This window comes from Apium graveolens, chromosome 9 (assembly GCF_009905375.1).
Source record: "Apium graveolens cultivar Ventura chromosome 9, ASM990537v1, whole genome shotgun sequence".
NCBI classification, from domain to species: domain Eukaryota; kingdom Viridiplantae; phylum Streptophyta; class Magnoliopsida; order Apiales; family Apiaceae; genus Apium; species Apium graveolens.
The window spans coordinates 64946423-65018511 of NC_133655.1; the positions used below are offsets into that span (position 1 = coordinate 64946423).

A 72089-nucleotide genomic window follows, 5' to 3' on the forward strand; every position below is an offset into this window, starting at 1 on the left:
CAAGATGGAGCGAAACGCACTTGCTCAGAAAAAGGAAAAAAAAGAAAAAAAAAAAATAAAATAAAATAAAGAGTTAATACATAATTGATCACGAGTGGGCTATTTGGTATTCGAGTTATTAAGTTCTTAGGGGAATTTGTGCCTAATGACTTAAGGCTTTTATAGTCTGGGATCCGCTAACCTAACGCTCGCTACATGGATGCCATTGTATAAGTCTTTTGTGGAACTCACTCATTGCATGGTCAAATAAGCATTTTTGTTATAAATAAAAGCATGATTCCGTAATAAGCTCTAGGAGTCTTGAAGTGTTATAAGTCACTTTGTGCCTAGAATTTTTATTCTTCGTATAATCGTGCGATTGCCTTGAGGATAGTTGAGTCATGATAATTGATCTAGTTCCGAAGCATATCTGTTAAGCATCTGCACACACCACGTTTCTGGTTGTATATTAGTTTGTATGATTTAATTGATCTTTATTCGCCTAATTGCATTTGTTGAGATGTCGTAAGTTGGTTGGTTTGGTCGTAGTAAGGGGATCGCTGCATTTTATATAGATTGCATTCATGCATGTTTTTATTTTGTTTTTGAGTCTGTGACGTTTGAGAACAAGCATCGATTTAAGTTTGGGGGTGTGATAAGTGGCATTTTATACCACTTAGAACGTCTTATAATAGCTTAAATTGGTGTCTTGAAATCAAGTATTTTGTGTATTTGATGCGTTTTTCTAGTGTTTGTGCATTTCAGGGTATTAGTTGCATTTCGGGAGAGAATTCATCAATAATAAGCCTTGGCATGTGTTTAGTATTGCTAGTGGGAAGATAGGAGCAGATTGCAGCGAAGAAACGGAGCAAAACAGATCATTTTTCCGGAAAGGGTCTGAGCGCCCGCTCAGCTCTGCTGAGCGGCCGCGCAGGAAGCTGAGCGCCCGCTTAGCTATGTTGAGCGGCTGCATAGGGTCGTAAATTCAGAATAATTATTTTAGACTTCTATTTCTATTTGGCTTCCAACTTCTGAGCTATCTGGTTTTTATGGGACTCCTATATAAGTAGATTTCAGAGACGTTTCACGAAGGTTGGATCGTAGTATTAATCGAAGAGCGAAGGAGATAAGGAAGAAGACCTTTTTAGCACACCGCAACGAAGAGGAAGCATATTTTCTTGTGATTCTTTATTTCGTTGTAACGTTGGATGCTAGTTTTCTTTGCTTTGAAGCTAATTACTCTTGTGACGTACTCTGGTTTAATATAATTAGTTTAGTTATTATTCTCTTGTGTTTATTTATCATGTTTTCAAATGAACCCATGATGACGATAAGTGCTATCATGGGCTAATCGTGATCATGGGGTCGTAACGGATTTACTATGGAATTCTTTAGTTAGTTTTTTAATACCTTAGTGTGTGATGATTGTATGATATCTAGTATTGGTTGTACTTATTCGTCTTATGTGCGTCGCAAACATATAAGATAGGGTGTTAATCTCTTGTGAAGCGACGGTGGATCTTGAGATTTAGAACTTGCCATGCTAGCATAGGTTCATGTATGATGTTGCATGATTAGTGGGTAACTCTAACCATTTTATTCGCCCTATGTAATCAAAAGGAACAACTTGTTCTTAAATCATTATGTTATCAATTTCTGTAGAAATATAGGGACTCAACATAATTGATGCCTATTTAACTTCTATCTTAATTATGGATGTTTGGTAGAATGGTATTAGTACAATGAAAGTTGGCTTTTATCAGTTTCGTGTTATTCGATTAATATCATCACTGTTGCATGTTAAGGGTAATACCAATGACTATTGAAGGAAGTAGTAATGAAGTTGTGATCTCATGAGTGTTTTAATATTGTTAATTCTAAGTGTTAATTAAGTGCTTAATTCTAGTAGTTAATTGTAGTTTTAATTAGTTAATCAAATCTAAGTGTTATTGTCTTAACATTGAGAAGTAATCATACTTTGGTGAGTGAGTTTAATTGAACATAATTAGTCTGAGTCTCTGTGGGAACGAACTAGAAAGTATTCTATATTACTTACGAACGCGTATACTTGCGTGTATTATTAGCGCGTGATTTCTCCCTAACAATTATTAGTAATACCTAACCAATTACCTTTTTCAATGAAAATCTTAATTACCTTTCTTATCTAAAACATGTTCTTCTCCAAAAATATCCCGAGAAATAATAACTAACCAATTATCTTTTTTTTTCAACTAAAACACATTATCTTTTTCAATTTATTCCAACTAAAACATCTCTTTGTCCAAAAGTCTATTTAATAAAAATATAATTATTAATAATCAACCACATTTTTTATCTAAAACGCTTTTCTTTTATATTCCCTCTAAACCAACCCCATCATTTCAAAAATAATATGCACAATATTATTTAATAAAATAAAATAATAAGATTATAATTATTGATAATCAACCAATTATCTTTTTCAACTAAAACTCACAATGAATTAAAAAAGTCAACTCAAATTAAATTAAAAAATCATACAATATAGTTGGTCGTGCAGAAACGGCTGGATTCTTAATTAACCTTACTTAGTTATTCGTGTTATTTTTACTTAATTGCTCTTACTTAATTACTAATATAACCCGAGCAATGCATGCTTATGTTTATTATCATATATTCTAAGTTATAATTTTAATAGGTTACTGGAAAGATTTGAACCTTATACCTCTTAAATAATACTAATTTTTAATACTAAATCTAACGGTTCTCGTCGATTTGACCTGACGGCTCTATATTTAGTGATCAGGGACCAACAACCAAACTTTCAATGTTTCGTTTTTAATATAATATTATAGATTTTAATTTCCTACAAATTTTAAACCTATTTTAATCCTAAATAGTATATAAACCATATTTTAATCCTAAATAGTATATAAACCATATAACTTTTTCAGCTAAACCACGTTATTTTTTTCATTTTCTACTAAAACACCTCATTTTCCAAAAATATCAGGGGAAATCATATTTAATTAAATAAAATAATATAATTACTAATAACTCTTATTTTAATCTTGATGAGTATATAAACCAATTATCTTTTTAAATTAAAACACATTAATGTTCTTAATTTTTTCCATAAAAACATCTCATTTTTTAAAAATATCGCTTGAAACTTTACTTAAGAAAATGAAATAAAATATTATAATTAATATTAACTTACCAATTAACTTATTCCAAATAAAATAGATTATCTTTTCAATCTTAAATGACAAATGTATAAAATGTCATACCTCGTTAAGGTGTCATACCCCCCGTTTTTTACTCGTACTAACTTTACAACTCGTACGATACGCAGGTCTTCATTAATATTTTTATATTATTTCAAAATTATAATATATTTTTTAATTAATATTAAATCTATAATATATTATAATAACTAGAATGGGGTATATTTTTAAGGATGACTAATTAATCCGATCTGACGAATATCCGATCTGAAACCCGAAATTTTGGATATACCGAACCCAAAGATTTGGATTTGGATTTCAACCATACTGATCCGAAATCTGATATACAATCCAAACTCGATACCCGATTAAAACCCGACATATGTATTATATATTATATATAATATTTTAGATGTAATACATATAATTTACATACTTTTATTGAGTAATAATATATTATTATAGATTGTTGTTGGCGGGATTCGAACCTGAAATTTGGATAATATATAAATAATAGTATAAATATTTGTTGGTGGTGAGGTTCGAATATGGGAGGTCGAGTAGTGTAAAATAATAGTATAAATATTTGTTGTTGGCGGGATTCGAACCTAAAAAATTGAGTAGTGTATATTATTTTAGTATTTGGATCTAATGGTCCTGATCACTTGATTAGAAAAATCTGACGGTTATAAATGAGGATAACCAAATCAACCAAAAAAATAGCATACCAAAATATACCCCATTCCGGTTATTATAGCATACTAGTTAATAACCCGTGCGAAGTATGAGCTGAGATCAAAATATCAATATTAAAATGATTATAGAAATTAATTTTAAATTATAATTCAAAATAAATAATAAATAAAATTATACAATTATTGCAAATTTTCTTTTGAAATTATATGTAGTTTCATTAACTCAAATCTTATTAGAACAACAAACTTAACATTATTATGTCTCTATTATCCGAAAAGACATAACTAAAATTTTACATTGAAATTTTAGTCATGCAATCAGTAACACGATTGACGGATAATTTAACAAAATATTAAATCAACATTACAAAGTAATTGCATATATATATTTCTTATTGTTAGCTAGATTTGTATTTTTATATAGTTTGTGATCACATATTTTTTTCTAATATTCTTCATGTATGCATAAATTTGCATTTGCTGTTAAAATAGAATTTTATTGGTATGAATCTATACATTACAATCTATATACAATTCCTTTTATGTAAAAACAATATAAATATGTGATATATAAGAATAAAAAAACGGGTAAAATATTTCATATAGAATTAGAAGTCATATCAGAATAAAAAAAATAATGTTATATTTAGAGCTGTAGTAAGATTTAAAAAGGGGTGAATCCAAAAGTTGGTGAAACCAAAACTAAAGTACCCATAAAAGATGGTTTCCCTTATTAGTAACGATGGAATTTTAGGTCATATAGAATTAAAGAGGGATAAGAATAATACACTCGGAGTTATAACATGAATCATAAAAAGTGAAACCAAACGGTGATGGAACCAAAAAAATAAGTGAAACCAAAGTACCACTTAAAAAGAGGTTTCACTTATTAATAAAGGTTATTAATGTATAAAGGATTCTATTTTATTATTTTAATAAAAAATAAAAAAGAATTATACGTAAAATAGAAATATCGTAATTATAATATGAGTTATGCCCGCTTTCGATTATGGGCCCTAAACAGGTCCCCATGGGTGCATTGAATCGCTGGACTCTCTTGTGTGGGCTAGAATCATGGATTAATATGAATTGGGCCAGCATATGCGAGCTGGGCTATGACATGCGAGGTGGGCTTAGGTGTCCACATACGAGGTGGGCTCAGGTGACTTCATGCGAGTTGGGCTCAGGTGACAGCATTCGAGCTAGGCTCGGTTGCCCACACGCGAGCTAAGCTCGGTTGCCCACACGTAGGCTGAGCTCAGGTGACCACACGCGGGCTGGGCCCATGAGCCCACATCTGATGAAAACAGAGGTAATATTGTATTACTCGAAAAGAAAGATGGTGCGGGCTGAGGTGACCAGGCCGGCCCGTATCGAAGGACTTTGTGTGTAACATGGAAAGTGACTCATAAATGACTGGGTTGCTCGTAGATTTCGGGGTCGACACGGGTTATTCCTACAATTACGGGAAGAAATGCGGAGATGCCGCAAGATTGTAGGAAGCGTATGGAGCCGGTCGAGATTTACGTGACTAATTGGCTGAAGGCCTGACTTTTTCATGGGCTTGGGTTGCACGGGTTGGAGAACCCTAACCCTAGCCTACGTGACTTGTTCCCCAAGAACTAAGTGAGGCTTCATCGCTATAAATAGGGTACGTAGGCACTTGTATGAGACATGAGTCGACACTTGATAGAGAATAACAAACCCTATTCTTTCTTAGTCAACATACAAGCTCAGCCACCACCATACATAACCTTCCTTCACCCTCAAACACCATCCTTGATCCTTGTTCCGCCTATCAACCTCCACAACACTGTTATACGAAATTCTCCTTATAACAATTGGCGCTTGAAGGATGGGTAGTTTCATCATAGGGAGAAGATATGACCAAAGAAGGCAAACAAGCGGCGACACCAGGAAGCGGGGGCAAGAAGAAGGACCAGAACGAGGTCAAGCACACGCCCCTAGAGAATCAGGCGCCACCTCCACCAATCACAACCGAGGGTGGTCAGGCGGTCATGACGTATCTCGAAGGGCTAGCCGATCAGATGAATTAGATCAACGCCCGGATGTCAAGGGTAGAGAGAAGCTGATCCATGATTTTGATAACGCGCAACTGAGACCAAGCAGAAGAAAGAGGCATCGCATGAAGAGGAAGATATACCCCAAGGTCATGATGAGCGGGGCAGCCAGATCTCTAAAAGATCGGGGCAGAAGCCAGCTTCATCTAAGACAAGGTCGACTAGCGTGCTAGACCGTGTGGGTAAAAAGCTAAGTGAGCACGACCTCACGCTTAAGTTAGGGAATTGCAAGAAAAAGAGAGAAGAAAAAGAGCCCGTGGATCAGAGAGGCTCAAAAAGAGATCGCGCGGTGACCCCTCCCAAAAAATGTCAGTGCACCTCGCCCCGGAGGGAGGAGCGAAGTAGACGTAGAGACAATCATGAAAAGGAGTCACAAGTGCGAGCTGGTGAAGGAGGATGCCATGAGCGACCTCAAGGCTCACACCATTCGAGTAACGCGGGTGGTGACAGAGAAGGAGAAGTTGTTAGAGTAAGAGACCTGAGAAGGATCTTAGATGAGATGGAGCGAGAGAAGAGGGGACCCCCAAGCTCGGATGCCCCTTCTCCGTTCATGGCTGCCATCCGATCATCCCCCCTGCCTCGGGTATTCAGGCACAACCCCGACCTTCTATTCAACGGAGAAGCTGACCCGGTGGAATATCTTATACAATTTAACACTGAGATGGAAGTCTATCAGGTGCCGGAGATGACCCGCTGCAGACTCTTCGCGGCATCACTCAGAGGTAGTGCCCAATAATGGTTCTCCAAGTTGGGGACTACTAGCATAAGGACATGGCGACAACTGGAGGACCTGTTCATCAGACAATTTCAGTCCACCCTCCACTACTCACCTCCTGTGGCCACGTTAGCCAACATCAAGCAAAGGATGGGGGAGCCCTGGCAGAATACTTTCATCGGTTCAACGCCGAAGTTCCCAAGGTGAGGGGAGCCAGTGAGGAGACCATCAAGAATTTCTTGATTGCAGGGTTGAAAGAAGGGTCGAAATTCTAGAAGAGCCTCCAGGCGAGTGAGCCGAGAACCTTGGCCGAGTTCTATGAGCAAGTTGAACCCTTTAAGAGGGTAGAGAAGTCGATGAGAGAGCTGAAAATCAGCAAGAACTATCGAGATAAGAGGGACCGGTCTTTCATTCCTGATGAGAGAAGAAAGACGTATCGACGTAGCTCAAGCCCCAAAAAGTCTACCCGAGGTAAATAGATAAACAAAGATTCAGGGAGACCTTATACAAGCAAATGGCAGACGCACACCCCTCTGGTAGCCTCTATCGACCACATATATGCTACCTATGCTGGGAAGGGGGTATTCCGGAAGGCAGCTCCTCTCACAAACTATAACAAGAGGGACACTTCGAAGTATTGTGCATACCATGAGGCCAAGGGGCATGATACAGCTGATTGCAGACAATTGAAGGATGAAATCGAGATGTTGATAAGGCAAGTGAAGCTTACAGAGTGGGTTGTCAAGGAGGTTCGAAGGCACATAACTGGTTATCATACCGTCCCTCCTCCACCCCCAGAGGATAAAGAGGGGGTATCTCGGGCCGGAAGCATTCATATTATTCTAGGCGGGTCTCACCTTGGCGGAGACAGCAGGAAGGCGATGGACAGGTATGCCCGAGAGGCAAAGGACAAGCCCCTCACCAACGTCAACCATCTGAGCTAAAGGCCCCCGGAGCTCTTTGAAATGGAGGCTGATGACATCGTGTTTAGGGAGAACGGTGCCAAATGGGTGCATTACCCTCATATAGATGCCCTAGTTATAAAAATAAAAATTGGGACGATGAATGTTCACCGAGCAATGGTGGATACCGGGAGCTCGACTGACGTATTGACTTATGATTCCTACAAGAAGCTGGGATTGTTGGATAGATAATTAACTTCGACAGTTTGACACCTATATGGGTTCACGAGGAACTCGATCGGAGTGAAAGGGACAATTCGGCTCCCGGTGACCATAGGAGAAGAGCCCTATGTGGCCATCCAGATCTCTATGTTCACGGTTGTAGATCAGCCTTGTGCCTACAATGTTATAGTGGGTAGACCTCTTATGAGGGTAATGAGGATGGTGACCTCAATCCATCACATGACGGTCAAATTCCCAACCCCCATGGGGGTAGGTTTCTTGAAGAGCTGTCAATATGAATCGAGGGTCTGCTATAACCAGGCACTCAGGGCGGCCGAGTTAGAAAATGCATCAAAGGAGATGGCCCAACCAGGTGAAGACGATGTCCTCGTGGAAGAGGTGGAGGGCAGGAAGAGAGTACGTCGTGAGGGACACGAGATTTGTAACCTGATTTCAATCGAGGAGTTGCCCGAGAACTATTTCGAACACATGGAGATTCAGGTGGAACTACACCCAGGGGACTTGCTAATGGAAGCCTCTCAGTGCATCATGTTGATACAGAAAGGGATTGTAGAAGAGGCAAGTGATGAAGAAGAGAGCCCAGAACAAATCACTGCAAGACTCAGGAAAAGAAAGTGGGTTTGCGAGGAATGAACCACAACTATGGATCTGCCCAACGGAATCACTCGCACGGTCACTATGACCTCTGAATGCTTGGTAAATTTGGCCCGAGCTCATCAGCCTGAGCTCGAGGACATAAAAGATTTGGCGATCACATAAGTGGGGGAATCTAGTGAGGCTCGAGCAGACTTAGACCCAAGAATTCCCCCGATGGTTGAGAGGGCTGGGGCCGCAGAGGATACAATTCCAATCCTGGTAGACCCGAATGATCCTTCCAAGGTACTCAGAATAGGCTCTAATTTAAGCCCTGACATGAGGGAGGATCTGGACTAATTCTTGAGGAGAAATTTGGACGTCTTTGCATGGTCACACTCTGATATGATAGGGATTGACCCGAATGTCATGTTCCACCGGCTCAACTTGGACCAAAAAAAGAAGGGGGTCAGACAGAAGAGGCGGCCGATTAGTGGAGAGAGGGCAGAAGCCCTCAAAGAAGAAGTGGATAGACTAATGGAGGCAGGGCTTGTTAGGGCAGCCTTCTACCCCATATGGCTGGCCAATCCCGTGCTTGTCAAGAAGCCGAATGACAAATGGAGGACATGTGTGGAATTTACCGACCTGAACAAAGCTTGCCCGAAGGATAGTTTTCCTCTACCCTGAATCGACCAGCTGGTTGATTCCACAGCTGGGCACGCACTACTTAGCTTTATGGATGCTTATTCAGGATACAACCAAATCCCAATGTATGGGCAAGATCAGGATATACCTCCTTTTTTACTGATCGGGGCCTCTATTGTTATATGGGGATGCCTTTCGGGCTCCTTAATGCGGGGGCAACCTATCAAAGGCTGGTGAACAAGATGTTCAAATATCAGTTGGGGAAGACCATGAAGGCCTATGTAGATGACATGCTTGTGAAGTCAAAGGAAGTAAAGGATCATGTCCATCACCTATCGGATATGTTCCAGATCCTAAGGGAGTATAGGATGAAACTCAACCCATAGAAATGTGTATTCGGGGTCGAGTCAAGGAAATTTTTGGGGTTCATTATCAACCATAGGGGAATTGAGGCCAACCCCGCCAAGATATGAGCATTACTCGAGAAGAGATCCCGACGACGGGTAAAGGATGTCTAGAGCTTAACCGGGCGACTGGCTGCCCTAAACCGCTTCATCTCAAAGTCCTTCGACAAATGCCAGGAGTTCTTCAACGCGATTAAAGGAGTGGGGAGGAATTTTGAGTGGACATAAAAGTGTGAAAAAGCCTTTAAGAACATAAAGAAGCACTTCAACATCCCTCCAATGTTATCCAACCCAAAGGAAGGAGAGACTTTGGTCCTATACTTGGCCATCTCTGACTTTGCAGTAAGTGCGGTATTGGTTCGAGGGGAGGATGGTATCCAGCTCCCGGTATATTATGTGAGCAAAAGGCTGGCTGACGCAGAGACCCGGTACACGAGCCTCGATAAATTAGTATATGCTCTGATCCTGGCCTCCCGAAAGTTCAGGCCCTATTTTCAGGCGCACAGGGTAGAAGTACGAAGCTCCTACCCCCTCAGGAAAGTAATACACAAACCGGAGTCTTTTGCTCGAATGCTGAAGTGGACGGTTGAACTTGGTCGGTTCGAGATAGATTATAAGCCAAGGGCCGCAATCAAAGGCCAAGCACTAGCCTATTTTGTGCTTGAATTCCCTCCACATCAAGAAGTAGAGTCGGGAGCCCTTGTTGTCATACCTAGCCCAGAAGAGGTCGGGGTGGAAAGCCAAAATAGTGCCCCATGGTGGACCCTATTTGTGAATGGAGCCTCTAATGGGGATGGTGCAGGAGCTGGAATTGAGTTAATCAGCCCGGAGGCGCATAAGATCAGACGCGCGACCAATCTAGCCTTTCATTCAACCAACAATGATGCTAAATATGAGGCCCTGATCAACGGTCTCAAGCTAGCTTTGCAAAATGAAATTGGAAAATTTGAATGTATTTAGTGACTCCTTGATTGTGGTATATCAGATAAACGGGGGGTATCAAGCTAAGGGGCCGAGAACGGAGCTTTACCTAAAGTGTGCGTAGAGGATAATCACGAGGTTCAACGAAGTGAGGCTGGAACTAATCCCACACGGGCAGAATGAAGGCGCAGATGAGATAGCTAAGCTTGGCTCACGCCACGAGGCCACTCTGGTAGGGGTCATGCCCCTTGATATACAAAGGCAGCCTAGTGTGTCCGAGCATGAGGTGTGCAGCCTCAGTGATAACCTTGGCCCCACGTGGATGACACCTATCTTAGTCTACATAAAAGAAGGTTCACTTTGGATAAAAAGAATGAGACAAGGAGGATAAGATACAAAGCAGCCCGCTATATGATATGCGATGGGGTCCTATACAGAAGAGGGTTCAGTGTGCCTCTTCTCAAGTACATAGATGGGGATGAATGCAATTATATCCTAACAGAAGTACACGAGGACATTTGTGGCAATCACGCGCGGGTAGCTCTCTAGCTCAGAAAATCCTCCGTCAAGGTTACTATTGGCCAACAATGAAAAAAGATGCCTTTGAATTCTCCCGAGCCTATGATAAGTGCCAGCGATATGCCAATTATTATAACAGCCCGTGGCTCCCCTCACATGCCTCATGAGCCCTTGGCCCTTCGCTCTGTGGGGAATCGATCTAATTGGAGAACTCCTGAGGGCCAAGGGAGGTGTCAAGTATGCGGTTGTGGCGGTGGATCACTTCACTAAGTGGGCAGAGGCCGAGCCTCTAGCCACTATCACAACAAAAAAGCTCAGGGAATTTGTGCACAGGACTATTGTGTGCCGCTATGGCATCCCTTACAAGTTGATATCTGACAACGGGAAACAGTTCGATAGCAAGGAAATGTGAGAATTTTGTGAGAAGCTGGGGATTCAGAAGAGCTTTAGTGCAGTTTTCCACCCCCAAAGTAACGGGCAGACAGAGGCTGTTAATAAAATCATTAAGAACATCTTGAAGGCAAAGCTTGAAGAGAAGAAAGGGACATAGCCAGAGGAGCTCACCCAGAACCTGTGGTCTTACAACACGACTCCCTGAACTACAACTGGAGAGACCCCTTTCTCTTTAGTGTATGGGTGTGAAGCTATGGTGCCCGTTGAGGTAGGGTCAGGTTCTTTTCGAAGGGACAACTATGACTCAAAGGCAAATGAGGTCAATCATCGGCTCTATTTGGAAATGATCGAAGAAACTCGGGAAGATGCTCAGATCTGGATAGCAGCATATCAGCATAGGACAGCTAGGCACTACAACAGTAAGGTTCGAGCCCGGACTTTCAAGGTGGGAGATTTGGTTCTATGCCGGGTCATGCCGAACACCAAGGTGGTGAGCCACGGAGTGTTTGGGGCAAATTGGGAAGGCCCGTACAAGATAAAATCAGTGATTTGGGAGGGAACCTACCACCTCAATGATATGCAAGACAAGTTGATTTCGAGAGCCTGGAACGCGGAACACCTCCGTAAGTATTATTAGTAATATTATTCTTCTCAGACTTAGTACAATCTTAAAATATTCCTAAGTCTCGGGGGGTAGTGCCATATAGGTGCCTCCTTGAGACCACAAGCATGTACTCCTTTCACTTTCCATTATCTATGAATAAACGATTGATATCTATTTGTGCCCTTGATATTTTAACTCCTGTTAATAGATTAAAGTACCCAGTAGGGGAGCCCATCCTTGGGAGCCCATGCGAGGACAAAACAGCTGTTTTATTAACATGTTAAAAACACAAGTTAAGCCGGGCCCCGACCCGCTTGTTAAAATAATGAGCACAAAGCGGATTAAAGATAAAGATAGGGAGAGGTGACGGCAATCTAACTTAAGAGTTAAAGATAGCCGCAATGCGAGCCCGTATCAAGGCGAGCCGGGCAGACCAGCCCGCTGTCATGATATCAAGGCGAGCCGGGCAGATCAGCCCGATGTCATGCGTACATGGCCCGGGGTCGCATTATGCTAGAAGAAGATACCGGAACAAGATGCGAGCCCCTAGGCCCGGCCCGCTAATGCGAGTACACCTACAACATTTGTGAGTTAGTAATGATGTGAGCCTGCTCTACTTAAATTATCACTGATTTTTACTTAATTGCACATGAATGCGAGCTGATAAGCTCGGCTCGCTATGAAGGTGTAATATCCGCCATACGCGTCCAGGGCTATGATAGCTTTTGGTCAGTAGGGGCATGGTAAGTTTACACAAAATAAAGAAAACCAGCTAGCATAATAAAGACAAATGCGGGCACAAAAGACTTGGAATTTTATACAAACAAGAGATAAATATGTTATGCCTCAAGGAAGAATATTTCAAATACAAAGGTGAGGCGAGAAGGGTGCCCACTTACCCAGTCAAAAGTCTAGTTCTAAAATAAAATTACACTAAGGCTTATCAACCTCTGCCTCCCTACGAACCGTATCATCAATGACCCGTGAAGGGTTTTTAGCACATAAATGCAACGAAAACGTAAATTTAAATCTTAAAAAAAATCGAAACCCTCCGCAGGATCCATGCGAAAAATAATATTTAATTCGTAGTTCAGTATGTTTACCTTAAGAAGCTTTGCGTTAATGGAAAGATGGAGGTCTTTAATAGCGATCCAAGAACGATGAACGGAAATCCCTAGCAGTTGCTCCTCAAGTGTGAAGCACTCCACCGGTATCCACCAAGAGTACAATGTGATGGAGGAGGAAGAGGTTGAGAGAATTAGTTGCCTCCCTCTTGTTCTACTTTAGAATTAGGGTTAATTATTTGGGTTTTGACAAATAGGGTTTATAATAGTATATTTATAGGCAAAAATTTCAGCTGTAAATTTTCCCATAAAATATTATTATTATTAACCCTTTAATTGATAATTCTTATTAACCAATTAACTAATAATTAAAACACCTTTTAATCATTAATCCCTTTTCTAAACACTTTAGAAAAATAATTCTCTCACTTGATTTAATTTCCAAAATTAAATTCTTAATTAATAATATTAAGAACTTTTCTTAATTAATTTTATAATTAATTAAATCTCATTTAATCAATTATTAAATTTTCTAATTAATTATTTATTTCATAAATAAATAATTACCAGCCATTATTAATTAATTCCTCCATCATTAAATCTTTTTCTTTTATGGTGTGACCCTGTAGGTTCAATATTAAGTCGGTAGTAGAAATAAATAATAATAAAACTATTTTATCATTATTTATATAAATTCTCTAATTCATTAAATATGATTAATTAATAAATTAATTATATTTATTCTACATCGTGAGGGATACTTCTCAGCATATCGCGACTATCCGGATAATACGAATTCACTGCTTAGAATACCAAGAACCTATTTAGTGAGTAGTTACCGTACAATCAATTCCTTCTACCCTGCAATGTCACGATTAAAATACAAGGCATAGAACTTGTGTCAAGCCTATCTTATTTAATCATTTGCTTTCCCATTCACTATGCTTAGTTCTATTTAATGTAAATTAGAAACTCCTTTCTAATTTCATTCACTCTGGCCAGAGATTCCTGAACTAGCATAAGTGGATCAACATTGAACATTCTCTTCCTTCACTGGAAGGGGTAGATCCTTTATTGATTATACACTATCTTCGTGTACAAATTCATATACCCAGTAGAGCCCTTATAATTGTCCCTGGAGACTAAGAACTAAACCAAAGCATAGTTTAGTGTACACAAGATGACTATGATGACCTCAAGTCTAATGATACTTGTACAACTATCACTATGTGAACAACTACTGACACGTGAGTGAACTCCATCAGTTGTTCAGCTGTATGAGTCATGTTCAGTGAACTTATTCTATAATAAGCACCTACATACTAGCTATACTGTCACCACACAAATGTCTATGAGAACAGACATCCTTCATAATGAAGCAAGCATAGTATGTACCGGTCTTTGCGGATTACTAATTACCAGTTAGTAATCCTACGACCAAGAAATATTTAAGTTTAGAGTTATCATCTTTTAGGTCTCATTATTATGATCTCATCATAATCCATAAAAAGCTTTACTCTAAATTATGGTATATCTTATTTAAACACTTAAATAGATAAAGCCCGCGATAAAACCAAAACAAGTCTTTTATTAATATCAATGAAATCAAAACAGATTACATAAAAGTTATTCCTAAATCCTCATACATGATTGGACTTAGGACACATCTCTTTCAACCCGGGCCTGCTCGGCTGCGAGTCGGGCCTCCTCAGCAATTTGGGCATCCCTTTCCATCTCCAGCTTCTCAGTGTGCCTAGCTGTGCTCGCACCCAGAGCCTCCCAATCGAAGTTAGGAACCTTATGGATGAAGATTTTCATAAAGTTCCTGGCCCCCAGGTTCCTGGCATCACCGAGGGTGGCCTCACGGCCCTCGGTCAGAGCAGAAACTGACCCCTCCAGCTCAAGCACCCTCTCCTCGAGGCTATTCTTCTCCTTCTTCCACGCATCCGCGGCCAGGTCATAAGCCTCCTTCTGCTCCCTTAAAGCCTTCTCATGAGCAGCATTCAACTCAAGCATCTTTTGATTGTAATTATTCACCAGCGTGACTTTCTCCTGCCCGTGCTCAGCGACCTTGCTCTGAAGGGACTTGACCTTAGAGTCGAGCTTTATATTGGTCTGGCTGAGGGCTCGCATTTCTCGAGCTTTAGACAGCTGACGGTAATACACCTCAGCTGCGGCCCGGGTCAGGGCATCCTGGTTGGCCTCAAGAGAAGAAGAGGACCAATTCTTCACATCTTGGTCGCTGATGTGAGCTTGAGCGAGCCGGCCAAAGGTGGTCGTGACCATATTGGAAGAAGAAGAAGTGGGGAGAGGGGCATCAGATGAAGCAGCCTTCTTTGGGTCAGGCTCACCAGTTTTTCCCTCCTTATGGCCTCTATGCCTTTTCAGCCAAGGAGGAGGCCCTGAGTCCTTGAGATGCTCAGAAAGAGTAGTCATGCGGGCTGGAGGGTTGCCCTGAGAGCGAGCCCTTGTGGTCGCAGCAGCGGGCTGAACTGGGCCCGAGACCGCAACTTGCTCAGCTTCTTCCATAAAGGGGATAGGGGAGATGACCATTTCTGAAAAAAAAACAATAAATTGATATATTCGTCACAGCGAGATGCAATGGAAAAAAGAAAATACGAGTAGATGAAAATGCAGAAAATTAAAGTGCAATATCAAGTGAGATGCATGCAGGAAATGTAAACATGCGAGCACTCGAGCTCGCACATGCGAGCAGACAGGCTCGCACATGTCGGACCAATATTCTTACCCTTTCTGGCCCTCTTTTTAGATTTCTTCTTTTGAGGAGTCAGCCTCACTCCCTCCTTCAGAAACCCACACACGACCAAGTTCGAGGTCGTTATGAGTGTTCAAATATCCTTGTCCGCGTTGGGAAGATCTAGAAGGCTGTCCGCATTCATTTTCTCCTGTCCCGCAAGGATAGTGCGAGGCGGGATGGCTGGAGATAAAGAAAAAGCATTTTTTGTTAAAAGAAAGAACTATGGTGAAGGAAAGGAGAGCGGGCAGAGAAGACTTACATGGATTGTAATAAAAATGAGTCTGGACTCGAGGCACCTCGTGGATATAGAAATAAGGGCTTTTCCACTTCCCTGAGTTGTTGGGCCCGTTGTGGATGAGATTCTTTTTGTTGAAGCACGGCTAGACAGAAAAGTAGAAATACCCAAAGTCATTGGGAGAATGCTTCAAATTGAGAAAATAACCCAGCTGCCTCGCGGTTAGAGGAGGAAACCCGCATCTGTTGTACATGATATATAATGTGAGGGCAGCCTGGTATCTATTTGGGTTGATTTGCAAGGGTGCGAGCTGGTAGTGCTCGCAGACATTCTTGATGAAGGGATGAAGGGGAGAGGAGATTCCTAGTCTTAGAAGGAAGGTAGACAAGACCATGCGAGGCACCCTGCCTCCATTCTCCGGATGGTTAAATTTATAGCATCTCATGTGAGGCAGGGGCAAGAAAATGTGGCCCTCAAGCTGGAACTGCTCAATGTGATCGGCTAGATGTTTCTAAGTAAGCGAGGTGGGCAGATCGCGGCAAGCGAGCACCTTAACCAACTCGGTTGTAGTTGAGCTCTCCTCCCCATCAGGAATAATCTGCTTTTCGATAATTATTTCACCTTCGAGCTCAGGGTGGGCAGGAGGCACATAAGGCTCAGGAGAAGCCGCGGGGATGTAGTTATAGTTACAAATCTTAAATTGACTTGTAACATCTGCCACCTCCTCGCTCTGAGGAGAATCATAGGACCAATGCGAGCCGTCCTCTTCACCCTCGAGCCCAAGATGGGATATTCTACCGCTACGGGCTCCTTTCCCTTCTTCTTGGTATCGTAGTATGCACTTCCCAGGTCACTGTCAGTGAACTCTGAGTCGAGGTAAATGGGGTCAAGGTTGTTGGCTGCGGCTTGCCTCAGGTGGGCTGCCCTCTCTTCAGCCATTTCTCTTAGAATCTCCTCAGCTCGTTCTTTATCCAAGAGAGCGGGCTCGTAGTTTAGCAGCTCCTCCATCCCAAGGGAAGCTGGTATATTGGAAATATCCACAGGCCAGTCTCTCCAATCATAAATATTCTTCTCCCTGGTGTAATCCTCAGGGTTCGGGTCAAGGTGAATATTAAGCGAGCTAGAGCCTTCTGCTCGCATCGAGTTCTCGACTCTGGAAATATTTAGGGCCCCTTGGGGGGTGATAGCAGAGCCAGGGGAAATGGGTTGGCTGAGACGGCCAGAGAGTGAAGTCAGCTCGCGTTGAAAGTCCTTTGAGCCTCGCTACTCGGGTGGATATTGATTTAGTGGAGACAGACTGGCTGAAGAACGAACCTGGCTGGCAGAGGTGCGAGCTGGGCTCGTGGAAGAGCGAGATGATCCGTAGGAGCGGGCTGAAGACGCACTCGACATCTGTAAAAGATGGTGGAAATTAGTGTGTGGCCCTAAAAAGAAAGCAAAAATAAGTATGAGATCGCATCTAAGTATCCTCACATCGCACACGGGATCGCACCTAGGTGTTTAAGCGAGCAGATGAGCTCGCATCGAATGTCGTGATTGTGTGTGGGTTTGCATCAAACAGGTGGTGTGTGCTCGTATAGTGTGGATGAACAAACGTGAATGAATATGAATGATTAAGGATCCAAGGGGTACTTCTGGACCAAGTGTAAGATGATCCTGATGAATCTGTTCCCGGAGAATATCGTCGCTGGTAGAAGGTTCTTGTGGTGATGATAGTTTTCGGCGTGGTAGATCCTTGAGCAAATTGGGCAGCAATTCATGAAGTGTTCTTGGAAATGTGAGAAATGCGAGGCGGTTTGGTGCGACCTCGTGGGCTCGCACCTTCGTGGCCATAAAAAGCTAATGCTGGGAAAAATTCCTAGCCTTAAGATGCGACCAGGAATTTTGGGGGGTAATTGTTATGCCCGCTTTCGGTCATGGGCCCTAAACAGGTCCCCATGGGTGCATTGAATAGCTGGACTCTCATGTGTGGTCTAGAATCATGGATTAATGTGACTTGGGCCAACACACGCGAGCTGGTCTATGACATGCGAGGTGGGCTTAGGTGTCCACACATGAGGTGGGCACATGTGACTTCATGAGAGTTGGGCTCAGGTGACAGCATTCGAGCTAGGCTCGGTTGCCCACACGCGAGCTGGGCTCGGTTGTGCACACGCAGGTTGGGCTCAGGTGCCCACACGCGGGCTGAGCCCATGAGCCCACATCTGATGAAAATAGAGGTAACATTGTATTACTCGAAAAGAAAGGTGGTGCAGGCCGAGGTGACCAGGTCGGCCCGCATCGAAGGACTTTGTGTGCAACATGGAAAGTGACTCATAGATGACTGAGTTGCTCGTAGATTTCGGGGCCGACATGGGTTATTCCTACAATTACGGGAAGAAATGCGGAGATGCCGAGAAATTGTAGGAAGCGTGTGGAGCCGGTCGAGATTTATGTGACTAATTGGCTGAAGGCCTGACTTTTTCGTGGGTTTAGGCTGCACGGGTTGGAGAACCCTAACCCTAGCCTACGTGACTTGTTCCCTAAGAACTACGTGAGGCTTGATCCCTTTAAATAGGGTACGTAGGCACTTGTATGAGACATGAGTCGAGAGTTGATAGAGAATAACAAACCCTATTCTATCTTAAGGAGTCAATATACAAGCTCAACCACCACCATACATAACCTTCCTTTGCCCTCAAACATCGTCCTTGATCCTTGTTCCGCCTATCAACCTCCACAACACTATTATACGAAATTCTCCCTATAACAATATAATTCCAATAATCTATATTTCGTTAAAAAATTATATTGAACTCTACATAAATAACAAATCTAGGGGTGAAACCAGAATACGCTATAATCATACTAATATAAAACCAAGTTCCCTGTCAAGAAATAATTTAGAGTTCTACGGAAATAGAATTGTAATCATAATAAGGTTTGAACAATTTTATTATTTTATAGGGGTGAAACCAAAATACAGTGTTTATAATATCAATAACAAAAAATTAAAAAAAAATAAATTAAAATATTCTGATTTAAACACATGACCTATTTACTTGGTCCTGGTTTATATATTTCAGAACTTATTTAGTTAGGCCAATTTATAAACCTATTTATTTTAAAATATAATTAAAAGTAGGATTCAAACCTATAAAAATAATAAAAAAGTATGGCTTATAAAATTCAAAAAATGTGTAAAAATAATACATAGAGAATTATAGGTCATATAGAAATCAAACGGGATAAAAATAATACACTTAAATTTATAACATGAATCATATAAAGTGAAACCAAAAGGTGATGGAACCAAAAAATAATTGAAACCAAATTAACACTTAAAAAGAGGTTTCGCTTATTAATAACATATAGAATTAGAAGTCATATAAGAATAAAAAAAAGAAAAATAATGTTATATTTAGAGTTGTAGTAAGATTTAAAAAGGGGCAAAAATAAAACTTTGTGAAACTAAAACCAAAATACCCTTAAAAGATGGTTTCCCTTATTAGTAACAATAGAATTATAGGTCATATAGAAATCAAAAGGGATAAAAAATAATACACTCACAATTATAACATGAATCATGAAAAGTGAAACCAAAAGGTGATGGAACCAAAAAATAAATGAAACCAAATTACCACTTAAAAAAAGGTTTCGCTTTATTAATAAAGGTTATTAATGTATAAGGATTCTATTTTATTATTTTAATAAAAAATAAAAAAAATTATACGTAAAATAGAAATATCGTAATTATAATATGATTCCGATAATCTATATTTTATTAAAAATAACAAAGAACTCTACATAAAATAGAAATCTAGGGGTGGAACCAAAATAAGCCGTAACCGTACTAAAATAAAACCAAGTACCCTATTAAGAAAGAATTTAGAGTTCTACAGAAATAGAATTGTAATCATAATAAGATTTGAACAATTTTATTATTTTTTAGGGGTCAAAACAAAATACAGTGTTTATAATATCCATATCAACAAATTAAAAAAAATAATTCCGATTTAAACACATGACCTATTTACTTGGTCGTGATTTATATTTTTCGAAACCTATTTAGTTAGGCCAATATATTTTTTTATCGTAGTAAACCCGCAGCCGCTACCCTTCAGGCGTGCAGTGAGTAATAGTTAGGCCAATTTATGAATCTATTTATTTTAAAATATAATTAAAAGTAGGATTAAAACCTATAAAAATAATAAAAAAAATGGCTTATAAAATTCAAAAAATGTGTAAATATAATACATATAGAATTATAGGTCATATAGAAATCAAAAGGGATAAAAATAATACACTTAAATTTATAACATGAATCATAAAAAGTGAAACCAAAAGGTGATGGAACCAAAAAATAATTGAAACCAAATTAACACTTAAAAAGAGGTTTCGCTTATTAATAACATATAGAATTAGAAGTCATATAAGAATAAAAAAAAGAAAAATAATGTTATATTTACAGTTGTAGTAAGATTTAAAAAGGGGCGAAAACAAAACTTTGTGAAACTGAAACCAAAATACCCTTAAAAGATGGTTTCCCTTATTAGTAACAATAGAATTATAGGTCATATAGAAATCAAAAGGGATAAAAAATAATACACTCACAATTATAACATGAATCATAAAAAGTGAAAACAAAAGGTGATGAAACCAAAAAATAAGTGAAACCAAATTACCACTTAAAAAAAGGTTTCGCTTTATTAATAAAGGTTATTAATGTATAAGGATTCTATTTTATTATTTTAATAAAAAATAAAAAAGAATTATACGTAAAATAGAAATATCGTAATTATAATATGATTCTGATAATCTATATTTTATTAAAAAATAACATAGAACTCTACATAAAATAAAAATCTAGGGGTGGAACCAAAATAAGCCGTAATCGTACTAAAATAAAACCAAGTACCCTATTAAGAAAGAATTTAGAGTTCTACATAAATAGAATTGTAATTATAATAAGATTTGAACAATTTTATTATTTTTTAGGGGTAAAAACAAAATACAGTGTTTATAATATCCATATCTACAAATTAAAAAAAAATAATTCCGATTTAAACACATGACCTATTTACTTGGTCGTGATTTATATTTTTCGAAACCTATTTAGTTAGGCCAATATATTTTTTTATCGTAGGTAACCCGCAGCCGCTACCCTTCAGGCGGGCAGTGGGTAATAGTTAGGCCAATTTATGAACCTATTTATTTTAAAATATAATTAAAAGTAGGATTAAAACCTATAAAAATAATAAAAAAATGGCTTATAAAATTCAAAAAATGTGTAAATATAATACATATAGAATTATAGGTCATATAGAAATTAAAAGGGATAAAAATAATACACTTACAGTTATAACATGAATCATGAAAAGTGAAAACAAAACGCAAAAAATAAGTGTAACCAAAATAACACTTAATAAGAGGTTTTGCTTATTAATAAATGTTATGTTATGTTATGTTATTAATACTATGTTATTAATATTCATTCCGTCTCATTGAATTCTATACATTATTTTTTGACACGGTTTTCAATGCTCAGTTAAAGTATAATTCGTTAATAATTTTTTTAATATCTTTTTTTCCGATTTAAAATTTTATGTTTAAACTTTTTTCTAAAAAAAATTAAAAAATTATAATGAAACTATATTTTATATAAAACTCGAAATACATGTAAATAGTATAATACTGCGGGCACGGAGGGAGTAGTAACGAAGTCATATCTTCTATAATCCAGGTTATCAATTCTTGTACACCTTGGTTACTAAATTATTGGCGTTCCTGTATTGTCGGGAGGTTATCTTAATTGTCAAGTCTTGACAATTTCCATATTTTGTTAAATGCAAACTATTGTCAAAAAAAGCATATACATAACCCTATCCGAGAGTATTTTAGAAAAATATTATAAAAGATGTTAGAGAGATAAATTAAAAAATTAATAAATATATTCACTTGATAAAATTTGGCAATCTTTTTAGCACCATGTTCGAGATGCGTTAATACTTGAGATGTGTTAAGGCTCAAGACAAATTCGATTTATGAATTAGTTCAACAAATAGTGGTAGATAAGTTCTTACATAATTATAAGTCACAGGTCACTTAAGCTGAGTGCCAAACGTGCCTAGATTATTTACAAGGAATAGACTCTTGGACCTAGTTAGTTTGTTACGAAGTTGCTAATGCACAAACCTTGGCGTCCTTGTATACTTTGCCTTGTTGACACAAGTATCCCTTATCTGGTGCGCAATGACTGTCTCGTGAACAAATACACAACCCTTCCAAAGCACACCCTTCTTTAAATGTCATTAGTCCATCTTTTAACCCCAAAACTTGGTCACTCCACTCACTAGAGAATAGTCCCTGGGGATCATACATTTCCTTGACCTTTATGAATTCTGCTGCCTTTTCGTACTTGTTGATTGCCTTATGAAATGCTACATTGCGGTTCTTTCCCCAGTGGGGCAAGCCTCCGTACTTGAACACTCCAAGTTGCTCTATCTCTTCCAGTATGTCCTCGTATAGCCTAGGTTTAAGTGGGTTCTTGCTTCTGTAATAAGTGATATCAAAGTCTACTGCATCCTCTTCTTGGCCCAAATAAGCACTTGAACTGGTGACATATCTCATTAGGATGCCATTGTACATTTCAATGCCACACAAGGACTTTGGTGCTAAATCTACCAACTTCTGAACGTCGCGTACAAAATTATTGACCTTTGATAAGCCAATTCTGAAGGTCGTTTGATGAAAGAACAGACTCTTGATTCGATTGTCCCATGGACAAGCAGTAATCAGTGCATTTTCAGGGCTATCGAGGCAACTTCCTGATGCCTGGAGGCGGTTGTGGTATCCAACTATAGGGAATCCAGTAAAGCCTGTACCTGTTTAAAATAGCATGAAAGAAAGATATGATAGTCATCAAAAATATTTCAATATCAACTGAGCATACTTGAAAGTGTTTACTTGTTATATATTTCAAGCCATAAACAGGGGCAAACACCATCTGTACCATTAAAATCTCTTGCATCTGTAATGTGCCTAGGTGATTATAGAAACGGACAAACTTGCGGAAGAGAAAAGTTCGGTTACAATTCATACCTTTATTTGTAAACCCGTAACCCAAAAGCTTGAGTGCAGATGTTGTAAGCTTGGCGCTGATGCATTTTGCATCAGCATCAGCTGTAGCTTCGTCAGCATCCTCTATTATTATCATAATGAAACAATATAAAGATCAACCACTGGTTCAGATTTATGTTGGTAACTACGAGTATATGTAAACACAGTATTGAACTAGTAATCCCTGCAACTGCAAATGAACAGCTTATCTACCTAGTAGCCGTAAAACTGCAAGTGCAGCTGAGGAGGTGGACCGAAAACCTGGAAAGTCAAGCCAGGCATTACCAGGGGTGTCGGAGGGAACTCGATCATCCATCCTATAAATGGTCTTGCGTTGACTAGGGTACCATATCAGGTCTGCAAATTCGTGCTGCTTCCCAAACTTATTAACTTGCTCCGCTAAATCCGAATCATTCTTTTCTAAGTAAGTGATAGATCGTTTGAATACCGGTTCTAGTTTCAGAGTAACCTGGAAAAGTATTATAGATTAGGCTCAAGCATGCATCATGCGTGCGTTGATATGTCAGCTTAAATTACTAATAAAGTTGAGTTTAGGACCGGTTAACTAATGCAATTCGTAACTGTAATGTATCCAGATGATACAAGTTAATATATAGTAATTGTTTTTAGAGATAGGATTGATTACTAATGTTCTGCAAAGTATGCAAGCCTGATCAGTATTGTTTGACTTAATACTAGTTAAAATGAGAACTGATAGTTGCCTGAACCTATATATAGTATGTCTAAGATATACTGAAAAGGGTATTTTTAATATATTACTTGTGTGAACAAAATACGTACTTTGTAGGTGCCTGATGTAATCCAGTGTGTGTGAGAGTGATTGTGTGTATATACCTCAGAAATAACCCCAAGAACTCCCAGGGACACCTTAGCCGCATTAAACTGGAATTGATTATGATCATCAAGAGTTCGAACCTTGGCATAACCATCTGCATGTCCAGCTGGAGTAACTATGCGTAGCTGAACAACATAATCATGAACAGAACTCCCCTTACCCCAAAGGGTGCTGCCATGAGCACCAGTGCCCATGATTCCACCGATGGTCAATCCCCACCAATAAGGTACATATGGCAGTGCAAGCCCTACCTTGGATGCTTCTTCAATCAGCTGCTTTAAGGTTACACCACTTTCAACTTTCATTGTCCTACTTGCTTCATTAATTTGTAATGTATGGTTGAGATACTTAGTGCTTATGAGCAGGCCTTGCTCCCCATCAGGACAAACCAACTTGGGAATACTGTGGGAGAAGCGTGTTGCCACCTTCATTTTCCTCTTCTTCTTTGTTGCCAAGGCAACTATTGAGACAAGTTCTTCTGTTGTAGGGTAAACAACATCAGCTGCTTGACAAGTACTTCTATCAGGAAAAGCGCCATATGCGTTTGTAATAGTGCAATTTGACAAATTGTTCGATGCTGTACATCTTATAGGATCTTCTGGAGGACTACTACCAACGAGCATGCAGGTTACCAGAAACAAGCACTTAGATAGTGCAAATCTTGGACTGCTACTATTATGAGTACTTACCTCAAGCATGCTTGGCAACTTTGAAAATTCACAAATGAACTTGCTAGTAATTAGAGTATGAATATATTCATACACTGCTACACATAGAAACTTGTACAAGGGTGGTGTTGGATCTGAGAGTTCCTTAGTCTACCAACATTTCCCAAGCTAGTAAGAGAAAAAACCAATTCAAATACAAGGGTGGTACCCGTTGACTGATATAAAGACCCATCAAAATTTTACCTTCATAATAACATGAGTTTTGAGAAAACTTAAAAGAGAGCTTCAGATAAACTTCCTGGCCAGTTAAGCGTTGGTAGAACAATATCACAAGAAATTCCACAAAAAGTAAAGCCCTACCACCAACACAATTCTTAAGCTTTACGTATCATCAAGTTTCCATTTAATTGGCTTCAAATTTAACCTTTAAAATTTGTAGAGTGAAGTAAAAAAGAAAGAAAAGTGGGTTGCTTAGGCAACATAATCTAGGCAACACTTGGAAGAAATACTCAAAAGTTAGCTTCAGATTCAGCCCTTGGGCGGAGGCCAACTATGCAGTGCTTTAACAAAATTACAAGAAAGAAATTAAACAGAAAGAAAAACCCTGGGTAAACACAATTCTTCTAATTATAAATATCATCAAATTTCCATAGTGTAGGCTCCAAAGGTTGATCCTTTACTACATGTTAGGTTAACTGAAAGAAAAGTGCATGTGGGAAGACAAGTTCTGTCAATAAAGGAACCTTATGGATGAAGATTTTCATAAAGTTCCTGGCCCCCAGGTTCCTGGCATCACCGAGGGTGGCCTCACGGCCCTCGGTCAGAGCAGAAACTGACCCCTCCAGCTCAAGCACCCTCTCCTCGAGGCTATTCTTCTCCTTCTTCCACGCATCCGCGGCCAGGTCATAAGCCTCCTTCTGCTCCCTTAAAGCCTTCTCATGAGCAGCATCTTTTGATTGTAATTATTCACCAGCGTGACTTTCTCCTGCCCGTGCTCAGCGACCTTGCTCTGAAGGGACTTGACCTTAGAGTCGAGCTTTATATTGGTCTGGCTGAGGGCTCGCATTTCTCGAGCTTTAGACAGCTGACGGTAATACACCTCAGCTGCGGCCCGGGTCAGGGCATCCTGGTTGGCCTCAAGAGAAGAAGAGGACCAATTCTTCACATCTTGGTCGCTGATGTGAGCTTGAGCGAGCCGGCCAAAGGTGGTCGTGACCATATTGGAAGAAGAAGAAGTGGGGAGAGGGGCATCAGATGAAGCAGCCTTCTTTGGGTCAGGCTCACCAGTTTTTCCCTCCTTATGGCCTCTATGCCTTTTCAGCCAAGGAGGAGGCCCTGAGTCCTTGAGATGCTCAGAAAGAGTAGTCATGCGGGCTGGAGGGTTGCCCTGAGAGCGAGCCCTTGTGGTCGCAGCAGCGGGCTGAACTGGGCCCGAGACCGCAGCTTGCTCAGCTTCTTCCATAAAGGGGATAGGGGAGATGACCATTTCTGAAAAAAAAACAATAAATTGATATATTCGTCACAGCGAGATGCAATGGAAAAAAGAAAATACGAGTAGATGAAAATGCAGAAAATTAAAGTGCAATATCAAGTGAGATGCATGCAGGAAATGTAAACATGCGAGCACTCGAGCTCGCACATGCGAGCAGACAGGCTCGCACATGTCGGACCAATATTCTTACCCTTTCTGGCCCTCTTTTTAGATTTCTTCTTTTGAGGAGTCAGCCTCACTCCCTCCTTCAGAAACCCACACACGACCAAGTTCGAGGTCGTTATGAGTGTTCAAATATCCTTGTCCGCGTTGGGAAGATCTAGAAGGCTGTCCGCATTCATTTTCTCCTGTCCCGCAAGGATAGTGCGAGGCGGGATGGCTGGAGATAAAGAAAAAGCATTTTTTGTTAAAAGAAAGAACTATGGTGAAGGAAAGGAGAGCGGGCAGAGAAGACTTACATGGATTGTAATAAAAATGAGTCTGGACTCGAGGCACCTCGTGGATATAGAAATAAGGGCTTTTCCACTTCCCTGAGTTGTTGGGCCCGTTGTGGATGAGATTCTTTTTGTTGAAGCACGGCTAGACAGAAAAGTAGAAATACCCAAAGTCATTGGGAGAATGCTTCAAATTGAGAAAATAACCCAGCTGCCTCGCGGTTAGAGGAGGAAACCCGCATCTGTTGTACATGGTATATAATGTGAGGGCAGCCTGGTATCTATTTGGGTTGATCTGCAAGGGTGCGAGCTGGTAGTGCTCGCAGACATTCTTGATGAAGGGATGAAGGGGAGAGGAGATTCCTAGTCTTAGAAGGAAGGTAGACAAGACCATGCGAGGCACCCTGCCTCCATTCTCCGGATGGTTAAATTTATAGCATCTCATGTGAGGCAGGGGCAAGAAAATGTGGCCCTCAAGCTGGAACTGCTCAATGTGATCGGCTAGATGTTTCTAAGTAAGCGAGGTGGGCAGATCGCGGCAAGCGAGCACCTTAACCAACTCGGTTGTAGTTGAGCTCTCCTCCCCATCAGGAATAATCTGCTTTTCGATAATTATTTCACCTTCGAGCTCAGGGTGGGCAGGAGGCACATAAGGCTCAGGAGAAGCCGCGGGGATGTAGTTATAGTTACAAATCTTAAATTGACTTGTAACATCTGCCACCTCCTCGCTCTGAGGAGAATCATAGGACCAATGCGAGCCGTCCTCTTCACCCTCGAGCCCAAGATGGGATATTCTACCGCTACGGGCTCCTTTCCCTTCTTCTTGGTATCGTAGTATGCACTTCCCAGGTCACTGTCAGTGGACTCTGAGTCGAGGTAAATGGGGTCAAGGTTGTTGGCTGCGGCTTGCCTCAGGTGGGCTGCCCTCTCTTCAGCCATTTCTCTTAGAATCTCCTCAGCTCGTTCTTTATCCAAGGGAGCGGGCTCGTAGTTTAGCAGCTCCTCCATCCCAAGGGAAGCTGGTATATTGGAAACATCCACAGGCCAGTCTCTCCAATCATAAATATTCTTCTCCCTGGTGTAATCCTCAGGGTTCGGGTCAAGGTGAATATTAAGCGAGCTAGAGCCTTCTGCTCGCATCGAGTTCTCGACTCTGGAAATATTTAGGGCCCCTTGGGGGGTGATAGCAGAGCCAGGGGAAATGGGTTGGCTGAGACGGCCAGAGAGTGAAGTCAGCTCGCGTTGAAAGTCCTTTGAGCCTCGCTACTCGGGTGGATATTGATTTAGTGGAGACGGACTGGCTGAAGAACGAACCTGGCTGGCAGAGGTGCGAGCTGGGCTCGTGGAAGAGCGAGATGATACGTAGGAGCGGGCTGAAGACGCACTCGACATCTGTAAAAGATGGTGGAAATTAGTGTGTGGCCCTAAAAAGAAAGCAAAAATAAGTATGAGATCGCATCTAAGTATCCTCACATCGCACACGGGATCGCACCTAGGTGTTTAAGCGAGCAGATGAGCTCGCATCGAATGTCGTGATTGTGTGTGGGTTTGCATCAAACAGGTGGTGTGTGCTCGTATAGTGTGGATGAACAAACGTGAATGAATATGAATGATTAAGGATCCAAGGGGTACTTCTGGACCAAGTGTAAGATGATCCTGATGAATCTGTTCCCGGAGAATATCGTCGCTGGTAGAAGGTTCTTGTGGTGATGATAGTTTTCGGCGTGGTAGATCCTTGAGCAAATTGGGCAGCAATTCATGAAGTGTTCTTGGAAATGTGAGAAATGCGAGGCGGTTTGGTGCGACCTCGTGGGCTCGCACCTTCGTGGCCATAAAAAGCTAATGCTGGGAAAAATTCCTAGCCTTAAGATGCGACCAGGAATTTTGGGGGGTAATTGTTATGCCCGCTTTCGGTCATGGGCCCTAAACAGGTCCCCATGGGTGCATTGAATAGCTGGACTCTCATGTGTGGTCTAGAATCATGGATTAATGTGACTTGGGCCAACACACGCGAGCTGGTCTATGACATGCGAGGTGGGCTTAGGTGTCCACACATGAGGTGGGCACATGTGACTTCATGAGAGTTGGGCTCAGGTGACAGCATTCGAGCTAGGCTCGGTTGCCCACACGCGAGCTGGGCTCGGTTGTGCACACGCAGGTTGGGCTCAGGTGCCCACACGCGGGCTGAGCCCATGAGCCCACATCTGATGAAAATAGAGGTAACATTGTATTACTCGAAAAGAAAGGTGGTGCAGGCCGAGGTGACCAGGTCGGCCCGCATCGAAGGACTTTGTGTGCAACATGGAAAGTGACTCATAGATGACTGAGTTGCTCGTAGATTTCGGGGCCGACATGGGTTATTCCTACAATTACGGGAAGAAATGCGGAGATGCCGAGAAATTGTAGGAAGCGTGTGGAGCCGGTCGAGATTTATGTGACTAATTGGCTGAAGGCCTGACTTTTTCGTGGGTTTAGGCTGCACGGGTTGGAGAACCCTAACCCTAGCCTACGTGACTTGTTCCCTAAGAACTACGTGAGGCTTGATCCCTTTAAATAGGGTACGTAGGCACTTGTATGAGACATGAGTCGAGAGTTGATAGAGAATAACAAACCCTATTCTATCTTAAGGAGTCAATATACAAGCTCAACCACCACCATACATAACCTTCCTTTGCCCTCAAACATCGTCCTTGATCCTTGTTCCGCCTATCAACCTCCACAACACTATTATACGAAATTCTCCCTATAACAATATAATTCCAATAATCTATATTTCGTTAAAAAATTATATTGAACTCTACATAAATAACAAATCTAGGGGTGAAACCAGAATACGCTATAATCATACTAATATAAAACCAAGTTCCCTGTCAAGAAATAATTTAGAGTTCTACGGAAATAGAATTGTAATCATAATAAGGTTTGAACAATTTTATTATTTTATAGGGGTGAAACCAAAATACAGTGTTTATAATATCAATAACAAAAAATTAAAAAAAAATAAATTAAAATATTCTGATTTAAACACATGACCTATTTACTTGGTCCTGGTTTATATATTTCAGAACTTATTTAGTTAGGCCAATTTATAAACCTATTTATTTTAAAATATAATTAAAAGTAGGATTCAAACCTATAAAAATAATAAAAAAGTATGGCTTATAAAATTCAAAAAATGTGTAAAAATAATACATAGAGAATTATAGGTCATATAGAAATCAAACGGGATAAAAATAATACACTTAAATTTATAACATGAATCATATAAAGTGAAACCAAAAGGTGATGGAACCAAAAAATAATTGAAACCAAATTAACACTTAAAAAGAGGTTTCGCTTATTAATAACATATAGAATTAGAAGTCATATAAGAATAAAAAAAAGAAAAATAATGTTATATTTAGAGTTGTAGTAAGATTTAAAAAGGGGCAAAAATAAAACTTTGTGAAACTAAAACCAAAATACCCTTAAAAGATGGTTTCCCTTATTAGTAACAATAGAATTATAGGTCATATAGAAATCAAAAGGGATAAAAAATAATACACTCACAATTATAACATGAATCATGAAAAGTGAAACCAAAAGGTGATGGAACCAAAAAATAAATGAAACCAAATTACCACTTAAAAAAAGGTTTCGCTTTATTAATAAAGGTTATTAATGTATAAGGATTCTATTTTATTATTTTAATAAAAAATAAAAAAAATTATACGTAAAATAGAAATATCGTAATTATAATATGATTCCGATAATCTATATTTTATTAAAAATAACAAAGAACTCTACATAAAATAGAAATCTAGGGGTGGAACCAAAATAAGCCGTAACCGTACTAAAATAAAACCAAGTACCCTATTAAGAAAGAATTTAGAGTTCTACAGAAATAGAATTGTAATCATAATAAGATTTGAACAATTTTATTATTTTTTAGGGGTCAAAACAAAATACAGTGTTTATAATATCCATATCAACAAATTAAAAAAAATAATTCCGATTTAAACACATGACCTATTTACTTGGTCGTGATTTATATTTTTCGAAACCTATTTAGTTAGGCCAATATATTTTTTTATCGTAGTAAACCCGCAGCCGCTACCCTTCAGGCGTGCAGTGAGTAATAGTTAGGCCAATTTATGAATCTATTTATTTTAAAATATAATTAAAAGTAGGATTAAAACCTATAAAAATAATAAAAAAAATGGCTTATAAAATTCAAAAAATGTGTAAATATAATACATATAGAATTATAGGTCATATAGAAATCAAAAGGGATAAAAATAATACACTTAAATTTATAACATGAATCATAAAAAGTGAAACCAAAAGGTGATGGAACCAAAAAATAATTGAAACCAAATTAACACTTAAAAAGAGGTTTCGCTTATTAATAACATATAGAATTAGAAGTCATATAAGAATAAAAAAAGAAAAATAATGTTATATTTACAGTTGTAGTAAGATTTAAAAAGGGGCGAAAACAAAACTTTGTGAAACTGAAACCAAAATACCCTTAAAAGATGGTTTCCCTTATTAGTAACAATAGAATTATAGGTCATATAGAAATCAAAAGGGATAAAAAATAATACACTCACAATTATAACATGAATCATAAAAAGTGAAAACAAAAGGTGATGAAACCAAAAAATAAGTGAAACCAAATTACCACTTAAAAAAAGGTTTCGCTTTATTAATAAAGGTTATTAATGTATAAGGATTCTATTTTATTATTTTAATAAAAAATAAAAAAGAATTATACGTAAAATAGAAATATCGTAATTATAATATGATTCTGATAATCTATATTTTATTAAAAAATAACATAGAACTCTACATAAAATAAAAATCTAGGGGTGGAACCAAAATAAGCCGTAATCGTACTAAAATAAAACCAAGTACCCTATTAAGAAAGAATTTACAGTTCTACATAAATAGAATTGTAATTATAATAAGATTTGAACAATTTTATTATTTTTTAGGGGTAAAAACAAAATACAGTGTTTATAATATCCATATCTACAAATTAAAAAAAAATAATTCCGATTTAAACACATGACCTATTTACTTGGTCGTGATTTATATTTTTCGAAACCTATTTAGTTAGGCCAATATATTTTTTTATCGTAGGTAACCCGCAGCCGCTACCCTTCAGGCGGGCAGTGGGTAATAGTTAGGCCAATTTATGAACCTATTTATTTTAAAATATAATTAAAAGTAGGATTAAAACCTATAAAAATAATAAAAAAATGGCTTATAAAATTCAAAAAATGTGTAAATATAATACATATAGAATTATAGGTCATATAGAAATTAAAAGGGATAAAAATAATACACTTACAGTTATAACATGAATCATGAAAAGTGAAAACAAAACGCAAAAAATAAGTGTAACCAAAATAACACTTAATAAGAGGTTTTGCTTATTAATAAATGTTATGTTATGTTATGTTATTAATACTATGTTATTAATATTCATTCCGTCTCATTGAATTCTATACATTATTTTTTGACACGGTTTTCAATGCTCAGTTAAAGTATAATTCGTTAATAATTTTTTTAATATCTTTTTTTCCGATTTAAAATTTTATGTTTAAACTTTTTTCTAAAAAAAATTAAAAAATTATAATGAAACTATATTTTATATAAAACTCGAAATACATGTAAATAGTATAATACTGCGGGCACGGAGGGAGTAGTAACGAAGTCATATCTTCTATAATCCAGGTTATCAATTCTTGTACACCTTGGTTACTAAATTATTGGCGTTCCTGTATTGTCGGGAGGTTATCTTAATTGTCAAGTCTTGACAATTTCCATATTTTGTTAAATGCAAACTATTGTCAAAAAAAGCATATACATAACCCTATCCGAGAGTATTTTAGAAAAATATTATAAAAGATGTTAGAGAGATAAATTAAAAAATTAATAAATATATTCACTTGATAAAATTTGGCAATCTTTTTAGCACCATGTTCGAGATGCGTTAATACTTGAGATGTGTTAAGGCTCAAGACAAATTCGATTTATGAATTAGTTCAACAAATAGTGGTAGATAAGTTCTTACATAATTATAAGTCACAGGTCACTTAAGCTGAGTGCCAAACGTGCCTAGATTATTTACAAGGAATAGACTCTTGGACCTAGTTAGTTTGTTACGAAGTTGCTAATGCACAAACCTTGGCGTCCTTGTATACTTTGCCTTGTTGACACAAGTATCCCTTATCTGGTGCGCAATGACTGTCTCGTGAACAAATACACAACCCTTCCAAAGCACACCCTTCTTTAAATGTCATTAGTCCATCTTTTAACCCCAAAACTTGGTCACTCCACTCACTAGAGAATAGTCCCTGGGGATCATACATTTCCTTGACCTTTATGAATTCTGCTGCCTTTTCGTACTTGTTGATTGCCTTATGAAATGCTACATTGCGGTTCTTTCCCCAGTGGGGCAAGCCTCCGTACTTGAACACTCCAAGTTGCTCTATCTCTTCCAGTATGTCCTCGTATAGCCTAGGTTTAAGTGGGTTCTTGCTTCTGTAATAAGTGATATCAAAGTCTACTGCATCCTCTTCTTGGCCCAAATAAGCACTTGAACTGGTGACATATCTCATTAGGATGCCATTGTACATTTCAATGCCACACAAGGACTTTGGTGCTAAATCTACCAACTTCTGAACGTCGCGTACAAAATTATTGACCTTTGATAAGCCAATTCTGAAGGTCGTTTGATGAAAGAACAGACTCTTGATTCGATTGTCCCATGGACAAGCAGTAATCAGTGCATTTTCAGGGCTATCGAGGCAACTTCCTGATGCCTGGAGGCGGTTGTGGTATCCAACTATAGGGAATCCAGTAAAGCCTGTACCTGTTTAAAATAGCATGAAAGAAAGATATGATAGTCATCAAAAATATTTCAATATCAACTGAGCATACTTGAAAGTGTTTACTTGTTATATATTTCAAGCCATAAACAGGGGCAAACACCATCTGTACCATTAAAATCTCTTGCATCTGTAATGTGCCTAGGTGATTATAGAAACGGACAAACTTGCGGAAGAGAAAAGTTCGGTTACAATTCATACCTTTATTTGTAAACCCGTAACCCAAAAGCTTGAGTGCAGATGTTGTAAGCTTGGCGCTGATGCATTTTGCATCAGCATCAGCTGTAGCTTCGTCAGCATCCTCTATTATTATCATAATGAAACAATATAAAGATCAACCACTGGTTCAGATTTATGTTGGTAACTACGAGTATATGTAAACACAGTATTGAACTAGTAATCCCTGCAACTGCAAATGAACAGCTTATCTACCTAGTAGCCGTAAAACTGCAAGTGCAGCTGAGGAGGTGGACCGAAAACCTGGAAAGTCAAGCCAGGCATTACCAGGGGTGTCGGAGGGAACTCGATCATCCATCCTATAAATGGTCTTGCGTTGACTAGGGTACCATATCAGGTCTGCAAATTCGTGCTGCTTCCCAAACTTATTAACTTGCTCCGCTAAATCCGAATCATTCTTTTCTAAGTAAGTGATAGATCGTTTGAATACCGGTTCTAGTTTCAGAGTAACCTGGAAAAGTATTATAGATTAGGCTCAAGCATGCATCATGCGTGCGTTGATATGTCAGCTTAAATTACTAATAAAGTTGAGTTTAGGACCGGTTAACTAATGCAATTCGTAACTGTAATGTATCCAGATGATACAAGTTAATATATAGTAATTGTTTTTAGAGATAGGATTGATTACTAATGTTCTGCAAAGTATGCAAGCCTGATCAGTATTGTTTGACTTAATACTAGTTAAAATGAGAACTGATAGTTGCCTGAACCTATATATAGTATGTCTAAGATATACTGAAAAGGGTATTTTTAATATATTACTTGTGTGAACAAAATACGTACTTTGTAGGTGCCTGATGTAATCCAGTGTGTGTGAGAGTGATTGTGTGTATATACCTCAGAAATAACCCCAAGAACTCCCAGGGACACCTTAGCCGCATTAAACTGGAATTGATTATGATCATCAAGAGTTCGAACCTTGGCATAACCATCTGCATGTCCAGCTGGAGTAACTATGCGTAGCTGAACAACATAATCATGAACAGAACTCCCCTTACCCCAAAGGGTGCTGCCATGAGCACCAGTGCCCATGATTCCACCGATGGTCAATCCCCACCAATAAGGTACATATGGCAGTGCAAGCCCTACCTTGGATGCTTCTTCAATCAGCTGCTTTAAGGTTACACCACTTTCAACTTTCATTGTCCTACTTGCTTCATTAATTTGTAATGTATGGTTGAGATACTTAGTGCTTATGAGCAGGCCTTGCTCCCCATCAGGACAAACCAACTTGGGAATACTGTGGGAGAAGCGTGTTGCCACCTTCATTTTCCTCTTCTTCTTTGTTGCCAAGGCAACTATTGAGACAAGTTCTTCTTCTGTTGTAGGGTAAACAACATCAGCTGCTTGACAAGTACTTCTATCAGGAAAAGCGCCATATGCGTTTGTAATAGTGCAATTTGACAAATTGTTCGATGCTGTACATCTTATAGGATCTTCTGGAGGACTACTACCAACGAGCATGCAGGTTACCAGAAACAAGCACTTAGATAGTGCAAATCTTGGACTGCTACTATTATGAGTACTTACCTCAAGCATGCTTGGCAACTTTGAAAATTCACAAATGAACTTGCTAGTAATTAGAGTATGAATATATTCATACACTGCTACACATAGAAACTTGTACAAGGGTGGTGTTGGATCTGAGAGTTCCTTAGTCTACCAACATTTCCCAAGCTAGTAAGAGAAAAAACCAATTCAAATACAAGGGTGGTACCCGTTGACTGATATAAAGACCCATCAAAATTTTACCTTCATAATAACATGAGTTTTGAGAAAACTTAAAAGAGAGCTTCAGATAAACTTCCTGGCCAGTTAAGCGTTGGTAGAACAATATCACAAGAAATTCCACAAAAAGTAAAGCCCTACCACCAACACAATTCTTAAGCTTTACGTATCATCAAGTTTCCATTTAATTGGCTTCAAATTTAACCTTTAAAATTTGTAGAGTGAAGTAAAAAAGAAAGAAAAGTGGGTTGCTTAGGCAACATAATCTAGGCAACACTTGGAAGAAATACTCAAAAGTTAGCTTCAGATTCAGCCCTTGGGCGGAGGCCAACTATGCAGTGCTTTAACAAAATTACAAGAAAGAAATTAAACAGAAAGAAAAACCCTGGGTAAACACAATTCTTCTAATTATAAATATCATCAAATTTCCATAGTGTAGGCTCCAAAGGTTGATCCTTTACTACATGTTAGGTTAACTGAAAGAAAAGTGCATGTGGGAAGACAAGTTCTGTCAATACAAAACAAGTAAATATCTTTGTGGTAGCTGTTACATCTATCAGGAAAAGCTAGTATCCTAAATGTACAAAGCTAATGAAATTAAAAACTAAGTGATGTAAAAATAAATGCTACATCAATACACGTAAATAAAAATTTCAAATACCACTATAAGCACCAACGCACAAGATGTATAGTTATTAGTAGCAGTCGGGTAAAGTTTTTGTCACCTTGTTCATATGTGGAGCTTCCTATTCCGGGTCACTGGTAAAGTCTAGGTCAATGAGTGGTGTTTCAATTAGAACTGAGCCAGAACTACTTCTCAGGAGTAAGGAGTTCATTGACTCCGACTTTGAAATGTTCCCTGGTCCACGGGGGTTGTCAGTGCCAGAAGATCCACTGGATAGCCTTAAGTCGTCTACCTTGATTCCCAACATATGCTTGTTTTTTCTTACCATATCCATCTCTTGTCCAGTTGGGACAAAGGTCCGTGTCCGATACTTTGTTGCTCCTTCATCACACTCGTTATGGTTTTAGAGTACATAATTAGGTGCAAACCGAAAGGAATATGTACTAAGTCCAATGATGTATTAGGATTTAGAATTAACTCTCTGTATAATGTGTTTTGATTTCAATGATATTAATAAAAGACTTGTTTTGTTTTTATTACGGATTTTATCTATTTAAGTGTTTAAATAAGATATACCATAGTTTAGAGTAAAACTTTTTATGAATTATGATGAGATCATAATAGTGAGACCTAAAAGATGATAATTCTAAACTTAAATAGTTCCTGGTCGTAGGATTACTAACTGGTAATTAATAATCCGCAGAGATCGGTACATATTATGTTTACTTCATTATGAAGGATGTCTGTTCTCATATATATTTGTGTGGTGACACTATAGCTAGTATGTAGGTGCTTATTATAGAATAAGTTCACTGAACATGACTCGCCCAGCTGAACAACTGATGGAGTTCACTCACGTGTCAGCAGTTGTTCACATAGTGATAGTTGTACAAGTATCTTTAGACTTGAGGTCATCATAGTCATCTTGTGTACACTGAACTATGCTTTGGTTTAGTTCTTAGTCTCCAAGGACAATTATTAGGGCTCTACTGGGTATAGGAATTTGTACACGAAGATAGTGTATGATCAATAAAGGATCTACCCCTTCCAGTGAAGGAAGCGAATGTTCAAGGCTGATCCACTTATGCTAGTTCAGGAATCTCTGGCCAGAGTGAATGAAATTAGAAAGAAGTTTCTAATTTGCATAGAACTACGCATAGTAAATGGTAAGCAAGTGATTGAAATAGATAGGCTTGACACGAGATCCATGCCTTGTATTTCATCGGGACATTGTAGGGTAGAAGGAGTTTATTGTACGGTAACTATTCACTGAATATGTTCTTGGTATTCTAAGCAGTGAATTCGTATTATCCGGATAGTCGCGATATGCTGAGAAGTATCCCTCACGATGTAGAATAAATATGATTAATTAATTAATCATATTTAATAAATTAGAGAATTTATATAAATAATGATAAAATAGTTTTATTATTATTTATTTCTACTACCGGCTTAATATTGAACCTACAGGGTCACACCATAAAAAGATAATGATTTAATGGTGGAGGAATTAATTAATAATGGCTGATAATTATTTATTTATGAAATAAATAATTAATTGGCAAATTTAATAATTGATTAAATGAGATTTAATTGATTATAAATTAATTAAGAAAAGTTCTTAATATTATTAATTAAGAATTTAATTTTTGGAAATTAAATCAAGAGAGAGAATTATTTCTAAAGTGTTTAGAAAAAGGATTAATAATTAAAAGGTGTTTTAATTATTAATGAGAATAATAAATGGGTTAATAATAATAATATTTTATGGGAAAATTTCAGCTGAAAATTTTGCCTATAAATATACTATTATAAACCCTATTTTCATTCTTGACCAAAAACCCAAAAGTTTTTAGAAAACCAAATTTTCTCCACCTCCTCCTCCTCCTTAACGTCATTTTCTTGGTGGATACCGGTGGAGTGCTTCACGTTTGAGGAGCAGCTGCTAACGATCTCCGATCGTTGCTCTTGGATCGCATATTAAAGGTTAGTAATCGATCCATATGTTTTTACCACGATTTATATACTTTTATTTGGATTTTGTAAGTGTAAAATTGTTTTACCATGCCTCCGCTGTGATTAAAAATCCAACAATGGTATCAGAGCTTAGGTTGTATGCATATAGATCTGTGGTAAAAATTTCAGAATTTTATGTGCTTGTATGAATTAATTATGATTTTTACAAGTTATATCATGGATTAATTTTGTCTGATGAGAAATCGTTTCTCAGAATAATTTTGAATGTTGATCTGGGTTCTACAAGTGTTGTAGATCGTCTGGGTATTTTTTTCATAATTTTATGATGTACAGATTTTTTATTATGAATTTTTGAAGTTCTTGTAATTAAAATTCGTAATTAAATAAGTAAATATATATATATATAGTATATATATATATATGTCTGTATAGTCTGCTGTTTTGTTGTATGTGCTGGTGTTGAATGGCACGGAAAGAAAGAAGACAGACAAGCACTGATGTTGTTGTTGAGCATGGCGTTCGAGAAAAACAAAAAAAAAAAGAACAGGCGGCGACTGTCAGAACGGGCAGAAGAGCGCGCGTCTGACATGCGCGCGTGGGGCACACACGCTCGTGTGTCACGCGCGGCGCGTGTCAGACACGCGCGGCGCGTGTCATACACGCGCGGGTCAAAAAGTCAGAGCTGTGCTGACGTCATGCTGACGTCATCAGATGACGTCATACTGACGTCAGCATAGGGGTTTTGGGCGCGTGTGGAGCGTGGGCGCGCGTGGGCGGCGGTGTGACACGCGTCTGTCAGCGCGTGTGCGCGTGGGGGCGCGTGGGAGATCTTCTTTCGGCGCGTGCGGGCACGTGGCAGCTCAGAATAGGGCGATTTTGGTGTCGTTGGATTCGTCTTTTCGAGACGCTTCTAATGGTATATTATATGATATTTTATGAAATTGTTTCGAACTGTTTATAGCTAACAGAAGTGTTTTTAAGCTATTTTTAACTGTTTTAAATGCTTCATGTGATACATAGAGATGTATAATGCTTAGACCAATATGCTAGATGATGTAACATGCCTACCTTGATGTTTATTCATGTTTATATATGTGATATATGCTTAGTTTATCATGCGATGATAGATTTCGGTGAACTTAAATGAACATAAGGCGTTTGTTAGACAACCTAGTATAGTGAAATTGTTTCATAACCTTAATAATAATATTATGAATACAATCATGAGATTCTTGTGTTTATGAAACACGTAATTGAATATGAATTTTCAATATTGAGAGAAAGGATGATTCTGTCAACAACAGATTTCTATCTATAAGAAAGGGTTATTAAGTGACGCCTCTTGACAATGCTCAACCCGATCTGGGAATCATCTGATTATTGATTATTGATTTGAAATATTTAATTTAAAAGGAAGAATCTCTTTATAATATGATTATGATTGTAACGTAATATAATCCCTCTAAAATTAAATAATATGAAGTAGTAATTAGCCAATGACACAACGGGCTTGTGTCGGTCATAGCCTTCCAACATGATAGAAAGTAGTTCTTATTTTTAAATCATTGTCGTTTCGTTCCACAGCCGAGGGCTTTGATTTCGAAATAAGAAATACTTGTCTATTACATAGAGATGTGTACATTGAATAAGAATCTAAAGGTCGTTACGTGCCACAGCCGTGGGCCTTTGGGGACTGATTCAATTGTACGGAATGTTGGGTTAGACTTGACTTAGAATATTGAGTTTGTCGTGCCACAGCCGTGATTCAATTTTTCAAGAGGCTAAAGTTTGATTAGGGAATAACATTAGATGTAATTGATAAGAGTTGTTTGCCTATTGAACATTACATGGCGTTTCGTGCCACAGCCGGGGTTGTGTAATGGAATGTAGGATCCCTATTCCCACTAGCATTATGAATGTATAATTTTTCACGTAGGGGGTTGAATAAATTAGGTAAACTAGTGGGAGCCACTTATGAATAAAGACCCGATTTATATAGTGTTTTAAAATGAAATCGAATATTTGCTAAGTGTTGTTATGTGTTTATCATTTACAGATTTACAATATACATTATGTCTTCTGCACTATCACTCAGGAGCATACTGGATGCTCACAAATGACTGGTCCTAATTATGCAGACTGGCTTCGAAACTTGAGAATTGTTCTCTGGATTGAGAAGCTGGAATACGTGATTGACTCACCTAAGCCTACTGAACCTGCTAGCGATGCGCATAATGATGAACATGTTGTGTATCGTAAGTGGATAGATAATGCAAATGTTGCTCAATACATCATGCTAGCTTCCATGAACATTGAGCTACAGAAGCAACATGAGCATATGGATGCTCACACTATACTCATGCATCTACAAGAGTTGTATGATGTGGCGGGGAGGACAGCTCGATATGAGATATCGAAGGAGCTGTTCGGTTGTAGGATGTCTAAGGGATCATCTGTGAATAACCATGTATTTAAGATGATCAATTTGATTGAACGTCTTGGACAACTTGGTTTTGCCATGGATGGGGAGCTGAGCCAAGACTTGGTCTTGCAATCGCTTCCGAGTTCGTTCTCGCAGTTTGTTGTGAACTTTCACATGAATAAGTTGGATGTCAGCCTGCCTGAACTCCACAACATGTTGAAGACTGCGGAATCGAATTTTTCCCTAAGAAGAGTTCTGTTCTTTTAATTGGTGAAGGTTCCAATCCTAAGAAAAGGAAGAGGAACTCTTCCAAGAAGAAGAAAGTAGGTGAGAAAATGCCGGTTCCACCAAAAGCTGAAGACCCCAAGAGCAAAGTTGTTTGCTTTCACTGTAACAAGGTGGGGCACTAGAAGAGAAACTGCAAGGTTTACCTTGCAGAATTGAAGAAGAAGAAGGGTAGTGAGACTACCGCTTCTGATTCAGGTATGTTCATGATAGAAGTGAATATGTCATTAAGCCAAATTTCTACTTGGGTATTAGATACCGCCTGTGGTTCTCATATCTGCAATTTGTTGCAGGGAGCAAGGAGAAGTAGGACTCTTGAGGAAGAGGAGGTGATTCTACTGATGGGAAATGGAGCAAGAGTTGCTGCTGAAGATGTAGAATCATTTCATTTACATATGCCTACGGGCAAGACTATTGTTTTAAATAATTGTTATTTTGTTCCCTCGATTGTGAGGAATATTATTCCCATGTTAGACTTGGCTGGATTTTCATTTATTATTTAGAATAATGAATGTTCTATTCTTAGAGATAATATTCTTTATGGACGTGGTAATTTAAATAATGGTCTGTATTAATATGACATAATTTACTTCAGATTGAACAAACTAATAAAAGAAAAGGGATGATGAAAATCTCACTTCATTGTGGCACTGCAGTCTCCATTTAGTGGACATGGAGAGAGGGCTGCAAATTTGCTAGGAATGGTACATACAGATGTATGTGGACCAATGTCTAAGCAAGCCATGGGTGGATTTTCATACTTCATTACTTTCATGGATAATAGATCTAGATTCAGATATGTGTTTGATGAAACACAAGTCTGAAGCCTTTAAAAAGTTCAAAGAGTATAAGTATGAAGTGGAGAAACAACCAAACATGGTATTATAACTCTTCGATCAGATCGAGGTGGTGAATATTTTAAAGGAATGTTTCTAGATTATCTCAAAGTAAATGGTATAGTCTCCCAGTGGACTCCTCCAGATTGGTATCTGAAAGGAGAAATCGAACTTTGTTAGACATAGTTCGGTCCATGATGAGCTATGAGAATCTTCCAGTATTCCTATGGGGTTATGCATTGGAAACCTTAGCATACTTACTGAATAAGTTGCCTTCCAAATCTGTTCCTCAAACTCCATATGAGATATGGAAAGAAAGGAAACCGAGTCTTAAACACGTTAAGATTTGGGGATGTCCAGCTTATGTCAAGAAAGTTGACCCAGATAAGCTGGAATATCGATCGGTAAAATGTAGTTTTGTGGGATATCCTAAAGAGACTTTAGGGTATTACTTTTACACCGATCATCGGGTGTTTGTCTCCAAACATGCTACCTTCTTGGAAAAGGAGTTTATCCTTGAAGGAAACAGTGGGAGCAAAATTGAACTTGATGAAGTTTAAGAAGCACAAACTACTACGGATCAAGTGGAAACACCTGTTCTGACTGAACAACCTTTTGTGGAACAGCCCATTCATAGGTCAGGGAGAATGTCTCGCCAACCTGAGAGGTAATATGGCCTTGTCATTGAGAATGACAATGAGTTGTCGATCATTGATGATGACGACCCTGTGACCTATAATGAGGCTATGAGTAGTGTTGACTCAGAGAAATGGCATAGTGCCATGAAATCCAGAATGGAATCTATGTATATGGTATATAAAAGATATATTATAGCAGATGGCCAGGTGGAGACCTATAAGGCCAGGCTTGTGGAAAAAGGATTCAAACAAAGGCAATGGATTGACTTTGATGAAACCTTTTACCTGTAGCCCTGTTAAAATCAGTTCGGATTTTGCTTGCGATTGCCGCTTACTACGACTATGAGATCTTGCAAATAGACAGATGGTTTTCTTTCCAAGAGAAAAGAAAACCTAGTGTGTAAGCTGCTGCGAACCATATGTGGTTTAAAGCAAGCTTCTCGAAAGATGGAACATTCGTTTTGATGAGACAATCAAAGAGTTTGATTTTATCAAAAACGTAGATGAACCATGCGTCTACAAAAGGGTTAGTGGGAGCGTGGTAACATTTCTTGTATTGTATTTAAATAGAGTTGACACACATAACAACATAGCAGACCCACTCACAAAGCTACTTTATGAAAGTCACTTTGATCGTCATAAAGACTAGATGGGTATTAGATACCAGAGTGATTGGCTTTAGTACAAGTGGGAGATTGAAAGGAATATGTCCTATATCCAATCATGTATTAGGATTTAGGAATAACTCCCTGTGTAATCTGTTTTGATTTCATTGATATTAATAAAAGACTTGTTTTGTTTTTATTACGGGCTTTATCTATTTAAGTGTTTAAATAAGATATACCATAGTTTAGAGTAAAGCTTTTTATGGATTATGATGAGATCATAATAGTGAGACCTAAAAGATGATAACTCTAAACTTAAATAGTTCCTGGTCGTAGGATTACTAACTGGTAATTAATAATCCGCAGAGATCGGTACATACTATGCTTGCTTCATTTTGAAGGATGTCTGTTCTCATAGACATTTGTGTGGTGACACTATAGCTAGTATGTAGGTGCTTATTATAGAATAAGTTCACTGAACATGACTCGCCCAGCTGAACAACTGATGGAGTTCACTCACGTGTCAGCAGTTGTTCACATAGTGATAGTTGTACAAGTATCCTTAGACTTGAGGTCATCATAGTCATCTTGTGTACACTGAACTATGCTTTGGTTTAGTTCTTAGTCTCCAGGGACAATTATTAGGGCTCTACTGGGTATAGGAATTTGTACACGAAGATAGTGTATGATCAATAAAGGATCTACCCCTTCCAGTGAAGGAAGCGAATGTTCAAGGCTGATCCACTTATGCTATTTCAGGAATCTCTGGCCAGAGTGAATGAAATTAGAAAGGAGTTTCTAATTTGCATAGAACTACGCATAGTAAATGGTAAGCAAGTGATTGAATTAGATAGGCTTGACACGTGATCCATGCCTTATATTTAATTGGGACATTGTAGGGTAGAAGGAGTTTATTGTACGGTAACTATTCACTAAATAGGTTCTTGATATTCTAAGCAGTGAATTCGTATTATCCGGATAGTCGCGATATGCTGAAAAGTATCCCTCACGATGTAGAATAAATATGATTAATTAATTAATCATATTTAATAAATTAGAGAATTTATATAAATAATGATAAAATAGTTTTATTATTATTTATTTCTACTACCGGCTTAATATTGAACTTACAGGGTCACACCATAAAAAGAGAATGATTTAATGGTGGAGGAATTAATTAATAATGGCTGATAATTATTTATTTATGAAATAAATAATTAATTGGAAAATTTAATAATTGATTAAATGAGATTTAATTGATTATAAATTAATTAAGAAAAGTTCTTAATATTATTAATTAAGAATTTAATTTTTGGAAATTAAATCAAGAGAGAGAATTATTTCTAAAGTGTTTAGAAAAAGGATTAATAATTAAAAGGTGTTTTAATTATTAATAAGAATAATAAATGGGTTAATAATAATAATATTTTATGGGAAAATTTCAGCTAAAAATTTTGCCTATAAATATACTATTATAAACCCTATTTTCATTCTTGACCAAAAACCCAAAAGTTTTTAGAAAACCAAATTCTCTCCACCTCCTCCTCCTCCTTAACGTCGTTTTCTTGGTGGATACCGGTGGAGTGCTTCACGTTTGAGGAGCAGCTACTAAGGATCTCCGATCGTTGCTCTTGGATCACATATTAAAGGTTAGTAATCGATCCATATGTTTTTACCGTGATTTATATGCTTTTATTTGGATTTTGTATGTGTAAAAGTGTTTTACCATGCCTCCGCTGCGATTAAAAATCTAACACAAACTGCAAAGAAAGATTTATGAGAAGGTTCCAGTGTCAAACTACAGTATACATGAAGAACATAACAAATACTATGCATTTTTGAAGTGTTTGAGCAGGAAGAAAGATGAGTTGAAGGTTCACTAACTAACTTGATGAATTGTGTCGTGGTAGAAGTCATATATCATGAGAGCATGTGCTAGGCTTTCAGAAAAACCATGAGAGATACCAATGTTTGCATCAGAATACTCCTTGTATGGGAATGCATAATAGTGACCCATAGCTGCGAGGAGCATTTCGACACAGAGTATAAAATTCTGATATTCAGCAGCTTCCTTTGTATCTTTTGACAGGGTAAAAGCGACCCGGCTAGGATCCAAACTGGATCCAAAGGATATCAGGCTCAACCGATAAACCAAGACCCCCCTCTCCCAGGACAATCAAGTGGAGAGACCAGGCCCGGGTCAACCCATGACCCGGGTCATCTGCCAACCCGGATCCAGCCCATAACCTGGATCACCTGCCTACCTGAATCCGGATCTGGGCCAAGATCACCATCAGGGGGGTCCTGCAAGCACATTCACATTCCACAACCCGCCAAGGAAGGGTACGTGGGCACGTGACGATGACAGCTATCAACAACCAACACACCAGACAAGCGCGACGCGTGTCACAGGGCCGTTATGACACCCTGAAAGTGGTCCTCCCCTAGACACGTGTAGGCAATTCACCCAAGCCAGGCGTCCTCTGCTCCCAAGATCCAACGGCCCTGATTTAGAGGTAATAACCCCTAAACCCTACCTTTGGGCTATATATACCCCCAAGGATGAAGGGTTTAGGGGTTAGAAAAACATTCACACTTTGGCACACTCACTCTCACACATCCATATACACACAGCAACCTTTCTATTACACACATAAATCTTCATCTTCTCCAAACCCTATTCTTATTCTTACACCGGAGGCGCCGTGGGAGCCAAACCCCCCCTTCCGGTGTTGTTTTGCAGATATCCAACCAGCAACTACACCTCATTCATACCCAGAAGGTCCAGGAACGGCATAGGACGAAGCCGCCAACTCACCGGAGTTTTCATTTGGCACTAGAAAGAGGGTCCAGGAACAAAACTTCTGATGACCGACCGAAAGGGAGTTTCCATCAGGAGAAAAAGTTCAAACAAACCAACCAAAACCAGCAGACCAATGTTGTGCAAAACACTCCAATATTTCAAAGACTGGGTCCTAAGACGGAATCTAAAAGCGACCCTGGTAGAGCCTAGGCAAGAACCAGACTGGACACCACTAAACAGGACCCGGGAAGAAATACTGAAGGAGATAAAGGGGAAGCCATTTTATTATCCTCCAAAGCCCATGCAGACTCCCCCGGAGAGCAAGCCTTACAACAGGCAGTGCGACTATCATGTAACCCATGGGCACAAAACTGAAAATTGTCTTTCCCTCAAATACTTCATCGAAGATCAAGTTAAGAAGGGAAACCTAAATCAATACATCTCCCGGGAGATAAATCAGAAAGAAGTAAGGCAAAGGAGAGGAAAGAATGTAGTAAATGTGGTCCTAGGAGGGTCGCACTCTCCCCTTAGGAGCCCAGGCTCAAGAGATGAAGTACTGTCCATCCAATCCTACCCGGAGATGCTGATCTCATTCAGCAGCAAAGATTATGAAGGGGTCAACCCTAACCACAATGAAGCTTTGTTAGTGACGCTTGACATCTTTGATAATGAAGTAAGAAGGATGCTGATAGATAATGGATCTTCAGTAAACATACTTTTCAATCATACCGTGGACCGGATGAAGCTTGGGAGCGTACGCTCCAATGAATGCCAAGAGGACCCTCTGTATGGGTTTGGAAACAACTTGGTCCCGATCTAGGGAACTTTATACTTGCCAGTGATATTTGGATCAGCCCCGAACCAAGTAACCCATGTGATAAAATTCTACGTGATCAACACTCCCTCATCCTATAACGGCATAATCGGGAGCTCAGCCCTGACCAGGATCCAAGCAATCACCTCCATATCATACTTGAAAATAAAATTCCCAACACCAACCGGGGTAGGAGAAATCAAGGGAGACTATGAGATCACGGAAAGATGTTATAGCCAAGCTCTGTTAATGGCGGAAACTCATCAAGACAACAAGAGAAAGGTCGTGGTACTTCGGAAACAACAAAGTATTAAGAAACATCGCCAACACTCAAGAGATGATGCGAGAAAAGAAGTCCAGATCATAGAATCCATACCAGATCCAAAAGCAACCAAACCAAGCTCAGATGAGCAAAAAAGCAACCAAGTCACATAAGAGATTGAATTGAGCCTAGGCCTTGGCCAGGCCAACCCTACTGTGCAAGCAACCAACCCGGAAGTAAGTGAAGAAGGGAAAAGCAACCACAAAGAGATGACAGCCCAGGGTCAGATCTATATGAAGAAGAATACAGAGGCCCGGATCCAGCAGTTGGTATCAAATATGGATCAATCCAAGATAGAGGCTGCTGTAGAAACAGAAACAATTCTGATCAATGCAAGTGATCCTTCTAAGAAGGTAAAGATAGGATCCGGGCTCGAGGCTAATTTCAGAAAAGACTTGGTATCACTACTCCAAGGATACTCTGATATATTTTCTTGGACCCCAAAAGACATGCCCGGGTTGGATGAATCCATAGCAATGCACAGCTTGGACGTCAACCCATTGACGAAACCAGTCAAGCAAAAGAGAAGAAATTTTACCCCAGAGAGGCAGAAAACAATAGATGAAAAAATTGAGAAACTACTCAAAGCTGGGATAATATGCGAAGTCAAGTACCCGGAATGGTTGGCAAATGTTGTGATGGTGAAAAAGGCAAACGGGAAACGGAGAATGTGTATCTACTACAAAGACTTGAACAGTGCATGCCCCAAAGACCCCTACCCCTTGCCAAATATTGATCAATTGATCAACGTAACGTCCGGGCACGTAATGCTGAGTTTCATGTACGCCTACTCGGGGTACAACCAAATCAAGATGAATCCCAAGGATATCCTAAAGACAGACTTCATCACCCACAGGGCGGTATATGCCTATGTGATGCTGCCTTTCGGATTGACTAATACGGGAACAACCTACCAGAGAGCAATGACTAAAATCTTCAAAGACCAGATTGGAAGGAACCTGGAATCCTATGTCAATGACATGATTGAAAAGTCTACAAGCATCCCCGGGCACATAGGAGACCTGAGAGAGTGCTTTGACAACTTGAGAAAATACTCACTCAGGCTCAATCCAGAAAAGTGCACATTCGGAGTAGGGGCAGGAAAATTTCTTGGATTCATTATAAGCGACCGGGGAATTGAAGCCAACCCAAAAAAGATAAAGGCAATCCAAGAGATGAGGCCTCCCAGAACACAAAAAGATGTGCAGAAGCTAGCAGGGTCACTGGCTGCACTCAAAAGATTCATCTCAATGTTAGCTGAGAGATGCCTACCCTTCTTTGACCAGTTAAAAGGAGCAACCAACAAGAGAGAAGTTGATTGGAGCCCAGAATGCCAAAGCGCATTTGAAGAAATCAAAAGGTACCTTTCTCAACCCCTTGTGTTAACCAAAGCCCAATCCGGGGAGCCCCTATCCCTTTACCTATCAGCAGGGGCCCTGGCAGTTGGGGCAACCTTGAGCATGGAAGAGAATGGCAAACAGCAACCAGTTTATTATGTGAGCCAAGTGCAAAAAGATGCGGAGACCCGATACCCAAGGCTAGAAAAGTTTTCTTTTGCCTTGGTTACAGCATCCAGGAAGCTCAGGCACTACTTCCAGGGAAAGGAGATACGGGTGGTAACTAACCAACTCTTAAGGAAGATAATACACAAGCCAGATATCTCAGGAAGATTGGTAAATTGGGCGGTTGAGCTGAGTCAATTCAATTTGAGTTTCATTTCAAGAACAGCAATCAAAGCCCAGGCTCTAGCCGATTTCATCATAGAATGCAATTTCCCGGAAGAAGAGCATGTGCCCATGAGCATTGACCCTGAGAGAAACATTGATCAAGACATAGGAGCCTGGGCTCTCAAAGTTGATGGTTCTTCAACAAATGAAAGATCAGGAGCCGGGCTCATCCTAAAGAGCCCAGAAAGATTCAAAATCCAAACAGCAATCTCCTTCGGCTTTTCGGCAACAAACAACCAAGCGGAATATGAGGCCCTGATAGCAGGATTGAAGCTAGCCAAAACCCTCAGGATCCAGGATCTAAAAATCTACAGCGACTCGCAGATCGTAGTAAAGCAAAAAAATGACGAGTTCATAGCCAAGGATCCAGTTCTAGCCAAGTACCAGGCTCTGATCTAAAGCTACCTCGCCTTGATACCCAAAACTCAAGTCATTCAAATCTGCAGAGAGGAGAATTCAGAGGCTGATACACTATCTAAACTTGTTCAAAATTCATCAGACCTGGATTTCTCCGTCTACTTCGAAGAATTGCATAGACCAAGCATAGAGTCTGAAGAGGTCATGGAAATAGAAAACACCCTGAATTGGATGACTCCATTTATCAACTACTTGGAGAAGGGAGAGCTCTCGGAAGATAAAGGGAAGGCTCAAAGGTTAAAAGCCGTAGCTGCAAAATTCTTCATCGAAGAGGGTATACTCTATCGCCGGACCTTCTCATCCCCAATCCTGAAGTGCATAGGCCCAGGGGAGGCAAAACATTGTCTTATGCAAGTTCATGAAGGAACATGCGGGGATCATATGTCCGCAAAGGCCCTAGCTCATAAGATCATAAGACAAGGGTACTACTGGCCAACTATCCACCAGGATGCAATAGATTTTGTGAAAAAAATGCAAAGAATGCCAGCTTTTCAGCAATATGACCCGAATGAGCCCAATCCTATCCTCTTCAGTCTTGTCACTAATCCCATTTGCTCTATGGGGCATTGATATCATGGGACCTTCTCCAGGGCCAAAGGAGACCTCAGGTACTTGCTACTCTCAATTGATTATATGACAAAATGGGTAGAAGCAAAGGCCATTAGAACAATAGACCATCAAGATTGCATCAAATTCATGGACAACATCCTGATGAGGTTCGGAATCCCGAGAGTAATGGTCTTAGATAATGGGCCACAGTTCATTGGATCGGAATTTGAATCCTACCTTCAAGAGCGGGGTATCCGACACAAGAAATCATCTGTAGCCTACCCGCAAGGGAATGGCCAAGTTGAAGTAACCAACCGGATCCTTCTCTGGGGGATCGAGAAGAGGCTCAGGGAATGCAAAACCAAATGGCCAGAAGAGCTGCCTAATGTACTTTGGGTATACAAAACAAGCCCCCGAACAAGCACATGAAATACACCCTTCAAACTGGCTTATGGAACTGAAGCTATGCTACCAATTGAAGTAGGAACCCCCTCCCATCGAGCAATCAACTTTGATAAAATAGCAAACGAGGAGGGGCTCAGAACAAATATTGAGCTAATTAATGAAGTACGAGACCAGGTGGTGGCAAGGATGGAGAAGTACAAGGAAAAAACTAAAGAGCACTTCACCAAGAAGTCCGGGGTCAAAAACTTCCAAGTCGGAGACCTGGTTCTTCGAGACACGGAAGCCTCAGACCCTACCAAAACTGGGAAGCTAATGCCAATGTGGGAAGGCCCATACAAAGTCAAGAAAGTTCTAAGGCCAGGCACATACAAGCTCATGAATATGGATGAATCTGAGATCCCAAATACTTGGCATGGACTCAGACTCAGAAAATTTTACCAGTAGAAGAAGCAACCACAAGCAACCAAAACTTGTAGCCTATGGCGAGGAACCAATCTATGATCCTATATTTTTTATGAGGAAAATTTCAAGTCAATGAAAAGAATTTTCTTAGAAAGTTTTTACTTTTAAATTACTAGTAAAGAAAGCAAAAAACAATCTGGATATAGCCTTATAACCGGGTTCGAAGAAAAAAACAAAAGCAACCACTATTTGCTTAGAAAATTTCCAAGTAAACAGAGCAATCATCAATCCGGATATGGTATCATACCCAGATTGAAAGAAAATTCAAAAGCAAAAAAGCAACCCGGATAAACATTTGAATATGGGTTGAAAACAACCATTATGTACTCAGATTCTAAGTACATAAAGCAAATAAGCAAACATCAACCCGGGTTGATATCATACCCGGATTGAAAGCAAGTTCAAAAGCAAAAAAGCAACCCGGACAAGCATTCGAATTCGGGTTGAAAACAACCATTATGTACTCAGATTATTTTCTAAGTACATAAAGAAAATATGAAAACATCAACCCGGGTTGATATCATACCCGAATTGAAAGCAAATTTAAAAGCAAAAATCAACCCGGACAAGCGTTCGAATCCGGGTTGAAAATAACCATTACGTACTCAGAATTATTTTCTAACTACATAAAGATAAGCAAATATCAATCCGAGTTGGTATCATACCCGGATTGAAAGTAAATTCAAAAGCAAAGTCCACCCGGATAAGGCTTCATACCCGGATTAACCCGGCTATAAACCCGATCCGGGTTGGGGGACATACCCACAGTCCGGATTAAAAGCAGAAATAGTTCCGGATGAAGTAGCCTACCCGGACAAGAAGAGAAGAAAACATTTTCTAAAATGGAAGTACGAGGAAAAGGAAGTAAAAGTTTAAAACATAATCTGGAATGCCATCAATCTGGAACCAATCCAAATATTAAAATAGTTCAAATTCAAATACGAAAATCACAAATCCTAAGAAACGAGAATTACATGGGCAAGGCCTGAAAAGCTTAATAAAGCTGCATCAGATCTAAAGGAAGCTAGGGTTGGGGCCGTCATAAGGTTCCGGTTCCCCCTTACCCTGCTCAATAGGTGCCTTGGCCGCCAGGAATTCTTGGATAAAGCTGTCCAAGGAAGCAAAGGGGTTGGTTTTGATATGCCATTCAGCAACAACCCAGGATCTGCGAACCTCGGGCACCCCGGCTTGGGCAACCTCAAAGTCATACACATCACTGGCCTTGAACTCAACAATGATGGCTTTCTTGTTCAAATCCTCCTTAGCGGCAAGCTCGCTGTTCAGCTTCTCCACCTCCTTAGCAAGACCATCAGCCCGGTCCTTTTCTTCTTTCAGCTTCTCGTTCAATCCGGATTCCACCGTCCGAAATCTCTCCTGGGCCTCGTCAAGCTCATCCTTCAAGTTATCATCCCGTAACTTCTCAGCCCTAGTCCGGTTGTTGGCCTCCCGGATCTCTGTGAAAGCAACGTCCGAACAGATGGAAATGGTGCTCCCGAGCTGAGAAAAGACGAAAAAGAAACTAAGTACCGAATAAATTGGGGGGCACAACCCAGAACTAAAACCATGGAAATTTAATTACCTGCCCCCACTGTCCAGTTACCCTCTTCAAAGAAGCAGCCATGTTGTATCCTTCCACTTCCTCCCAGTCTTCCACAGAGGGGATGCTAGACATGAACCCGGCTAGATCGACCAAGGTCTTGGTCCCTATCTTCACAGCGACCCCGTCTGGTCCTTTTCCTTCTGAGTCGCAGATGACCCGGTCGGAGACAACAGCTTTGCCCCGGGGGGGCTTACCCGGAAATGACTTTCTCTTTTTAGAAGCAGGGGCCTCATCCCCGAAAATCTCCTGGACATCCGGTTCATCAGTCAATGGCACATTGGCCGTGATTCCGGATCCGGTCCCAGGAGCCCCCTTTGTTGTCTTGTAAGCCAGTCCCAAAGAGTTGAAAGCTGCTGCATAAGCTGAAGAAGACATTATTGCCCTGAAGGAAGGATTGTAATGCAGCAAACCTACAAGAGAAAAAAGAGAATTGTCAGGATGGAGAAAATAAATCTACTGGACTAAGCAATCAAAACCGGGAAGCAAATACCATAAGGACCCAGACCAATTAACAACATTTTTTAGCATAATCTAAAAGGGGAAACATGCCAAGATCCGGACCGACATGCAAAGCAGTAAACCTGGATCAAGGGACAGCAAATAAGGCCGTGATCCGGATCAACAAGCAAAGCAAGAGATCCGGATCAAAAGTAAACACTTTTTCTAAATGGATTACAAGGCACATAAGGACAAGATCCGGATCAACACGCAAAGCAGTAAACCCGGCTCAAGGGACAACAAATAAGGCCGTGATCCGGATTAACAAGAAAAGCAAGAGATCTGAATCAAAGGCAATCATTTAATCTAAACGAGTTAAATCAAATCAAATAAGACCAAAATCTGGGTCGACAGGAAAGGAAAAACCCGGATCGACGAGGAACTTACATTCAAGTTGGAACAGCAATTTGTGATTCATAAAGGTGTCCCGGTTGGCTGGAACCCGAGACTACCATAAAATTTCCTTATTTGATCAACAGCCTCCCCCTCCAAGATTTCCGGGTTGAACTTCGTTTGAACTTCCCCAGTGGTAAAATAGGGGAGGAATTCCAGGTCGAAGCCTTTCAATATTATAATCTCCCTGTTCCAGTGTTTCAACGAGGTCTGGTGCATGACCGGCTTGGCCCCACCCGGACCGAAGCCACACTCGGCTGCCCGGAACCTAAGCTCATAGAAGGGCTTCTGGCTTGATCTAGAGAGATAGAAAATCTGATGGAACAATTTGAATGTGGGCAGGAGCCCGGCCTTGTTACAGCAGGCTATGAACCAGGTCATAGACTTAATGCTATTTGGGGTGATTTACATCGGGGAAATCTTGAAAATATACTTGCACAAATGTTTAATAAACATGTGGCAACGAGGGCATCACCCGGACCTTAAGTGCTCCAGCCATACCAGGACGAAGCCATCCGAGGGGCGGTGGAAAATCCTCTCGTGGGGTTCCGGCCACCTCCACTCAATATCAGGAGTTAACTGAAATATGGACCGGATTGCTTTGTCCATGTCGACCGGGTCGGCTTCCGCATAGAAGTCCTTCAATTGGTAGTGGTCTCGGCTAATTACGAATGCAGAAAAAGCATCCTCTATAGCACCATGATCGTACACTCCCGGATGGCCATCCTCATGCCTCTCATATCTAACCAGAGCATAGTAAATGCTATTTTCGAACTCGGTAGGTTTCCTGACAAAGTGGTATTTAATGTGGGACCAACGACCTTCAGGCATAAAGAGAACCGAGTTTTCCAGGAGCCTCTTGAACCGGAAGCTTGTAATTGTTCCCACGGATCCGGACCCCTTCTTCACCATCTCGCCCCGGGTCTGTTCTCTTCCCGAAGAATCCGGATCACTATCGTCTCCAGAAAAGGATGGGTAGAAGTTAAAGACTCTCCTAGCTCGCTCCTTGATCCGGACCATATACCTATTAAAATGAAGGTCAGTTAGCCTGGGCCCTACAGATTTTATTTGTTTTGCTAAGCGGTCCGGATCAAGTACGTTATGCTAGTTTTACCATAACCTAATGATCTGGACCACCAATGCAAGTCCAACCCGGAAAAACATCAAAGATCCGGATCATGTTAACTACAAGCCAAAAAATCAAAAAGCCATGGACCCGAAGCCTGATGCCAAACACCCTGATCCGGATCCGGAGCAACCAAAAACAGCTTGAAAACCCCAATTCGTGTAATTCTACCCAACTAACTACCACGAACCCGGGTCTTCTACCCACTACCGGATCAAAGCTAAAACCCAAACCCACAAACAACAAACTTGGGAATCAAAAAGCAAAATATAGACTTTTTGCACATACATACATTTATTCAAACCAAGAACATCAAGAACACACCCAAAAAACCTTGAAAAGCCGAGCCCAAAAACCCAAAATCAAACCAAAATATAGCGAAAACCTACAGTTCTGAGCATAAAAATACAAAACAAGCACCAAAAAACAACAAGAACGAGAACCCAGAAACAAAAAGTCATGCTACTTCGAGTTGGAAACAAAATACACATGCAAGTTTTGTACAAACAATCGAACACAAATTAAAACAAGTTAAAAACGAAGGGGAAGAGAACTCACAAGTCAATTGAAGAAAACAAGAAGCGGACAGCAAGGCACGGTGAACCAGCGATGGAAGGAGAAGGGCAAGAACACAAATTCTCGAAGAAAAAGAAGAGAGAGAGAGAGAGAGAGAGAGAGAGTTTTTGGGTTTTCTTTCGGTGGTGAATAAAAAGAAATGAGAAAGGAGGAGAGCGACTTTTTATAGCCCAAGGTGAACGAACAGCCTCTGCCACGTGGCAGGGTTTGGTTGGTCAGCCAGCAGTTACTAAATGTATACACATTTATATATACATACTTAAATCACATTTAAACCCCATAATGATTATGGGCCGAATTTCTAGGAAATAACTGCCCAAAATTCAAATTCGTGGGAGGGAATAAACCGAAAAACGTTATAAATTCCTCCTGGCCATCCGAATCAAAGGGTCCTACCCAGATCATTGCAAGCAAAGTCCAGGTTTCGGAGCAAGATCAGGATCAGAAAACTGGAAAAAGATCAGAAATTTTTCTAAAGCATCGACTCTTCTACCTTAATCCAGATTGGTATCTACTACACCAGATCCGGATTGGGGGCAACCAGGGACAAAAATTTTTCTAAAGCATCGACTCTTCTACCTTAATCCGGATTGGTATCTACTATACCAGATCTGGATTGGGGGCCAACCAGGGGCAGAAATTTTTCTGAAGCATCGACTCTTCTACCTTAATCCAGATTGGTATCTAATACACCAGATCCGGATTTGGGGGCAACCAGGGGCAGGAATTTTTCTCCTAAAGCAACACCTATACGGAAATACTATACTCCCTCATCCAGAAAATCTGCATAAGGGAGTGGGGGGCAAATGATAGGGTATAAGCGACCCAGTTAGGATCCAACCTGGATCCAAAGGGTATCAGGCTCAACCGATGAACCAAGACCCCCTCTCCCAGGACAATCAATTGAAGAGACCAGGCCCGGGCCAACCCATGACCCGGGTCATCTGCCAACCCGGATCCAACCCATGACCTGGATCACCTGCCTACCTGGATCCGGACCTGGGCCAAGATCACATCAGGGAGGTCCCTGCAAGCACATTCACATTCCACAACCCGCCAAGGAAGGGTACGTGGGCACGTGACGATGACAGCTATCAACAACCAACACACTAGACAAGCACGACGAATGTCAGAGGGCCGTTAGGACACCCTGAAAGTGGTCATTCCCCAGACACGTGTAGGCAATCCAACCAAGCCAGGCGTCCTCTGCTCCCAAGATCCAACGGCCCTGATTTAGAGGTAACAACCCCTAAACCCTACCTTTGGGCTATATATACCCCCAAGGATGAAGGGTTTAGGGGTTAGAAAAACATTTACACTTTGGCACACTCACTCTCACACATCCATATATACACACAACAACCTTTCTATTACACACATAAATCTTCATCTTCTCCAGACCCTGTTCTTATTCTTACACCGTAGGCGCCATGAGAGCTAAACCCCCCTTCCGGTGTTATTTTGCAGATATACAACCAGCAGCTACACCTCATTCATACCCAGAAGGTCCAGGAATGACATCGGACGAAGCCGCCCGCTCACCGGAGTTATCATCTTTGATATAACCAGTCTTTGCCGCCAGAAAGAACATAACACCCTGGCACAAACCAAGGGAGTAAAATGAGATGAATACAGAAGGATTTTTACAATATCATCCACCTTCTCCACAGAATCCAATCAATGACAGTCAGCAATGCAACTCTTAATATAGTATTAGGAAACACAACATCTAACTCATATCAGCATACATGTCACTGCACATATGTTGATAATCAATTGCGCAGATTTATATAAGAAATATATTCATATTAGGAAATTCTATGAAGGAATCTCGAAAGATTACAGAGTCTGGGCAGCCCAAGTGGCTTTTCAGATTATTTTTCACTCTTCTTGTTTTTCAGCAAATTTTATGTCATTTGTACATTTTAGAAACTAAGAATATTTGCAAGATAAAGTTATCCAAATTTGTCTATCTTGATGGTATTCTACATATTTAACTTCATGATGTAGCCGGATTTTATTATTATCTATTTATCTTCAAACCCATATATATTATCCAGTTTTTCCATCATGATGAAATATTAAGCTTTGATTGTTGCATATGATTGATTGTTGTATATTTAGGCTAACATCCGAAAGATACAAACACAAAAGGAGGATTGACCAAAAATAAATAGCAGTCCTGAACTAAGCTTAGATACAGATTCACCACTAAACTTAAATCAAGGTTCCTAAGATCACCTCTCAGCCTGCAAAAACTGAAATAGCATAGGAGTAAAGCATTTGGCTTCCTAATTCAAAGAAAACCAAAAGTAAAAGAAAATGTCAGAGACAAAATATTTGTTCATAATGCCCTCTTCTCATTACATTTCATTGTATATATAATTACAACCGAGCAGTTACAAACATTTTCTGATATTTTGAAATAAAGAAAATGCGTAAAAAAACACATAAAATAGTCCAGGTGCGTTCAGTTGTTTGATCTTCAAGTTCCTTATATTTAGGCACTACTGTTAGTGCTCCAAATATACTCCAGAATTCACATTTGTTGGACCACTAACTATAACTGCTCCTGACTATTAGACTTAACTCCCATGTAAAGTGTAGCTCAATTCATGATTAAATTCACAAAGGAATTTAATTTCTGAACCAAATTTTCTTGCATGACTCCCATTAAGCTATCAATAACCAGATTCATGATCCTAGGCTCTTTGTTAATGTTTAATGATGGTGATACCAGATTTCCATCATCCTCCCCTTCTGGAAAAGAGTTTGACCTCAAACTTCGAATTCCGCCTTCATCTTCATAAAAGGGACTCAAATCAACCACATTAAAGGTTGAAGACACTCCGTAGTCACCAGGTAGCTCTATTTTGTATGCATTATTGTTGATTTTCTCAAGTGCCTTGAATGGACCATCTGACCTTAAATGAATCTTAGATCGTCGTTTGGATGGAAAACGCTCCTTTCTGAAGTGAATTCATACTAAATCTCCTGGCTGGAATTGAACATCCGTCTTCTTCTTGTCCAAGCGAAGCTTTACCTTCTCATTGATCTTGATAATCTTTTCACGAACCTGCTCATGGAGTTTGTTGATTTCCATGGTTCTCTCCTCAGCTTCTTTGCTAAATTTAGTGATGGTTGTGAATGAATTTAAATCAAGTGGAGTACAGGGATTGCAGCCATATACAACTTCAAAAGGACTAAGGCCCGTGGTCTTATGAGGAACCCGATTGTAAGCAAATTCAGCATGAGGTAGCATTTCTTCCCATTGTTAGGGAATCTTGGTTTCTAGAACTCTTAGCAAAGTTCCCAAGGTGCGGTTAGGAACCTCAGTATGCCCATCAGTTTGGGGATGACTCGATGCGCTAAACTTCAGTTTTGTACCCATCTTTTTCCATAAAGTGAGCCAAATATGACTAAGAAATTTTGTATCCCGATCACTGACCATGGATTTTGGAATTCCATGCAAACGAACAATCTCTTTAAAGTATAAGTTGGCTGTTTGGAGTGCATCATAGGTGGTATGGCAAGGAATAAAGTGAGCCATCTTAGAAAACCGATCAACCACCACCATAACAGAGTCCTTGCTTTGTTGGGTTCTGGGCAGTCCCGTAATGAAATCCAAACTTACATCTTCCCAAGGATATAAACCTTGAGGCAGAGTGTGACTCTTTGCCTTGTGACAAATTATGCATCTACGGATCAAATACTCAACATCACGAGATATCTTTGGCCAATAAAAATATTCTGATACAAGAGCCACTGTTTTCTCGATGCCAAAATGACCAGCTAGGCCTCCTTCATGGAGTTCTTTAATGAGAGATTCTCGAACACTATGTCTTGGTATGCATAATCGATTTGCCTTGAAAAGAAATCCATCAAGAATATAATACTCCCCAAGAGCGTGGTTTTGACATTTAAAATGCAACTCTCCAAAATCAAAATCACCAACATAATTGTCTTTCAAAAATTCAAAACCATTAACATTAGTACTCATAAAATTCAACAATAAATACCTTCGAGATGATGCGTCAGCCCCCTTGTTCATTTTTCCAGATTTGTGTTTGATGACAAAGTTAAAAACTTGCAAAAACTCAACCCATTTGGCATGGCGTGGTTGCAATTTTTGTTGACTCTGGATGTACTTTAACGCTTCATGATCAGAATGCAAAATAAATTCTTAGGATATCAAGTAATGGCGCCAATGACCTAGTGCACGAATGAGAGCATAAAATTCTCTATCATAAGTAGAATACTTGCGCCTAGCTTCATTTAATTTCTCACTAAAATAGGCAATAGGACGCCATTTTGTGATAGCACTGCTTCAATTCCAACTCCAGAGGCATCACATTCAACTTCAAATATATCATCAAAGTTTGGTAAAGCTAAAATAGGTGCTGAAGTTAGTCGTCTTTTTACTTCATCAAAAGCAGCTTGAGCTTGAGAATTCCACTCGAACTTTTTGAGTTTGGTCAACCCTGTTATAGGAGCCATAATGGAACTAAAATTCTTGATAAATCTCCTGTAAAAAGAAGCGAGACCGTGAAAATTTCTGACTTGTTGAGTTGTCACTGGAACATGCCATTCTCGAATTGCTTTCACTTTCTCTTAATCAACTTCAATTCCTTGACTTGATATAATGAAGCCTAGAAACACCACTTGATTTGTAAAGAAATGACATTTTTCTAGGTTTCCATACAACTTTTCTCGCGCTAAAACTTCAAAGCCCTGTTTCAAATGATTAGCATGCTCTTCTTCTGATTTTCTATACACCAAAATATCATCAAAGTATACCACAACAAATCTGCCCAGGAATGGCTTCAAAGTCTGATTCATAAGCCTCATAAAAGTACTAGGTGTATACACATTTATATATACATACTTAAATCAGATTTAAACCCCATAATGATTATGGGCCGGATTTTTAGGAAATAACTGGCCAAAATTCAAATTCGTTTGAGAGAATAAACCGAAAAACGTTACAAATTCCTCCCGGCCATCCAAATCAAAGGGTCCTACCCGGATCATTGCAAGAAAAGTCCAGGTTTTGGAGCAAGATCAGGATCAGAAAACTGGAAAAAGATCAGAAATTTTTCTAAAGCATCGACTCTTCTACCTTAATCTGGATTGGTGTCTACCACACCAGATCCGGATTGGGGGGCAACCAGGGGCAGAAATTTTTCTAAAGAATCGACTCTTCTACCTTAATCTGGATTGGTATCAACTACACCAGATCTGGATTGGGGTCCAACCTGGGGCAGAAATTTTTCTGAAGCATTGACTCTTCTACCTTAATCCGGATTGGTATCTACTACACCAGATCCAGATTGGGGGGCAACCAGGGGCAGAAATTTTTCTCCTAAAGCAATACCTATGCGGAAATACCTATGCGACCCGGCTAGGATCCAACCTGGATCTAAAGGGTATCAGGCTCAACCGATGAACCAAGACCCCCCTCTCCCAGGACAACCAAGTGGAGAGACCAAGCCTGGGCCAACCCATGACCCGGGTCATCTGCCAACCCGGATCCAGCCCATGACCTGGATCACCTGCCTACCTGGATCTGGATCTGGGCCAAGATCACCATCAGGGGGTCCCTGCAAGCACATACACATTTCATAACCCGCCAAGGAAGGGTACGTGGACACGTGACGATGACAACTATTAACAACCAACACACCAGACAAGCACGGCGCGTGTCAGAGGGCCGTTAGGACACCCTGAAAGTGGTCATCCCCTAGACACGTATAGGTAATCCACCCAAGCCAGGCGTCCTCTGCTCCCAAGATCCAACGGCCCTGATTTAGAGGTAACAACCCCTAAACCCTACCTTTGGGCTATATATACCCCCAAGGATGAAGGGTTTAGGGGTTAGAAAAACATTCACACTTTGGCACACTCACTCTCACACATCCATATATACACACAGCAAACTTTCTATTACACACATAAATCTTCATCTTCTCCAAACCCTATTCTTATTCTTACACCGGAGGCGCCGTGGGAGGGAAACCCTCCTTCCGGTGTTGTTTTGCAGATATCCAACCAGCAGCTACACCTCATTCATACCCCGAAGGTCCAGGAACGGCATCAGATGGAGCCGCCCGCTACCGGAGTTATCATCTTTAATGTAGCCAGTCTTTTCTGCCAGAAAAAACATAACACCCTGGCACAAACCAAGGGAGTAAAATGAGATGAATACAGAAGGATTTGTACAATGTCATCCACATTCTCCACAGAATCCAATCAATGACAGTCAGCAATGCAACTCTTAATATAGTATTAGGAAACACAACATCCAACTCATATGAGCATACATGTCACTCCACATATGTTGATAATCAATTACGCATATTTATATAAGAAATATAATCATATCAGGAAATGCTATGAAGGAATCTCGAAAGATTACAAAGTCTAGGCAGCCCAAGTGGCTTTTCAGATTATTCTCCATTCTTCTTGTTTTTCAGCAAATTTAAGTCGTTTGTACATTTTAGAAACTAAAAACATTTGCAAGATAAAGTTATCCAAATTTGTCTATCTTGATGGTATTCTACATATTTAGCTTCAAGATGTAGCCAGATTTTGTTATTATCTATTTATCTTCAAACCCATATATATTATCCAGTTTTTCCATCATGATGCAATATTAAGCTTTGATTGTTGCATATGATTGATTGTTGTATATTCAGGCTAACAACCGAAAGATACAAACACAAAAGGAGGCTTGACCAAAAATAAGTAGCAGTCTTGAACTAAGCTTAGATACAGATTCACCATTAAACTTAAATCAAGGTTCCTAAGATCACCTCTCAGCCTGCAAAAACTGAAATAGCATAAGAGTAAAGCATTTGGCTTCCTAATTCAAAGAAAACCAAAAGTGAAAGAAAATGTCAGAGACAAAATATTTGTTCATAATGCCCTCTTCTCATTGCATTTTATTGTATATATAATTACAACCGAGCAGTTACAAACATTTTCTGATATTTTGAAATAAATAAAATGCGTAAAGGCACTAATGTTAGTGCTCCAAATATACTCCAGAATTCACATTTGTTGGACCACTAACTATAACTGCTCCTGCCTATTAGACTTAACTGCCATGTAAAGTGTAGCTCAATTCATGATTAAATTCACAAAGGAATTTAATTTCTGAACCAAATTTTCTTGTATGATTCCTATTGAGCTATCAGCAACCAGATTAATGATCCTAGGGTCTTTGTTAATGTTTAATGATAGTGATACCATATTTCCATCATCCTCCCCTTCTGGAAAAAAGTTTGACCTCAAACTTGGAGTTCCGCCTTCATCTTCATAAAAGGGACTTAAATCAACCACATTAAAGGTTGGAGACACTCCGTAGTCACGAGGCAGCTCTATTTTGTATGCATTATTGTGGATTTTCTCAAGTACCTTGAATGGACCATCTGACCTTGAATGAATCTTAGATCGTCGTTTGGATGGAAAACGCTCCTTTCTGAAGTGAATCCATACTAAATCTCCTGACTGGAATTGAACATCCGTCTTCTTCTTGTCCAAGCGAAGCTTTACCTTCTTATTGATCTTGATAATCTTTTCACGAACCTGCTCATGGAGTTTCTTGATTTCCATGGCTCTCTCTTCAGCTTATTTGCTAAATTTAGTGATGGTTGCGAATGAAGTTAAATCAAGTGGAGTACAGGGATTGCAGCCATATACAACTTCAAAAGGACTAAGGCCCGTGGCCTTATGAGGAACCCGATTGTAAGCAAATTCAGCATGAGGCAGCATTTCTTCCCATTGTTTAGGACTCTTGGTTGCTAGAACTCTTAGCAAAGTTCCTAAGGTGCGGTTAGGAACCTCAGTTTGCCCATCAGTTTGGGGATGACTCGATGTGCTAAACTTCAGTTTTGTACCCATCTTTTTCCATAAAGTGATCTAAAAATGACTAAGAAATTTTGTATCCCGATCACTGACCATGGATTTTGGAATTCCATGCAAACGAACAATCTCTTTAAAGTATAAGTTGGCTGTTTGGACTGCATCAAAGGTGGTATGGCAAGGAATAAAGTGAGCCATCTTAGAAAACCGATCAACCACCACCATAACAGAGTCCTTGCTTCGTTGGGTTCTGGGCAGTCCCGTAATGAAATCCAAACTTACATCTTCCCAAGGAGCTTGTGTACAGGTAATGGCATATATAAACCTTGAGGCAGAGTGTGACTCTTTGCCTTGTGATAAATTATGCATCTACGAATCAAATACTCAACATCACGAGATATCTTATAAAAATATTCTGATACAAGAGCCACTGTTTTCTCGATGCCAAAATGACCAGCTAGGCCTCCTTCATGTAGTTCTTTAATGAGAGATTCTCGAACACTATGTCTTGGTATGCATAATCGATTTGCCTTGAAAAGAAATCCATCAAGAATATAATACTCCCCAACAACATGGTTTTGACATTTAAAATGCAACTCTCCAAAATCAAAATCACCAACATAATTGTCTTTCAAAAATTCAAAACCAATAACATTAGTACTCATAAAATTCAACTATAAATACCTTCGAGATAGTGCGTCAGCCCCCTTGTTCATTTTTCCAGATTTGTGTTTGATGACAAAGTTAAAAACTTGCAAAAACTCAACCCATTTGGCATGACGTGGTTATAATTTTTATTGACTCTGGATGTACTTTAACGCTTCATGATCAGAATGTAAAATAAATTCTTTGGATATCAAGTAATGGCGCCAATGATCTAGTGCACGAATGAGAGCATAAAATTCTCTATCATAAGTAGAATACTTGCACCTAGCTTCATTTAATTTCTCACTAAAATAGGCAATAGGACGTCCATTTTGTGATAGCACTGCTCCAATTCCAACTCCAGAGGCATCACATTCAACTTCAAATATATCATCAAAGTTTGGTAAAGCTAAAACAGGTGCTGAAGTTAGTCGTCTTTTTACTTCATCAAAAGCAGCTTGAGCTTGAGAATTCCATTCGAACTTGTTGAGTTTCGTTAACTCTGTTATGGGAGCCATAATGGAACTTAAATTCTTGACAAATCTCCTGTAAAAAGAAGCAAGACCGTGAAAACTTCTGACTTGTTGAGTTGTTACTGGAACGTGCCATTCTCGAATTGCTTGCACTTTCTTTTCATCAACTTCAATTCCTTGACTTGATATAATGAAGCCTAGAAACACCACTTGATTTGTAAGGAAATGACATTTTTCTAGGTTTCCATACAACTTTTCTCGTGCTAAAACTTCAAAGACCTGTTTTAAATGATTAGCATGCTCTTCTTCTGATTTGCTATACACCAAAATATCATCAAAGTATACCACAACAAATCTGCCCAGGAATGGCTTCAAAGTCTGATTCATAAGCCTCATAAAAGTACTAGGTGCATTAGATAATCCAAATGGCAGGACAAGCCACTCATACAACCCTTCTTTAGTTTTAAAGGCTGTTTTCCATTCATCTCCTTCAAAAATTCGAATCTGATGATAACCGCTTCTCAAATCAATTTTGGAAAATATCTTGGAACCATGAAGATCATCCAATAAATCATTGAACCTCGGGATAGGAAAGTGATATTTTATGGTGATCTTGTTTATGGCTCTATTATCGACACACATGCGCCATTCTCCATTCTTCTTTGGCACCAATAGTGTAGGTACAACACAAGGACTCAAAGATTCCCTAATCAGTTCTTTAGACAACAACTCTTCTACTTGCCTCCTTATTTCTTCGGTTTCTTTTGGATTGGTTCTATAGGCTGGTTTGTTGGGTAATGAAGCTCCGGGAATGAGGTCTATTTTGTGTTGTATGTCTCTCTTTAGTGGTAGAACATATGGTATTTCTTGAGGAAACACGTGAGCAAACTTTTCAAGTAAGAGAACAAGCAAATGATGTGTTTGGGCTTCTTGTGGATGGGGAATATCATCAAGACCGGTTAAAATTAAGTCCTTCAAGGATTTTAATTCATGCAGATCAGCCTTGATTAATAAGGTGAGAGAGGTGGGTTTATTTGCTTGAGCTTTAGTAAGTGTGGTATTTTGAGGTATCATAGGGGTGAGGATAATGTTTTTGTTATTTTTTACAAAAAAGTAAGTATTTTTATATCCATCATGCATAACTCTTCTATCAAACATCCATGGTCTCCCTAGTAATACATGACATGCATCCATAGGAATGACATCACACCATAATTCTTCTTCATATATTTTTCCGATACTAAAAGAAAGCAAAACTCAAGAAGAAACATGTATACCTCGTCCTTGATTGAGCCACTGTATAGCATAAGGTGAATGATGGGGCGTAGTAGAGAGGTTGAGCTTGTCTACTAGTGTTTGAGACGCTACATTTGTACAACTACCTCCATCGATAATCAATGAACATACTTTCTCTTTAATAGTGCACCTTGTATGGAAGATGGCCTCCCGTTGCGATTGATTTTCTTGGGCATTAATACCGCTTAAATTTCTTCTTACCATCAAGCATTCTCCTTCATCTGGTCCTAATACATCTTGGTTTTCTTCCACTCCTTCAAAATCTTCACTCTTCACTATTTCATCATCACACTCATCTTCATAGGCTTCAAAATCAGCAAAGCTTATAATTTTTTTATTAGGACATTCAGATGCGATGTATCCTAATCCTTGACATCTAAAACACCTTCTAGGAGCCCTCGTGGATGGAGTGTTTGCTTCTGGCTTAGAAGTTTGCTTTGTGGCATACGGATTTTGGTTAGGTTTTGTGAAAATAGTGGGTTGTTATAAGGACGTGAGGCTTCTGACATGCCCTTAATTTTTTATTATCTTTCAACTTTGTGAGCTAAGAGAGTAAGCTCTTCTAAAGTAGAATATACATGAAGTTCTACCACATTAGCTATTTTTGGATCCAAACCTCCTAAGAAATGAACCAGAGTTTGAGGTTCATCCTCATTCACATCACACTTCATCATATAAGCTTCAAATTCCCCGGAATACTCTTCAACAGATTTGCTACCTTGCTGGAGATGGTGAAATTTAGAAAAAATTTCTTATACGTAATAAGTGGGTAGAAATATATGTTTCATGAGTTTCTTCATTTTTTCCCACGTTCTTACCTTCTCCTTTCCCATTCTTTCTCTCTTTGAACAAGTGTTAGCCCACCAGGTGGAGGCATACTTTCTCAATTTCAAGGCTACAATCTTAACCTTCTTTTCTTCTGGTGTCTGTTTGTAATCAAAAACTCTTTCAACAGTTCTTACCCATTCAACGAACTCATCAGAATCTAATTTTCCGTCATACTCTGGAATATCTACTTTGATGTCGTTGGACCCTCTAGAGAGTTGAGTATTTTGACGCGGTCATGCTCTTCTTTCAACAAAGTTAATCAAAGTTTGATCAGTATCACTTTCAGAATCAGGGGGTGTACGAATACCTTCCTTTTGTCGCCTGACTTTTAAGGATAATTCTCTGAGTTATTCTCTGAGTTGTTCTCTCAGATACTTCATTTGTTGCTCCATTTCTCTTTTCTCTTTTTCTACTTTTGTAAGAATTTCTTGCCAGTTTGGTGGAGGGTTAGAATTGTTATTTGATCTACTATTGGACGCCATGTAAAATTTCAAGTTTAAGCAGCAGGTTTAGGTTTAGGGTAGAGTTGTGGCTCTGATACCAAGATGTATATTTAGGCTAACAACCGAAAGATACAAACACAAAAGGGGGATTGACCAAAAATAAGTAGCAGTCCTGAACTAAGCTTAGATACAGATTCACCACTAAACTTAAATCAAGGTTCCTAAGATCACCTCTCAGCCTGCAAAAACTGAAATAGCATAGGAGTAAAGCATTTGGCTTCCTAATTCAAAGAAAACCAAAAGTGAAAGAAAATATCAGAGACAAAATATTTGTTCATAATGCCCTCTTCTCATTGCATTTCATTGTATATATAATTACAACCGAGCAATTACAAACATTTTCTGATGTTTTGAAATAAATAAAATGCGTAAAAAAAACACATAAAATAATCTAGGTGCGTTCAGTTGTTTGATCTTCAAGTTCCTTATATTTAGGCACTACTGTTAGTGCTCCAAATATACTCTAGAATTCACATTTGTTGGACCACTAACTATAACTGCTCCCGACTATTAGACTTAACTGCCAGGTAAAGTGTAGCTCAATTTATAATTAAATTCACAAAGGAATTTAATTTCTGAACCAAATTTTCTTGCATGATTCCCATTAAGCTATCAGCAACCAGATTAATGATCCTAGGGTCTTTGTTAATGTTTAATGATGGTGATACCGGATTTACATCATTGATGTCCCCGGACAATTTACAATTTGTACTAGTTCCCTTATATTTATCCTCTTGAATTAGTCCAATACCCTAATTTTTCTTTTTGCTAAGCAGAAAATGAAATTGACGAACTGTCTTCCAATAGCCAGAGTTTAAGATAGCTTTCTACTTCATTCTGAAGGGACTTTTAATCCCACTATCTCCCAAAATATTAACAATCTTATGGAAATGAACGGAAAAAAATGATTGAAATTTAGTCCACGGGATAACTTAATCTGATATGCATTAAGAATTTAACTATGTTGAATAATATTATCCAATCACTCCTTATACATTAAGAATTTGGGAGAGCTAGTTACATGATATGATTCAATTAAGGTCTCCTGACACCTTCAAATTTTAAGAGAGTCTGTTTCTTGACAAATTATAATATAAATTTAGAATTAACAGGTCATTTGTCCTTGGATTAATAATCACACGAAACAATAAAGCCTTAGGCATTAGTTAGCAGGGCCAATATATATCAGGTATTAATCCATGAATTACACTTTTGGAGGTGTTTACAAACCTGGTTTCGGGATTAAGGTAATAAGGCCATTACCTGCTATTTGTATGTTTAAGAATAGGTGGTTCTTTAACATAATGTTCTACCTTTCAAGAACCCCAATAAGCATTTTAAAATGAAAACTTCCGTAAACCCCCACGGGGATTTCTTACTTAAAGTAATTTGTTTAACAACGCAAAAGTGGGATGATAAAAAAGCGGCATCTACCATATTGCCGTCAATGACGGTACATATTCTAAAACTTTGTCAGTGTTCATACTCCCCCTCATTTGTCCGAGTGGGCAACCGGACAGCAGCAGTCCAAAATGATAAACACACATATAATTTTAATACCGGGGTAGGAAGGTGTGAACCAGCAGAGACCCCTACTTGGGGTAGAAAGGCTCGAACCCGTGACCTTTCCCTAAACATGGGTACCATATTAGGAGACCCTCATTAAATCATGTGACATTTACAACAAGCAACCACCAAAAAGGCTGTTCTTGATCCATTAATGAATGAATCTACCTAACAACTATATAGTTTAAGTAGTTGCAACAAAGATCAACTGTAGTTACCCTTGTCAATATAGGTCTAACATTAATGATCTAGATAGATTAGAGAAGAACGGATAGATGCATGAAAGAGATTAATGTGGTATCCTGACAGAGTTATGCTTCCAGCTAAGAATTTGAGTGGACAGGTTGACTTAAACAATATTTTAACTGTCTAACACTTACCTGCCAATAAGTCAAGAATACAACAGACTTGATAATGATGAACTTTGGGACAGGATTAAATGGCCGGAGCAGATCCCTACATGCAGCGTAAAACAAGTACAGAGCAGACATTGCCGTAGAGTAAGAAAATGTATAGATTATAGTGAGATATAGATATGATTCTCCTGCAGTGAAATCCCCGTCATGTTATTTTCCATTCGAATAAAGTATGACTGTCAAGACAACTAGAATAGGCTTGAGAATGACAAATTGTAAACATCCTTGTTTGCACCTTCGGATGAAACGCCTGCATATGCTTAAGATTTTCAGAAACATGACTTGTCAAATAGTGCCAAAAAATATTTATGCAGAATTCCCAAAAAGTTTTTTACTTCGAAGCTCATCATACATCATGTGATCGATTAATTACAGAGATGAACAGAACCTGTTAATAACTTACCCATCAAGTGGAATAGGAAGGAAGCAGCACGTCATAAGCCACCAACTTGGCATCAGAACACGACCACTAAGACTTAACACAACAGCGTCAGAAGATAAGTCTTGCGGTTATGGCTTCTATTTTATAATACTTGAGCCAGAATAGATTTAAAGCATGTACACTGAAACAAAGAGTTCATACTCTATATACACATTTCCATACAGATGGCATTTTCAAGGAATACTTTTCCTCGTATTTAAATATACCACCATTTTAAACCATATACATTGTAATAGAATTGAGGACTATTCATCAATTGTTTTAGTTTTTAACTGTAATTCCAATAAATGTCTCCAATAACACCGTATAGTGACTTTAATATGATTTACTTAAACTTATAGGACATAGTTTGAGTTCTAATTGTCTAATTTAGTAGTCTGTAAAATCCAGGAATTATTTTTAGATACTTTTCATCGTTTTTCTTATATAATTTTAGCAATGTATATATATATTTATACCTTGCTTTAAACCGACACTTCTATTTAAAATTGGACGGTCTCATGTATGTATCCTCATATTGATAACACGGTGAGCATGCATAGCTATGATGGCCAGACCAACCAATTTCTAAGGCTGATGGAACTTGAAAATGTAGAATATCACTGTATAAATGAGAAAGAACTAGAATGACACCATATGTGCTAGAACATCAGGCATGAATGTAGCAAACAACATACACATATGATGACCGAAAAGCTTAAGGGTACTACCTGATGGGCCAGAAATAATCAGGCCCAGGTAGAAGAGCAGAGGCCCAAAAGAGATGCCACCCCAGGCCCAAGCCGAAGTGGTCCCCGGAGCCACGTGGCACATGACAAAAGAGTCAACTGTCTCATGTTACCCAAAATGGAACAATTGCATCCTAGCCATTCATGGGTAACCATCCCAAGACAGCTCTGATGGAGAAAGGACACCTGACCACACAGCTCATCTGGACCGTCCAACCTGTCACCACACAAGAATGATCAAAGGCCAGGATGAAGAGGTACAAACCCCAAAAACCCTAAATCTTGGGACCTATAAAAGGCCCCAAAAAGAGGGTTTTAGGGGTTGGAAGATTTTTTGACTGATATACTCACATACACACACCTTCACATAATTTTTGAATAGCTCTTTCTTCCCTCTTCTTCTTCTTCTTCTTCTTCTTCAAGAAAGCTCATTTCTTATTCTCACACCGGAGTTGCCGTGGGATACAACCCCCCCCCTACGGTTCTGTTTTGCAGGTACCCCTACCTAGCAGGTTAACCGCACCCAAACCGCTGCGGAGGCCGGGTCCCAGCACGTGAGAGAAAGGAGAAGACCTGGGAAGAAACCGAGTTATCATTGGCGCTAGAAGGAGGGGACGAACCTCCGGTGACGTGGTGTCAACTCCAGCTACGTTGCACAGCTACAAAACCAAAGAAACCCTCTCTGGTAAGAACGAAAACCCTCTCTCTCTTTACAGCTCACTCTCCTTATTCTTTCTCCAGAACGATCACACATCCTAGCACCATCACCCTTACTGTGTCCTGAGAATAATGACCACGCGAAAGAGCAAGACCTCGGTCTCCGGAACCATTCAGCCCACGGTCGCTCCGCCCAGGGACGGCAAGATGGAAGATATAGATGAAGAGCCCCCCACAGCTCGAGCTTCGTCTCAGCTTCAGCCCGGAGACCAGAGATTAACCATAGAGAAAGCAGCCCACAGGTATGCAGAAACCTCTATAAACCCCTGGGGAAATATGACCCCGGAGCAGATTCAAGCGGCTATGGACCTGTGGAAGGAAAAGAACAAAGCCCCTGAGACCCGCCCTGAAGACCAGGAAGAGCATTCAGAAGAATCTCGGGGCTCAGTCTTGGACCGAATCGGCAAAATTAAGAGGCCGTCAGAGGACGCGCGAGACGAGATCAAGAGGGCCACGCTCCGGGACCGTATTCGAAAGGAGGAAGAGGCCAAGGCCAAAGCCAACATTGAAAAAAGAGTGCAAGAGGAAGAAGCCAAACTGAAGAAAAGGGCACGCCGGATCCATGTCTCCTCGGATTCAGAGCCTGAAAAGGAATCCAAGCAGGAGCAAATGGCCCGAGTTCTCCGGGACCTTAAAAGAAAAGTGGAAGGAGATGTGGAAGTCGGGGCGGCGGCCACGCCCTTCACCAGAAAACTGGAATCCACCCCCTGGGAATCAGCGCTCAAGCACTTCAACTTCGACTCTTTTGATGGACTTGCCGACCCTGAAGAACATCTCAACTACTTCGAACAGATCTCGAACATATACGATTACAGTGACCTCACCAAATATCGTTTCTTCGCCTCAACGCTGAAGGGCGGAGCACAAAAATGGTTCAGTCGAATCTCCTCCCGGAGTATCGACTCCTGGAAGGACTTCCGGGAGATATTTCTCAAGAGGTTCAGGGCGAACCGCATGAATCAGCTCCAGATGTGCCACTTGGAAACCATACAACAGAGAAGCAGAGAAACTCTCCCAGAGTTTATCAAAAGATTTCAAGAATCAGTCAACCAGCTCTCCAACCTTGAAGAAAAGGAAGCCGTGAATATTTTCCGGCGAAATCTCCACCCAGTTTCATGTGAAGGCTACGTGAAGGACCTAATCCACAGGGAACCCCAAAGCCTTGCTTCAGCCTATGCAATGGCGTCCAAGTTTATCAAAGTAAATGACTTCCTCACCTCAATGAAGATGAACAGGAGGATCCGGGATGATGACGAGTCCCCGGAACACCACCGCCCCTACGGGAAAGAAAAGAGGCACAGGACAGATAGATAGACCAATTATGTTCACCAGTCCAGGGGGACCTCACCCCGGGATGACTACTCCAGACACCAGAAAAATGAAAAGAAGCTCAAGCCTAAGAGGGAACCAAAGCCGGAGCCCGTGTGGACTCCACTCAATTGGCCCCGGGCCGACATCTTGAGAGAGGTCAAATGGAAGCCCTTCTATTACCCCCCGAAGCCGTTGTTGGCACCCCCCGGGAACAGGGCCCGGGACAAGCATTGTGAGTACCACGAAGATCATGGCCACACCACGGAGAACTGCTTCTCTTTCAAAATATTCATTGAAGATCAGATAAAGAAAGGCAACATGAACCAGTACCTACAGAGAAGGCTTGATGACAGAGATAAACCCTCCGGTGGGGGGAAAGGGGGAAACATGTGGTCAACATGATCTTTGGGGGGACCTCCTCCCCTCCCCGAAGTCCAGATGAGGGCAGCGATGTCTTGATGATACAGACGGCAGGAGATGAGCACATATATTTCTCCAATGCAGATTATGAAGGCTTGGATCCCGAACACAACCAAGCCCTGGTCGTGACCATCGACATCGCCAACAATGAGGTACAAAGAATTTTGGTTGATAATGGTTCTTCAGCTAATATTATTTTCAAACACACCCTTAACAGGATGAAATTGGGACACCTCCGCATGGATCCATGCCTCGAAGATCCTCTCTACGGGTTCGGGAACAATATGATCCCGATCCGCGGGGTAATATTCCTCCCCATGGTCTTTGGCACCGCTCCCCGACAGGTATCTCATGTCATGAAGTTCTACGTGATAAGCGCTGCATCCTCTTACAACATGATCCTGGGAAGACCTACCATCACCAAGCTCCGGGCCATCCCGTCTACAATTCACCTAAAGCTGAAGTTTCCCACC

General features: G+C 39.7%; 4 protein-coding genes across 4 annotated transcripts; 2 read left to right on the forward strand and 2 right to left on the reverse strand.

Moving 5' to 3' along the window:
- The first annotated feature begins 11529 nt into the window (after nt 1-11529).
- Nucleotides 11530-11913, forward strand: LOC141685293 (uncharacterized). Its single transcript, XM_074490405.1, has one exon. It carries the CDS (start codon nt 11530-11532, stop codon nt 11911-11913), a length of 384 nt encoding a protein of 127 aa, XP_074346506.1.
- Nucleotides 11914-21877: 9964 nt separating this feature from the next.
- On the reverse strand, nt 21878-24907 carry LOC141687374 (putative L-gulonolactone oxidase 6). Its single transcript, XM_074492622.1, has 4 exons — nt 23891-24907; nt 23249-23504; nt 23018-23119; nt 21878-22800 (listed from the first exon to the last, which is right to left on the reverse strand). The coding sequence occupies exons 1-4, from the start codon at nt 24587-24589 to the stop codon at nt 22088-22090; spliced, it is 1770 nt and encodes a 589-aa protein (XP_074348723.1). The 5' UTR covers nt 24590-24907; the 3' UTR covers nt 21878-22087.
- A 7517-nt stretch (nt 24908-32424) lies between these two features.
- Nucleotides 32425-35457, reverse strand: LOC141686877 (putative L-gulonolactone oxidase 6). The gene is made up of 4 exons (XM_074491970.1): nt 34438-35457; nt 33796-34051; nt 33565-33666; nt 32425-33347 (listed from the first exon to the last, which is right to left on the reverse strand). The coding sequence occupies exons 1-4, from the start codon at nt 35137-35139 to the stop codon at nt 32635-32637; spliced, it is 1773 nt and encodes a 590-aa protein (XP_074348071.1). The 5' UTR covers nt 35140-35457; the 3' UTR covers nt 32425-32634.
- Nucleotides 35458-49813: 14356 nt separating this feature from the next.
- LOC141685295 (uncharacterized) lies at nt 49814-50197 on the forward strand. The gene has a single exon (XM_074490406.1). It carries the CDS (start codon nt 49814-49816, stop codon nt 50195-50197), a length of 384 nt encoding a protein of 127 aa, XP_074346507.1.
- The last annotated feature ends 21892 nt before the right edge of the window (nt 50198-72089 follow it).

Coding starts and splice junctions, on each gene's coding strand:
- LOC141685293 (XM_074490405.1), top strand. CDS start 11,530: ATGGTGCCCGTTGAGGTAGGGTCAGGTTCTTTTCGAAGGGACAACTAT.
- LOC141687374 (XM_074492622.1), bottom strand. CDS start 24,589: ATGCTTGAGGTAAGTACTCATAATAGTAGCAGTCCAAGATTTGCACTA. Junction 23,505..23,890: donor TTCTTGGGGTTATTTCTGAG/GTATATACACAC, acceptor ATACTTTTCCAG/GTTACTCTGAAACTAGAACC. Junction 22,801..23,017: donor TTACGGGTTTACAAATAAAG/GTATGAATTGTA, acceptor TATTTTAAACAG/GTACAGGCTTTACTGGATTC.
- LOC141686877 (XM_074491970.1), bottom strand. CDS start 35,139: ATGCTTGAGGTAAGTACTCATAATAGTAGCAGTCCAAGATTTGCACTA. Junction 34,052..34,437: donor TTCTTGGGGTTATTTCTGAG/GTATATACACAC, acceptor ATACTTTTCCAG/GTTACTCTGAAACTAGAACC. Junction 33,667..33,795: donor TGCAGTTTTACGGCTACTAG/GTAGATAAGCTG, acceptor TGATAATAATAG/AGGATGCTGACGAAGCTACA.
- LOC141685295 (XM_074490406.1), top strand. CDS start 49,814: ATGCTACCAATTGAAGTAGGAACCCCCTCCCATCGAGCAATCAACTTT.